Source organism: Symphalangus syndactylus, chromosome 16 (genome assembly GCF_028878055.3).
Source record: "Symphalangus syndactylus isolate Jambi chromosome 16, NHGRI_mSymSyn1-v2.1_pri, whole genome shotgun sequence".
NCBI classification, from domain to species: domain Eukaryota; kingdom Metazoa; phylum Chordata; class Mammalia; order Primates; family Hylobatidae; genus Symphalangus; species Symphalangus syndactylus.
The window spans coordinates 38,854,067-38,926,155 of record NC_072438.2 but is presented as its reverse complement, the minus strand read 5'-3'; the positions used below and the strand labels follow the sequence as shown (position 1 = coordinate 38,926,155).

Here is a 72,089-nt window from a genome sequence, read left to right as displayed (position 1 = left end):
AAGATACAAAGACAATATACAAACTCAATTGCTTTCCTATATACTAACAATGAAAAATTGGAATGTGAAATTATAAAAAAGATACCATTTATAATAGTACCAAAAAAGAAATACATAAGTATAAATTTAGCAAAATACATACACAGCTTATACACAGAAAACTACAGAACTCTGATGAAAATGTTACAGAAAAGAAAAATAAATAAATGTTACGTTTATGAATTGGAGAATTCAATATTGTGAAGCTGCCAATTCAAAATCACAGAAAGCTGTTTTAGATATTACCCACCTGATTCTAAACTTTATAGCGATAAGCAAGACTTAAAATTACCAACAAAATAGTACAGAAGAAAAAATTTAAGAACATACAGTAGCAATATCAAGATCTATTTTAATAGAGCTAATGAAGACCTTGTAGTATTGCCAAAAGAAAAGATACATAGATTAACAGAATAGAATAGAGTTCAGAAATAGACCCATACAAATATAGCCAACTGATCACTGACAAAGAACGAATTAATTCAATGTAGAAGAAATACTTTTTAACTAATAATACTGCAAAGATTAGAAATTCCTATGCACAGAAATGAACCTACAAGCAGGCACTAATTCTTTCATAAAAACTCAAAATGTATCATAGATCTTAAATATAGAAGCAAAATTATAAAATGTCTAGAAGAAAAACTAGGAGATCTTCAGTTTGGAAATTTTTAAAATAAAACAATAAACTCATGATCTATGAAGGAAAAGCTGATAAGCTGAACTTGGTTAAAATTAAAAATTTCTATTCTGCAAAAGATACTATTAAGAAAATGAAAATACAGACCACCAACTGTTAGAAAATAATTGGAAAACACCTATAATAAATAACTTGTGTTCAAATATACAAAGAACACTCAAAACTCAACAATACAAAAAAAATCATTTTAAAAAGAAAAATCTGAACAAATACCTTGGATGTAAAGATAGCAAATAAACATGTGAGAAGATGGTCATTTGTCATTAGAGAATTGCAAATTCAAATAGTATAACAGCACATTAGAATGGCAGAAAAAAAGAAAAGAAAAGAAAACACACACCAAAAAAACCGACAATACCAAACAGGATGAAAAGCAACAGGAAATCTCATTCACTGCTGGTGAGAATGCAAAATGGTACAGCCCCTTCAATAACAGTTTAGCAGATCTTATAATGCTAACTAACAGTCTAGCAATTGGATTTCTAGATATGTAACTAAGTGATATGAATACTTTTATCTTCATAAAAACTTGCACATGTATGTTTATAGTAGCTTTATACATAATCACACAAAACTAAAAGCAAACAAAATGTCCTTCAATAGGTGAATGAATAAACCTGTGGTATATCAATACAGTTTAATATTATTTTGTGATTAAAATAAATTTGGTAGGAACTTATGAAAAACTAGATGAGTCTGAAGTATAAAAAAAGTATAGTTTGTGCTTTTTTTCCTTCCAAGATTGTTGAATAGAGGCTTTGCCAGCATAACTTAACCACTTGGAAATGGCAAAATAGTGTGTAGAGATGAATGTTGCGAATTTTCACTCAAGAAAGAATGTGGGAGTTCAACAGAAAAGCAAAGGAAAACTTCAGATATTGAGAAAACGAAGGCAGACAGCAAACCACATTTATTTTGTCCAGCTGAAAATTAGTGAATCTCAAGTGTGTGTTTTTTTGGGGTGAGGGTAGTGTCTGTGATACACATTCCCATTGGGGAATCATGCAAGCCAGACCACAGGGGAGCCTCTTGACCATCCCAAGCCTTGGATCTAACATAGGAAGGAGCCAGGAGACTGTGAGAAAGAATGATACTGGGAAGTGTTCCATTAGTGTTTTCATTCCTGGAGACAAATAGAAAGAAGCCATTTCTGATGCTAGCTCATAGCAGGCTGTCTGGAAACCTGCCAGCCAGTGGAGGTAACAGCCAGTGGAGGTAACAGCCACTGGTTTAGAAAGTGTCAGACCAGGAATTGTCATTCCGGTCTCAGGAAAAGGAGGGAACCTATGGCCAGAACTGAGAGTTGAGTACGGTTTTGTCTCCAGCCATGAGTGTTATAGTTTAGCAACTCCCATTCATAGGACCAGATCATGAGGGGATTTGTCTTAGAGGCATGGTTTTGATCCAGCTGGCAAGTTCTGCAGCCTGAGGAAGTTTAACAGATCGAAGGCACTCTGCATGTGACTTGTCTAACAGTCCCAAAAAGCTGCCCAGAGTTGTCCCATGAGGGACTCCTGCAAGGTTTGAGCATAAGAACAGAGCAGGTCTCGCTCCTGCTTACTCCTGCCTCTCCTGGCTGTGGAGCTAGGACTGCCCCTCTTTCCTAGTACTGTGACTTAAGCACAGATGCAGTTACTTCACTCATTGCAGGGGCATTTCTCCCAAGGACTGAGGACTGCTCCCTGACTCCAGTCAGGGCCAGCCTTTGTGCCCATCATCGTGGGGTCCAAGTGCAGGATTGCCTGGTCCAACCCTGCCTGGGTCATTTCTGCCCCCTCCTCAGAGGCAGAGCACAGAAGCAGGACCACTGAGCATTCCATTGTCCAACCCATCACCTGGGACACCCAAGTAACTCCCTAGTTAACCCCTAGTGAACAAAGGCTAAGAATAAACCCTACTGCCACCACTGCAGCTGGCTCTCACGTGTGCCACCTACTATTCTGGAGGTTGATTTGCATGGCTCATTACAATGACTGCTGACACAAATGCACAACATTTGAAGAGAAGCTTCTCACAATCTCTGCTACCACCATCACCCACGCCACCTCAGTTTCTCAAGAGGTCATGAGCCTGCTTACTGACCCAGCATGCCACTATAACTGGCATTTGAGAAAGCCACCACACTAAGGCTATTTATGATCAATGGAATCATACAGTCTTTGCCACTGAATGCACCCAGAAGCAAAGCCAAATGGTCCTACTCAATATACATCACAATCACATTCTAAAGCAAAAAAACTCCTGCCCCAAGGAAAGTAAATTCTAAAGTAAAAAACATTAAGTTTCTTCAGATGGGAATAAATCAGTGTAAAAATACTGGAAGTGTGAAAAAGCAAGGTGTTATGACATCCTCCTCCCCAAAACAAAGCAATTCTCTAGCAATGAATCCTTACCAAAAAATAAACCAAAAAAAAAGTTTCCAATATTTCACAGAAAGTATTTGAAATATTGATTTTAAAGAAGCTTGATGAGATGCAAGATTAATCTAAAACCTATACAAATAAATCAGAAAATGATTGAAGATATGAATAAGAAATTCACCAGGAAGATAAATATATTTAAAAACAAAAACAAAACAGAACTTCTGGAAATAAATGCATGGAGAGAGTTACAACAAACATTTGTAAGCTTCAAAAATAGACTATACCACACAAAAGAATGAATCTCAGAACCTGAAGATGGGTCTTTTGATTTAATCAATCATATAAAAATAAAGAAAACAATAATAATAAAGAATGAACAAATCTTTAAGAAGTAAAGTATCAAATAAATTGAACACACAAATCATCAGTTTTTTTAAGGAAAGAGAAAAAGTAAATTCTAGAAAATCTATTTAAGAAAACAACAGAAAAATTTCCTAGTCTCACAAAACCTTTAGACATCCAGTCAATACATTGCAGGACAGACTACACCACGGCATGTAGTCATAAGACTGTCTGAAGTCAATATGAAGGAAAAAAAAATCCAAAATCGGCAAAAGTGTCAAGTCACCTATTGAAGAAACCTCATCAGACCAACAGTATACTTCTTAGCAGAAATCTTACAAGCCAGAGGCAATTGGGATCCTATTAAAAAAAAAAACTGCCAACCATAAATTTTATATCCTGTCTAAATAAGCTTCATAATAAAGAAGAAATAAAATTTTTCCCAGGCAAGCAATTTTTTCTCACTTTCAAATAAGTGAGTAAATTCATCACTACTAGAATGGTCCTATAAGAAATGCTCAATGGCCAGGTGTGGTGGCTCATGCCTGTAATCCCAGCTGTTTGGGAGGCTAAGGCAGGTGGATCACGAGGTCAGGAAATCAAGACCATCCTGGCTAACAAGGTGAAACCCCATCTGTACTAAAAATACAAAAAATTAGCCAGGCATAGTGGCATATGCCTGTAGTCCCAGCTACTCCTGAGGCTGAGGCAGGTTAATTGCTTGAACTTGGGAGGAGGAGGTTGCAGTGAGCCGAGATCGCAACATTGCAAAAAAAAAAAAGGCTCAAAAAAGCTCAAAAGAATTCTAAACATGAAAATGAAAATTGGTATTCACTATCATAATACATGAAAGTAAGAAACACACAGATCTCATGAAACAATTATACAAAGGAGGAAGAGAAAAAATTCAATGGCAATATGACAGAATTTCACCAAACAACAAAGATAAACAGAGGAAAAAAGATAAAAAAAATTCACAAAACTAGACAAAAATCAACATTATAACAGAAATAAAACCTCATATGTTAATATTAACCTTGGATATAAATGTACTAAATGGTTCACATAAAAGATACAATTTGGTGGAATGAATTTTTAAAACATGAAGTCATTATATTCTGCTTACAAGAAACTCATTTATCTGGTAAAAATGCTTATTGAATGCATTTTTACCTGCAATGCTCATTGCAGGTAAAGGGGTGAGAAAAGATATTTCACACAAATGAAAAACAGAAGCAAGCTGGAGTATGTACTTACATCGGATAAAGATATCAAATCAATGACAGTAAAAAATGACAAAGAAGATCATTTTGTAATGATAAATGGATCAATACAAGAGAATATAACAATTATAAATATTCTAATATATGCACCCAACATCAGAGCACCCAGATTCATAAAGCAAATATTACTAGAGCTAAAGGAAAATATGAATAGCCATACAATAATAATGGGGGCTTTGATTCCTATCTCACAGCACTAGACAGAACATTGAGACAGAAAATAAACAAAGAAAAACTGGAATTAAACCAGACTTTAGAATAAATGGACCTAACAGACATTAACAGAACATTCTATCCAACAACCACAGAATATACATTCTTCTCATCAGGACATGGAACCTTCTCCAAGATACAGCTTATGTTAGGCCACAAAACAAGTCTCAATAAATTTTTTTAAAATAAAATTATATCAAGTATCTTCTCAGACCACAGAATAAAACTAGATATTAACACCAAAAGGAACTATTGAAGCTGTTCAAAAACTTGAAAATTAAACAACATGATGTGGAACAATCTTTAAAGCAACAAAAATAAGATGAAAAATTTAAATTTTGAAATGAATGAAGATCATAATGCAACATACAAAGACCTTTTTTTTTGATACAGCAAAAACAATGCTGGGGGGAAGTTCACATTGTTAAATGCCCACATAAAAAAGAAATATTACAAATTAAGAACTTCACATCACAATTCAAAGAACAAGGAAAAAGTAAACCCAAAGTTGGCTAAAGAAAAGATATAACAAAGATTAGGGAAGAACTAAATGAAATTGAGAAACACACACACACAAACACACACACACACACACACTACAACGGATAGAGAAAATAATAAGATAGCTTTTAGAAAGAGAAAGAAAATTGATTAATTGCCAGTTGGACTAATGAAGAAGTAAGAAGATCCAAATAAACATAATCAGAAATGAAAAAGAAGACAGTACAACTGATACCAAAGAAATACAAAAGATTATCAGGCTACTGTGAAATGCTGTGAACTGTATGCTCACAAACTACAAAATCAAGAGGAAATGAGTTAATTCCTGGAAAACAACCTCTCAAAATTGAACCAGGAAGAAAGAGAAATTCTGAGTAGAGCATTAATAAATAGTGAGAGTAAATCAATACTACAAAATTTTCTAAAAAAAGAAAAGACCAGGACCACAGAGATTCAAAGCCAAATTCTATCAAATGTATAAAAAGGAATGGGTAGCAATCCTCCTGAAATTTTGCAAAAAGTTGAGGAGGAAGTATACCTCCATAGTTCATTCTATGAAGACCTCATAGAATGAATTGTCTGGATAACAAAGTTAGGCAAGGAAGTAACAAAGAAAGGAAACTATAGAACAATATCCCTATTGAAAATAAATGCAAAATTTGTCTACAAGTACTAACAAACCAAATCCAACAGCATAATAAAAAGATAATACACCATGATCAAGTAGGAATTTTTTTCCCAGGAATGCAAAGATGATTTTACATATACGAATTAAAAATATGATTTATCACATTACCAGAATTAAGGTTAAAAACCATATGATTATTTCAATAGATACAGAAATAGCATTTGATAAAACTGAGCATTCTTTCATAATGAAAACCCCCAAAAACTAGGTATAAAAAGAATATACCTCAAAATAATGAAGGCTATATACAACAAACCCACAGCTGACATCATACTGGAAGGGGAAAAATTAAAGCATTCCTTATAAGAATTGGTAGAAGACAAGGATGTCCACTTTCACCATTCCTATTCAATAGTAATGGAAGTCCTAGCCAGAGTAATCAGTCAAGAAAAGGCAATAAAAGGCATCCATATTGGAAAAGAGGAAGTCAAATTATGTTTGCTAATAAAATAATCTTATACTTAGAAAACCCTAAAGACTTCTCCAGAAAATTCTTAAATTTGCGAAATGCATTCAATTCCAGGATACAAAAAACAATGTACACAAATCAGTAGCATTTCCATACATTAATAATGATCAAGTTGAGAATTAAATCAAGAAATCAATTCCATTTACAATAGCTACAAAAAAAAATCCTAACAAGGAAGTGAAAGATCCGTATAAGAAAAAACTGTAGAATATGGACGAAATAAATTTTAGTTAAACAAATGGAAAAACATCCCATGCTCATGGATCAGAAGACTTAATATAGTTAAATGACCAGACAGCTCAATGTATACCAGGTTTTCAGTTGGAAGAAAAGATAAGCAGTTGAAACAAATGAAAATGTCGGGGGTTGTGAATTATCTGTGATACTGAAAGTGTGGATACAGGACACAATGCATTTATTAAAATTCATAGAATTGGAGCATAAAGAGTGAAACTCTGGTTTGAATTTCAATATATAAAATATTTTTAAAAAGGAAAAACATTTGCAATAAGAGGATCCAGGATAAAATGAAGAATGTGAAAACAATATCTAATTGTATTAAAATTTCATGAAATAACCTTAATGAAGTGGTGTGGGGCAGGGTGTTGGCCTGAGTAACTTGGGAAATGAGCGAAGACTACAACATTTAGAAAAAAAAATTAGACATGACCTCTGTATTCTAGTTGATATTTTTTTCTATGGCAGTGTGCATGAATAGTCATAACACTACAATATATACTGAACAAATCAGTAAATGGATGGTAAATGGAGAGAGCCAGATTTTTCTCTTTTGGAGTTGAAGATTGCAAATAAACAAGAGGAGAAAGATAGAATGTTACTTGTGGTAATAGATTAGAATTTAGGTCATCAATATGAACTTATGTGTAGCTTAATATAAATACAGATACATGTAAAAATATGTATAGTTTTTTGTATATACCAAGTTTAGTATTCCTTTCTCTGTCACACATAATATTCCTTTCTCTGTCAGCTGACAATGCTTAGAAGCAAGGATATACCAGTAGCTGTAAGCACAGATGGCAGTCAGATCTTGTCTCTTAATATCATTGTATAATACAAGGAACTGTGGCTTTCTATATAAATGATTGATTCTAAGACTGGGTCAAGAAATATACAAGAGAGCCTGGCACATCCTGTAGTGCCGGAAAGTAATGATTTGCTACACACACACACACACACACACATGCACACGCACACACTGATAGTGCTTTGTCAAAGGGACACTGAGGCTAATTGCAAAAATTTCCATTGAACAAAGCTAGAAAACAGAACAAAAAAATTAAATATTAGATTATAACCAAAAATATAGAACATATTCATTATTTCATACTGATATAAAAGAACAAATAAACAGATGTAGGTTTGTAAAGTGATGTCAACAAAATGGTGGAAAAGAAGATCTCTAAGCATCACTCCCCCATAAAAAAATATAACGGAAACTATACAAAGACAAGAATACCACCTAGAATTCACTAGAGTTCAAGGGAGAAGCAAAGAAACCCCTGTGCTCAGAGGATTAAAACAAGCCATGACTAGTCACACGAATGTTCATTTGAAACTGTGCCACCCTTTCCCCAGGCCAGCCTAATGCCACTTACACATAATTTAACTAGACCCATGTTTTTGAGACGGCAGGAGGGAATTAGAAGTGGATGTTTAATCTTCCCATTGATCTTAGAATTTTTGTGGGAAGCCCACTCTGGTCCTATTCTATGGGAATCACTGAGAGTGTCAGGAGGACTGAACCAACTGGAGTGAATGCAAGACAAAGAGCAGGTACTAATCACAGCAATAGGCATGTGAATCTCGGCAGCTACTCTGCACTCTGATCAGTGGGGATATCACATTGAAGAGATTGGCCAGTTCTGTAGTGTGTCCGGAAGCACAATCCATGGCAAGACCCAAATCCCTGGCCAGATTTTCCACAAAGACCAGATGTTTGTGGGAAGCCTTCTACTGACCAAGAATAAGCTGAAAGGTCAGTATTAAAATACAGTGCCTGCTTAAATCACCCTGAATCAGAAAACAATGGCAGGGCAGTAAGTTCCAGTGCAGCATTTTAGTTCCACTGTTCACAGTAAGTCTTCCCAGAATTAAAAGAAACAACAAGTCAGCATTTAAATCTCAATATTAACTATTAAAGGTCTAACATCCCAAAAGAACACCTAAAAAATCTGGAAGAGATGTCTGTCTCCTCAAGTGCACAAGAATCAATGCAAAAATGCAAACACTGAAAAAATCCAGGGCCATAGGACACCACCAAAATAAACCAATGAAGCTCCAGCAATGGACCCAGAAGAAATGAAAATCTGTAAAATGTCAGAGAGATAACTCAGAATAATCCCCTTAATGAATTTTAGTGAATTGCAAAAAAAATGAACAGAAAACAAAAGAAAATTTGAAACACAATTCAAGAACAAAATAATACATTTGACAAATAGAAACAACTTTTAAAAAGTTAAGAAATAATACGATAGTTAAATTGGAAAAACTCATTAGAAAATTTCAATAGCAGAATTAATCAGAGAGAGGAAAAAAATGAGCTTGAAGACAGAATATGAACAATTACAATGGCAGATATGATAAGATCTGCTGTCACTGGGGAGTGAATGTCCTGGGTCCAAAATCTGTGGCTCACATTGCCAAGCTGGAAGAGGTAAAGGATAAATAACTTGCCATTAAACTGGGTTAAATGTACACGGTTGAGTTTTCTGTATATAAAAATCACATAAAAAATAAACCTGTACAGACCAACAACAAGTAATGAGACCGAAGCAGCAACAAAATATATGCTAGCAACGAAAAGCCCAGAACATGATTGGCTTACTACTGAACTCTATGAAACATTAAAAGAAGAACTAATACTAGATTCTACTCAAACTGTTTCAAAATATTGAAAAGGAAGGGTTACTTCCAAACTCATTTTATGAAGCCAGAATTACCATTATAACAAAATCAGGCAAGCACACAAAAAAAGGAGAAAACATCAGGCCAATATCCCTTAAAAACATAGAGGAAAAATCCTCAACAAAATACTAGCCAACTGAATTCAACATTACATTAAAAAGTTTATCAATCACGATCAAGTAGGATGTATCTCAAGGATACAAAGAAAGGTGGTTCAACATACACAAATAAACATATCATATTAAAAAAATCAGGAAAATAAGTCTTATGCTTATTTAAATATATTTTTAAGAAAGCATTTAATAAAATTTAGCATCCATCATGATAAAAATTCTCAAAACTCTGGGTATAGAAGGCATATAGTTCAAAGCAATATAGGCCGTATATGACAAACTCACAACTAATATCATACTGAATGAGGAAAAATAGAAGACCTTTCCTCTAATATCTGGAACAGCTATTAGACAACAGAAAGTAGACAAGGATGCTTACTTTACCTCTGTTATTTAACATAGTACTGGAAGTCCTAACCAGAGCAATTTGAAAAGATAAAGGAATAAATGTTATCCAATCTGGAAAGAGAAAGGTAAATTATTATTGTTGCAGATGACATGATTCTATATTTAGAAAAACCTAAAGACTCAACTAAAAAAACTGTAAGAACTTATAAATTCAGTAACATTATGGGATACAAAATCAATATACAAAAGTCAATATCTTTTCTATACACCAACAGCCAGCTATCGAAAAAAAAAATCAAGAAGCTATCCAACTTACAATAACTACAAAATAAATACCTAGGAATAAACTTGACTGAATAAGTAAAACATCTCTACAATGTAAACTATAAAATGTGGATGAAATAAATTAAAGAAGACACAAAAATGGGAAGATATCCCATGCCCATGGATTGAAATTATTAATATTGTTAAAATATCCAGACACTCCCACCAGATGGATGACTAGAAGCAGCTAGTTTGCACTGTTTTCATGGAGAGGGAGATAGAGTATTGAATAAACACTAGCTCTTCAAATGAATTGTTGAGGGGGGCATGATGGGATTCAGCAAGCAAGCAATGACAACCCACAGAGAGCAGAGAGGAGCAAGGCAGGACAGCCACCCACTTGGACTGGCACAGCGTCAAGGGAGGCTCCCCACTGCTGGGAAAGTTTGAGTAAGTGAGAGCTCCCAAGGACCCAAACTTCTGCCATGGATCTTTGCAGCCCTGGCCACAGAAGATCTCCACTAACCACCCCTTCACTGGAGCCTCCACATTGACAGGGAGAGTTGCATGGAGTACGGGCAGAGCCACCACTCAGGGCCACATAGAGCCCCAGAGGCCTTGGATTCCTGAGCACCTCAGCACCAGCTGTCACAGCTCTGCCAAAAGGAAGGACAGGCTATGTTGTGTGCCCCCAGAATAGGGGCCTCATCCACAGTGCTGAAGAGTGGATGGACTACAGTCCTTGCGTCCATTGCACCTTGCCAGAAAAAAAACACTGGTCTGGGACTCCAGCACAGTTTCCCCACCCCCTTTTAGCACTCAAGCTGGTCACAGTTCTGCATTTCTCTAGGATGAAGCTCCCAGAGGTAACTGACATGCCCACAGCTTCTGCTGCTGCCATAACTCCTGCCCCTACTGCCCTCAGGCTAGGGAGGAAGCAAAGAGCTCAAGGACTGTTGCAGACCTCCAGCATTCCACAGCTGCCTTATAGAAAAGCAGCCAGACAATTTCCCATGTGAATCCCTGCCCCTGCTACTTCTCACTGGGCAGGGCCTCCTGACCTGGGCCCCTGGTACAGCCACCCTACCGACGCCTGAACACTTTGGTTGATGGTGGCTCTGCATTACTCTGGGGTGGAATTCCCAGAGACAGTCAACAGACCCTCTGTCATTTCTGCTCCAGCAGTACTGTCCTTGTTACTCTTGGCCTGGGGAAAGAACAAAGACCCTGCTCATTTTATTTGCACCTCCAGCACATCACAGCTGCCATACAAAGAGAAGCCCAGTCTCTCCTCCCTTTGATCCCCCACCCGCCTGCTCTTGACCAGGGAGGGCCTCCACTTTGGGCCCACAGCAAAGTCATCCCAAACCCAGCTGAACATTCCCATTGGCGGCAGCTCTGTGTCACTCCAAGCTGGAATTGCCAGAGGCAACTGAGAGCTCCTCTATCACTGCCACTGCAATGGTGCCTGCTCTTTTTGCCACCAGGCTGGAGAAGGAATGAAGACCCTGAGTGCTTTACTTGTACCTCCAGCATGCCACAGCTGCCCTACGGAGAAGAGGCCTCACTGTCTTCCCTGCAAGCCCCTCTCCCCACTATTCACCAGGCAGTGCCCCCTGGCTTGGGCCCTTATGGCAGCTACCCCACCCCAAACTGACCATTCTGATTGGCAGTGGCTCTGCATTACTATGGGATGGAGCTCCCAGAGATAAGTGACAAGCCCTCAGCCATTGTTACTGTCAGGGTCCCCACCCCTGCTACCCCCAAGCTGAGGAGGGAACAAAATGCCTGTGCTTATGCTAGGGCTGTGGTGCACAGGCTGGAGTGACAAGCTGAGATCTTTGGCTAGCATTTGATTAAAAGAGGAGCTGACATTCTCAGAGCACTGAGACAGCACAGCTGCAAACAGGAAGAAATACAAAGAAGCCATGCAGCTGAGTAAGAGCCTACTTACTGGCCATTATGCTTAAGCACCATCTACTAGATTGCAAGCCCAAACTACAACACCAAAAATACCTTGCTAATTTACTCCTACATGAAAACAAGGGCAATAATTCAGCTACAAATAAAGTATCTGCACAAAGTCTCAGCCCTCTGAAAACATCCAGAAATGAAGCCAACTGAGTATACCCAAATTACACCACACTTAAAGGAACATCAGCCCACACAGATGAGAAAGAACCAGTGCAAGAACCCTAACAACCCTAAAAGGCAGAGGGTCTTCTTACCTCCAAATGATTGCACTAGCTACCCAGAAGTGGCTCTTAACCAGAGTGAAATGGCTGAAATAAGAGAGATAGAATTCAGATTCTAGATGTCAATACACATTATCAAGTTTCAATAAAAAGTTGAATCCCAACACAAGGAATTTAAGGGATACAGTAAAGTGATTTCATTTTACTAATTCATTATCAGCAAAATAAAATATCCATTTTAAGAAAGAGCCAAATTGATCTTATAGAAGTAAAAAACTCACTACAAGATTTCATAACACAATCGGAAGTATTACTAGAAACATAGACCAAGCTGAGGAAAGACGCTCAGAGTTGAAAGATTCGTTGTTCAAATTAACTCAGTCAGAGAAAAGTAAAAACAAATTTTTAAAAATGAATAAAGCCTCTGAGAAATGTGAGATTATTTAGAGACCAAACCTATGACTTATTAGTGTCCCTGAAAGAGGGAGAAAGAGCTAGAAACATACAAAACATATTTGAGTATATTATCCCTGAAAATTTTCCCAACCTTATTGGAGAGGGCAACATTCAAATCCCAGGAAATTCAGAAAACCCCTGTGAGGTACTATACAAGACAACCACCGCCAAGACATATATTCATTAAATTGACTAAGGTCAATATGAAAGAAGAAATATTATAGGCAGCTAGAGAGAAGTGGCAGGTCACTGACAAAGGAAACTCCATCAGGCTAATATCAGACCCTTTAGCAGAAATCCTATAAGCCAGATATGATTGGGGGCCTATATTCAGCAATTCGTAAAAAGAAGAAATTCTACATAAGAATTTCATATCCAGCCATACCAAGCTTCATAAGTGAAGGCTAAATAAAATCCTTTTCAGGTAAGAAAATGCTAAGGAAATTTTCACTACCAGACTTGTCTTATAAAAGGTCTTTGAGGGGGTATAAACATGGAAATAAGACTTTTACTGGCCACCACATAAACACACTTAAGTACATGGACAATTAAAGCAAGTACGCAATGACATCTGCATAATAGCCACCTAAAAACATGATGACAGGATAAAATCTGCACATATTAATATTAACCTTGAATGTAAATGGGGTAAATGCCCCAATTAAGAGGCACAGAGTAGCAACATGGATTAAGAAGTAAGACCCAACTGTATGGTGTCTTCGGGAGACCCATCAACATGCAATGACACCCATAGGCTCAAAGTAAAGGGATAAAGAAAGATCTACCAAGAAAATGGAAAACAAAAAAGAACAGGGGTGCTATTCTTACTTTAGACAAAGCAAACTTTAAACCAATAATGATCAAAAAAGTAAAAGAAGGGCATTACATAATGATAAAGGGTTCGGTTTAACAAGATGACTTAACTATCCTAAATATATATGCGCCCAACACTGGAGAACCCAGATTTATAAAATAAATTCTTAGAGACCTATAAAGAGACTTAGATAAACACACAAAAATAGCAGAAGTCTTCAACACCTCACTAACAATATTGGACAGATTATTCAGGCAGAAAACTAATAAAAATATTCATGACCTAAACTTAATACTTGACCAAAGGGAGCTAACGGACATCTACACAACTGTTCACCAACCACAATGGAATATACACTCTTCTTAATTGCACATGGCATATGCTCTAAAATCAGTCACACACTGGACCATAAAATAATTCTCAACAAATTAAAAAAAAAAAAACATAATCATACCAACCACATTTTTGGACCATAGTGTCAATAAAAATACAAACAAGAAGATATCTCAAAATTATATAATTATATGGAAATTTAACAATCTGCTCTTGAATGACTTTTGGGTAAACAATGAAATTAAGGCAGAAATCAAGAAATTCTTTGAAATAAATGAAAACAGAGATAATACATACCAGAATCTCTAGGATACAGCTAAAGCAATGTTACAAGGAATGTTTACAGCATTAAACGCACACACCAAAAAGTTATATCTCAAATTAACAACCTAAAATCACAGCTAGGGGAATTAGAAAAACAAGAGCAAATAAATCCCAAAGCTACCAAAATAAATGAAATAACCAAAACCAGAGTTGAACTGAACAAAATGGAGATGAGAAAAAAAATCATGCAAAAAATCAAATAAACCAGAAGTTGGTTCTCTGATAGAACGTATAAGATTGATATACCACTAGCTAGAATAATAAAGGGAAAAAAGAGAGAAGATCCAAATATACACGATGCTAAGGGGGACATTACCACCAACTCCACAGAAATAAAAAAAAAACCCTCAAAGACTATTATAACAACCTATTTGCACACAAACCCTAAAACCTAGAAGAAACTGATACATTCCTGGAAACATATATCCTCCTAAGATTGAATTAAGAAATTGAAATGCTGAACAGGCCAGTAATGTCTTCCAAAAAGAATAGGTAATTTTTAAAAACCTATTAAGAAGAAAAAGCCATGGACCCAGATGGATTCAGAGATAAATTTCAATAGACATATAAAGAAGAGCTGTTATGAGTCCTACTGTAACTATTCACAAAAATCAAGGAGGAACTCCTCTAACTCATTCTATGAGGCCAGCATCATTGGGATACATAAAACCTGGCAAAGACACAATAAAAAAAATAGAATTTCAGGCCAATATCCCTGATGAACATAGATGAAAAAAATTATTAGCAAAATAATAGCCAAGAGAATCCAACAGTACATCAAATAACTAATCCACCATGATCACATAGGCCTTATTCCTGGGATACAAGGCTGTTTCAACATACACAAATCAATAAATGAATCATCACATAAACAGAACTAACAACAAAACCACATGATCTTCTCAATAAACACAGAAAAGGCTTTCAGTAAAATTTAACATCACTTCATGACAAACTAGGCATCAAAGAAACACCTCAAAACAGTAAGAGCTATCTATGACATACTCACAGCCAACCCCATTCTGAACATGAAAATGTTGGAAGAATTCTCCTTGAGAACCAGAACAAGATGAGGATGTCCTTTCTCACCACTCCTATTCAACATACTACTGGATGTTCTACCCAGAGCAATCAGGCAAGAGAAAGAAATAAAAGGCATCCAAATAGAAAGAGAGGTAGTCAAACTATTTCTTTTCACAGATGATAACGATTCATACCTAGAAAAGCCAATAATCTCTGCGCAAAAACTCCTAGCTCTGATAAACAACTTCAGCAAAGTTTCATGATACAAAATCAATGTATTATACAAAAATCAGTAACATTTCTATACATTAATAATGTCAAAGCTGGCAGACAAATCAAGAATGTAATCCTATCCACAATAGTCACAAAAGGAATAAGATACCTAGGAATACAGCTAACCAGGGAAGTGAAAGATCCAGACAATTAGAATTACAAAGAACTGCTGAAATAAAACAGAGCTGTTGCAAACAAATTTTTAAAAAGACATTTTTTATGGAATTGGAAAAAAAATCTAAAATTTATACGGAACCTAAACAGAGCCCAAATAGCCAAAGCAATCCCAAACAAAAAGAACAAAGCTGTAGGCATCATACTACTTAAATTCAAACTATACTTACAAGGCTACAGTAACCAAATCAGCATGGTACTGGTATAAAAACAGATATATATACCAGTGGGACAGGTTAGAGAATCCAAAAATAAAACCACACACCCACCACCATCTTATTTCAACAGAGCTGACAATAACAAGCAACAAAGAAAGGATTCCCTAATCAATAAATGATGCTGGGATAATTGGCTATGCAGAAGATTGAAACTGGACCCCTTCCTTTCACTATATACAATAATCAACTCAAGATGGATTAAAGACTTAAATATAAAACCTACAACTATAAAATCCCTAGAAGATAACCTAGGAAGTACCATTCTGGATTTTGGCTCTGTTAAATATTTCATGAGAAAGTCTTCAAAAGCAATTGCAACAAAAAAATAAAATTGATAAGTGATACCTAATTAATCTAAACAGCCTCTGCATTACAAAAGAAACTATCAACAGTAAACAGACAATGTAAAGGATAAGAGAAAATATTTGCCAAACATACATCCAGCAAAGGTCTAATATCCTGTATCTATAAGGAATTTAAACAAATCAGCAAGTAAAAACCAAATATCACCATTTAAAAGTAGGTGAAGGACATGAGCAGACAATTCTCAAAAGAAGACATACAAGTAACCAAGAGACATGAAAAAATGGTCAACATCAATAATCATTAGATAAATGCAAATCAAAACCACAGTGAGATACCATCTCACACCAGTCAGAATGTTTATTATTAAAAAATCAAAAAAATAACAGATGTTGGCAAGGTTGCAAAGAAAAGGAAACACATATAGTGCCCATGGGAATGTAAATTATTTCAGCTACTGTGGAAAGCAGTTTAAGATTTTTTGAGGAATTTTAACAGTACTACCATTTGACTCAATGGTATGTGTCAAATTACTAGGTATGTACTCAATGGAATATAAATGGTTCTACTATAAAGACACATGCACATGCATTTTCATTACAGCACTATTCACAATAGCAAAGACATAGAATCAACCTAGATGCTCATCAGTGATGAACTGTATAAAGAAAACATGTTACATACACATTATGGAATGCTAAGCAGCCATTAAAAATAATGAAATTATGTCCTTTGCTGCAACATGAATGAAGTTATAGGTCATTTTCCTAAGCAAATTAATGAAGGAACAGAAAACCAAAAACTGCATGTTCTCACAAGTGGGAGCTAAACACTGCATACAAATAGACACAAAGAGGGAAACAACAAGCATCAGTGCCAAATTGAGGGTGGAGTGTGGGAGGAGGGTGAGTATCAAAAAACTACCTGTTGTGTACTATATTATTACCTCAGTGACAAAATAATTTGTACAACAAACCCCCTCAAAACGCAATTTACCAATGTAACAAACCTGCATATGTACCACCTCCTGAACTGAAAATAAAAGTTGAAAAGAAAAAAATTGAAAATAATGTCCATATTATATTAAACAATCTACATATTCAATGCAATTTTCATCCAAATATCAGTATCATTCTTCATAGAAAGAGAAAAATCATCCCTAAAATTCATGTGGAACCACAAGAGATTCTGAATAGCCAAAGCTACCTGGAGAAAAAAAAAAAAAGGAACAAAGCTGGAGGCATCACACTATCAGACTTCAAAACATACTACAAAGCTATAGTAAACAAAACAACATGGTACTGGCATAAAAAGAGACACGTAGACCAATGAAACAGAACAGGAAACCCAGAAGGATGTAAAGGCATTTAATTCAACTCCTCTTTTACAAAGGTGCCAAGAAAATACATTGGGGAAGAATAGTTTTTTCAATAAATAGTACTGGGAAAAGTGGATGTTGTTGTGCAGAATTAAACTAGACACATATCTCACCATATACAAAAAATCAAATCAAAATAGATTAAAGATGTAAATGATACTCATGAAACTATTAAACTTCTAGAAGAAAACATTGTTAAATCACTTCAGGACATTGGTCTAGGCAAAGTGTTTTTGGGTAAAACCTCAAAAGCAGAGGGGACAAAATCAAATACAGACTAATGGGGCTACATCAAGCTAAATAGCTTCTTCACAGCAAAGGAAACAATCAACCCAGTGAAAGGCACCTACAGAATGGGAAAAAATATATGCAAACTGTCAATTTGATGAGGGAATAATAACCATCATATGTAAGCAACTTTCAAATAACTCAATGGCAAAAAAACAAATAATTTAATTTTTTAAATGGGCCAATGATCTGAATAGACATTTCACAAAAAAAGATATACAAATGGCCAACAGGTATATGAAAAAAATGCCCAACATCACTAATTATTAGGAAAATGCAAATCAAAACCACAATGAGATATCATTTCACTCCAGTTAACATGACTATTATCAAAAAGCCCAAAAATTATCAAATGCTGGCAATAATGTGGAGAAACGATAACACTAGTACATTGATGGTAGGAAGCTAAATTAGTACAATCACTATAAAAAACAGTGTGAAGTTTCCTCAGAAAAATAAAAATAGATCTACCACATGATCTACCAATCCTATTGCTGGGTATATATCCAAATGAAATGAAATCAGTATATTGAAGAGATACCTGCACTCCCATGTTTATTGAAGCACTCATCATAGTAACCAACTATAGAGGCCACATAAATGGCCATAAGTGGATGAATGGATAAAGATATATGGCATATGTACACAGTGGAATATTATTCAGCCATAGAAAGGAATAAAATTCTGTCATTTGCAGCAACATGGATGGAACTGCAGGACATTTTGGTAAGTGAAATGCCAGGCATAGAAAGACAAATATTGGAGGCTCTCACTCATATACGGGAAGTAAAAAAGTTTATCTCAATGGCAGAGAGTAGAAGGATTATTACAAGAGCCTAAGAGAGGTAGTTCAGAGAGGGATGATAAAGAGAGGTTGGCTAACGGGTACAAAAATAGATAGAATAAACAAATTCTAGTGTTCAGTAGCAAAATAGAGTGACAAAAGCTAACAAAAATTTACTGGGTATTACAAAAGAGTTGGAAGAGAAGATGTGGAATGTTTCCAACACAAAGAAATGATAAATGCTTGAGGTGATGGGTATTCCAATGATCCTGATTGGTCATTACTCACTGTATGCATGTATCAAAATATCATATGTACTCCATAAATATGGACAATTATGTATCAATAAAAATATGAATGAATAAAAATAGATTAACAAATCTCTTGTACAACATTTCAAGTAATTTATGTAGATATTTCTCCCTTGGGAAGGCCAGGGGTAATTCCCACACTTTAAGTGTGGGTGGTGAACAGCGATATCCTTCCAAAATTTATAGGATGGGCAGGGCAGGAGGAAAGTAACTTTATAGTGAAGAAAACTGAAAAACACTATCTCCAGCCAGGTGCTCAAGGCCATAATCAATAGTGATAAGACATGTTGATAATATGTACTCTGTATGATGTGATGAAAATGGTACTTAACCTCCGTGGTGTTCCTCTTAAAAACCTATAAGCCGGCCGGGCGCGGTGACTCACTCCTGTAATTCCAGCACTTTGGGAGGCCAAGGCGGGCAGATCACGAGGTCAGGAGATTGAGACTATCCTGACTAACACGGTGAAACTCCGTCTCTACTAAAAATACAAAAAAAAAAATTAGCCAGGCGTGGTGGCGGGTGCCTGTAGTCCCAGCTACTCGCGAGGCTGAGGCAGGAGAATGGCGTGAACCCGGGAGGCAGAGCTGGCAGTGAGCCGAGATTGCGCCACTGCACTCCAGCCTGGGCAACACAGCGAGACTCCGTCTCGAAAAAAAAAAAAACCATAATCCAACCCTAATCATGAGAAAAACATCAGACAAATCCTAATTGAGGAACATACTATAAATTTTCTGACTCATACTCTTTAAAACTGTGCAAGTCATCAAAAACAAGAAAAATCTGAAACACTCTCATGGCCAAGAGGGGCCTAAGGAAACACTAAAGCTAAATGTAATGAGGTAATACAGATGGGAATTTGGAACACACAGACATTAGGTAAATACTAAGAAAATCTGAAAAATATATCAACTTTGCTTAATAATAATATATCAATATTGGTTTATAAGTTGTAATAAATATGCTATAATTTTGTAGGATGTTAATAATAGGGGAAGCTGGGTGTGGTATGTATGACAACTCTGTACTATCTTCAAATTTTCTGTAATCTTTAACTGTTCTAAAATAAAACTTACTAAATTTTAAAAAGTTATTCTAGTAATAATGCACTAAGTTGGTAATGATAATAACAGGCAACAGGACTTACCATGTGCCCAGCACATGTAAGTAATACCATAGTACGTATAATTACCACAACTAACTCATAAAGGAGATCTTAATAATTCCATTTTATGGATAAGAAAACTGGTGCTCAGATAAGTTAAATACCTTGACCAAGGTTACAACAATTAAATTGCAAAGCCAAAACTGAAGTCCAATTGGTCTGTCTCTAAGAGCTAGGCTCTTAATTACCTTATTATTCTATCTCTTGAGCATATTAATTTCATATTTCAATGTTTGGTTGAGTTTGAAAACATTGATGTGAAATGTATTAGGAAACCCAAGAAACTGGGTCCTCTGAGAGACATCTGATAGAACAGTCGGTGCCATTCCAGCAAACTCTGGGTTTTGTTCTGTTTTTTAAAAATGTGCTATACTCCTTTCTTCCAACTCTGCTTACTTTTTTTTTAACCACATTCCTCAATTTCTGATCCTTTCCTCCCTTTTTCATTTCTCTGCTTCACTTTTGTCTGCTTAAACTTCATATAACTGACATTTTCGTTATTTTAAATTTTTCTTACTTTTTAAATAAATACAGTATAAATATAGTTGATATATCTCAGTGGCATATTGTTAATCTCTTTGGTGCCCCCAAAGAGTCATCATAGAATTAAGCAAAGTAACTGTTGAATTTCTGCTTGATGAATTATACAATTCTGCATTCGCAAACTCCTTTTTGTTCATAGTTTCCACATCTTCTGCATATCTACATTGCCAGCAATTTTTATTTTTGTTGATACATAATGTTGGTACATATTTATAGGGTACATGTAATATTTTGTTACATGCATAGAATGTCTAATGATCAAGTCAGGACAGTTAGGATATACATCACTGTGAGCATTTATCATTTCTATGTGTTGAGAGCATTTCAAGTCCTCACTTCTAGCTATTTTGAAATGTATAGTACATTGTTAACAATAGTCGCTCTACTCTTGAACAAGCATACAGTCAGAGAGAAGAAATAAGTTATAATGTCCTATGGCAGTCTTTGTTGATTAAACCATTTAGGCATTTTATCCTATCAAAAATTAAAATAATCTCTTTCTATGCAAATGAGAATGTGGAGCGTGAAAAAATTCTAACTTATCCTAAGGCCACAAAAAGTGATGACAGAATATTCATTCAAATGATTTGGCCTATATTTTTAATGCTTTCATATTTATACAATTTAAGAAATAGACTTAGTTTCAAATAAAGTTAATAAGACAGACCATTAGAATTTATGGTCATATTTGCAAAGTAACCCCATAAAGTTCTTTAGGTCAATTTTAGTAGAAAAAAAAATTCTTCTACCTATTATATTACTAAATTGTCTCAGCACCATCCTGAGACAAATACGTAACAATATATAATATATAATCCACTTATATTTCCAATGCATATATATTTCCAATATAACCTCTGTGTCACTTATCATTGCTATATATTTCCTTTATAGGTTATATAATATAACCTTCGTGCTGTTGCACAATAATTTTCCAGAGTTATATGGTCACCAGATTGGCCATAGGATAGTGAACTTAGTATTTTAAACTCCATGTTTAGCCAATTTTTGTACAATAGTTTGGATGGGCTGTTGTCAAGGTCATGTAGCTCTTAAGGTAATCAAATAAGCTCTAACTTTAATTTTTTTCACATTAAAATATTATTATTTGTTATTATTTTTTTGAGATGGAGTCTCACTCTGTTTCCCAGGCTAGAGTGCAATGGCACCATCTCGGCTCACTGCAACCTCCACCTCCCGGATTCAAACAATTCTCCTGCCTCAGCCTCCTGAGTAGCTGGCATTACAGGTGCCCACCACCATGCCTGGCTAATTTTTTGTGTGTTTTTAGTAGAGACGGGGTTTCACCATGTTTGCAAGGCTGCTCTCGAACTCCTGACCTCAGGTCATCTGCCCACCTTGGCCTCCCAAAGCCTGGGATTACAGGCTATAATATTATTTTTAAAAGTAAATAATTACATGATATTTGAAACACATATTATATATTATATATACTCAACTTTGAAAAAGGCTACAGATCATCAATGAACTAAGCTGAAAGGAACTATCATCAGCCCTTTTCCTCTCTCTCTCTTTCTCTTTTCCTTTTCCTCCCTCTCTAACCTAGATTTGCAAATACCAGCAAATAGGACAGAGCTCGTTATGAAGGCCAGGCTGCCTATGTAATCAGTCCAATTAGATCTTTCCCACCAACAAATTCCTTCAAATAACAACATCCTGTATGAAAAATCAATGCAAGAATCAACAAATAATCATTGAATACCTAGTAGAAATGGCTATAAATACATGAGGTTATTTTCCTTCTGATGATCTGAAAGGAAAGAATAATTACTGAGAACTCAGGCCTGTTTATGAGCTGTAACTTCAGCAGAGACGCAAACCGACAGCTTCTCAGCAGGGAATTTCATGAGCTGTGCTCATGTTTCAGAGATGAGTGCATATCTTTATCACTGTTTAATAGAGTTTAATAGTGTTTAAACCTGTTACGGCATGTAGTCTGGTGAAATGAAGCAGTTAAAAGTATATTGAATAGAAAAATAGTTCCCCTGGATATGCCTGTCCCAGATATATTGTCTATGGAATTCATCTCGTCATACCTTTAGTTAGAATTGTACATATCAAAATGGACAATCCAAAGAAGGCCTGTGCAATTCTCCAGGTGGACTGCTTTCCATAAAGATTTTCAGGGCTCATCTACTATGACTCACACTACTTTACTCTAGTAATCATTGCAACCATTTTCTTTTTCTTTCATCTTTGAGGTTGCTGCACACTTGCACATATATTCTTTTTCTCAGTCACTTTCTCCTGTCTTTTAATTTGGAAAAAAAAATCATTCTTTTGTTTACTTCTCCTTTTGTGTGCACTGTATTCTGTTGGAACCTACACCATAACACCTTTAATTGTTCATCTACAGAAGCAGACATTTCTGTTGCCATCCTCAGCATTCTTACTTCTTTCTTGAGCATTAGCCACATTTTCATTTGGTTATTCATTTCTATAGAGCTCTGTTCAGGTGGGCCAAAAGAAAAGGTTTCACCTCCCACTATTCAGTTCCATGCATTGAGCATTATTTGACTGATAGCAAATCATAGTCCTCTAAACCCAACTGGTGGTTGAAGGTTGGGCATATCATGCAGGCCTATCAAATTGGAATTACTCTCAGAAATTTTACAGAAATTATTAAAAGACTGAACCCATCTTTGCAATAGTTTTCTTTTGTTTTTTTTTGTTTGTTTTGTTTTGTTTTTGTTTTTGTTTTTTGAGATGCAGTCCTGCTCTGTTGCCCAGGTTGGAGTGCAGTGGCTCGATCTCGGCTCGTTGCAACCTCTGCCTCCTGGGTTCAAGCAATTATCTGCCTCAGCATCCCGAATAGCTGGGATTACAGGCACCCACCACCACACCTGGCTAATTTTTCTATTTTTAGTAGAGATGGGGTTTCATCATCTTGGCCAGGCTGGTCTTGAACTCCTGACCTCATGATCCACCAGCGTCAGCTTCTGAAAGTGCTGGGATTACCGGCGTGAGCCACTGTGCCCAGCTTATGATAGTTTTATGGCAGCTATCTTCCTCCTACTACAGGATATGTGTTTCTTACTAATTGGTGATACTACATCATGCCTAGGAATGAAGAAAAATGTGAGAAGTAATAATATTTCAGAGAAATGAAGCCCCCTAATTAGCCCCCAATTCAGTCATGCCTATACTGCCCTTAATCTCAGACTCTGTTACTATTTAAGACAGCAAAATCACTTTTAACTCTAAGCCATTTTAGGATGTGACTTGTTTCTCTTAAAAATTAAAGATTAAAAATTAAAGATAGCTGACCATTTAAATTTTTAGATTTTTAACATCTTTAACTTTAAATGAAATAATAAGCCCTGTCCTATTTACTGTGTAAAGATGTGAGATAATGTCTGTACATTTGTTTTGTAAACAATGAAATACTATAGAAAAGTTAAGCATTATTATTACACTGTGAAATAAATATATTTACTATTAGCATTATTTGTTTGCCCTCAACACTAGATTTTTAGATACTAAGAATAACTTCCTCTGTATTCCAACATTTATAAATGTCTCAGCATTAACAATGCTTGTAAATTATACTAGCATTTTATTCTCTTCATTGCAAATATATGAAAACCTAAGACTCAGAAAGACTATGTTGCTTTCCCAAACTCACACTATTATGAGGTAGAATTTTGTGTAAAATACCAGTCTTCCATACTTTGAATTTAATCATCTTAACTGGGCTGACTCTTCTTGGGATATTTTTTCACCTTATCATGACAACTGTTGGTGACTAGCTACCTAATGTAGAATCTATCATGGTATACACTAGCCTCAGTTATCAGCTTGGACTTTCCACCAGAAGCCAAAACTGGCAATACACTCTGCCTTTTAGAACCATACTACAGTCTGAGCTTATTGATCTATGGTCTGGGCTTTTGAGAATTGCCCCAACTGATATCAGAAACCCTAACCAGCAAGCCTTGCTCATATTCCTAGAAATATTTCAAAGAATGTTCTTCCACATGTAGGTTATTTCAAATACATTACTGGATATCTTGTGAAACTAATCCATTTTTACTGACATGATTGGGAAATGCAACCATAAAAAGTCTATGCAAAAGATCATATAGATGTAGTTTTAAAAAGAGAAGGATAAGAAAAATGGCAGCAAGAGCTTCCTAAAACGTTTTGTCTTTATAAATTTAAAATATTGGTCTAAAATCAAAATCTATAATTTAATCATTCTAAACAGAAATAAAGTCTTAGTAAATTAAAGATACATACTGGCACAATCCTCACACCCAGTGGAGTACCAGCAGTTAGCAACAAGCATGGTAGTTAGGGGTGGGTATTAATAAGCCAGGCATACACAATGAGAGCATCCTAAGAACTCACAAGACCAAGCATGTAAAGACATTCTTGACTACAACAGTCTTTAGGTCAGAGAACTTGTTCATCTTATGCCATAAGGAAAGTATTATTTTTCCACCTCGGACAAATTTCAGTGATAAAGGTTGCAAAGGCAAGCTATATACTAGAGAATGAAATGGGAGAAATTGAGGACATCTTTGTAAGCCAATTCCTTAGACAAAATGAAGACTCTTACAAAAATGGAAGGAAGATCCCAGAGAGAAAGAGAGAAGACGAAACAAAACAAAACAAAATAGGCAGAAAAAGAAATAGAAACCACTGTTGAATTGTTAATGAGTGGAAAAAATTAATACAAGAAAAACTAAACAATAGTTATAGAACCTCTTTACAAAGCCAGTTCACGGGCCTATCTTATTTTTCTTATCCTGCCATTTTTCTTATCCTACTCCTTTAAAAACTATGTCTACATGATCTTTGCATAGACATTTAATGACTGAATTTCCCAGTCACGTCAGTGAAAATGGATTAGTTTTATAAGCTATCCAATAATGTATTGGAAATGATCTAAGTGTGGAAGAACAGTCTTTGGAACATTTCTAGGCATATGACCAAGCCTTACTGGTTAGGGTTTCTGACATCAGTTGGGGCAACTTTGAAAAGCCCAGACCATAGATTAATAAGCTCAGACTCTAGGATAGGGTTTCTTCTCATTGGTAGTTAATCTGGCCATTCTTGGTCATAGAGCTGACAGTTAGCCTGTTTAATGATAAATCATAGGGTTTCTATCCTTCAGGAATTCACAGACAGGTGGAAACAAATCTAAACAAGGAAGTTATACTAAAATGAGATTAAAGTATGCGTTGTATTCACAGGGACCACTTGAAAAAATCTTCAAGGACGTATTTCTCCAAATGGCCTGCATAGCACATTTTCTTATGTCTTTATACATTTTCACGTGCCTGAACCATGCTACCAATGCTTGCTGAATACAAATTTATGACCACAGTTTTCTACATTTTAATGCATAGCCAAGCCAATTAGAAATGCAAAGGAGGCTTGAAATGGTAACAATCTGCATCTTGCAGCTATCAGAGAGAATTAATGTGATATGATTTCCTAGAACTTAACAATTGGCATGTATACTTTTTCAAAGATAAAACATAAAATATAGTAAGAGGTCAAGTTCCCTCATGGTATTATATCCATGTAGAATTCTAAAATGTTATATATTATTAATAGCCTTTTAACATAAAATATTTTTATGATATTATGATTATTGGTTTTACGATATTATTTTTTTCTTCTCTGATAGAGTGCAAGAAGGAAGCCATCTTTTCCTGTGTTGCTTACTTATGTCTGTCAAATACCAGAACAACACCTGGAACATGGCAGGCACTCAATAAATATTTATTGTTAAATAAAATAATACCTTAATTTGAGGGTAGAATCATGAAACTAAAGAAGGAGAAAGCAAGGTGTGTTGATATACATACACGCACACACACTCCTCATTAAGGGGAGGATATGGTCGAATTTAATTTTTTCAAATATAAATTATAAAAGTAAAATTTGGTTGATGGTGTTTGGAGGCTAGAAAGAACAGTTTAGCCTTTTTCTTATTTTATATTTCTTGAACACAAATGTAAAAAACATTTATATTATTTGGAATTCCTATTTAATTTTACTATGATTACTTTTCCTAGTTCTACTTTTGCCTACTGCAATTCCCAACTCCTTGTCATTTTTATCATTATGTACATTAGAGTCATACTGCTACAAATTAGCAACCAAGAGAGCACATTCCATTTTATTCAGCTGCTGATGGATTACATATCATTCTACATCATAAATGTATCTTGCACATGGTAGTCTCTGTCTCTTTATCTCACACCATACCCCTTTGCAGGTATATTTTTTTCCATTACAGTTGACTAAGGAATTGTTCTAATTACCTATTTTTACTGATGCTCACTTAACATTGAATGTTGTGCAATACAAACTCCCTGCTCTTAAATAGTGACTTTGTTTTTGTCTTTTTTTTTTTTTTGGCTTAGTATAGAAAACAAATAATATTTTCTCCTTATGCTATCAGCCTTTAAGTGAGCCCTAATGTGATGCTAGGCAATTCATCAGAGCCATTGAGCTTTTCTGGATGCAGTTTAAGAGGTGACAAAGTTAACAAATATGTGCAACCAACAGAATTTGAAGCAAATATATTGCAATTCATAGTAGATGCTCACCAGAACGAGACTGGACATGATCGTGATGATGATAATGACAATAATTATTATTTACTGAGTACTTATATGCCCAGTACCATTTTTTTAAATAATAGGCTCATATAATACTTGCACTATCATTCTGAGGTAGGTGTTATTTTATTTTCATCTCCATTTTTGAATGAGGGACCTAAATTTAAGAAGATTAAATAATAAAGGTAAACATTTGCTGTGTATGTATTGTGTGACAGATACTATGCTAAGTACTTTACGTTTATACATATCTCAGGTTTTAGTACTTTACATGTATACATATCTCATGTAAACCTAATAACAGCTCCATAAAGTAAATTCCACTTTAATCCCCATTTATCAATGAAGAAATATACACATGCAAAGGGAACTTGCCCAAGATCACACACCTAGTATTAGAGTAAGACTCAAATCCATTTGTGTCTTACTGTTGAAACTTAGCTATTAATGACTTCATAATGCCTTTCTTGATTTGTTTTTTATATGCCAAATTGACTTTGATGTCAACTACAACTGGTTTTGAATCTTGGTTCTTAAATCAAGCAGCTGTCATTTTAATGTCCCTGAGACCCATTTTCTTCTATAAAATTAAATAGCAATAATAGCTACCTTATAGGATTGTTTAAGGTTAAATGTAACACTGATATGCATAACATTTAGCTCAGGGCTTGGTACATACTAAATACTCCATAAAGAATAGTTACTATTATTATTTTTAAGATTTAGAACAAAAATATTTACCTTAATAAATTACTTAAGGTAAATATTAAAGCATGCTCAATACTAGTGCAGAAAATGACAATAATCATATCATAAAAGGAAATACAATTTTAGGAATATAGTAAATTGTCTTACATCTGTATAGTGCTATGGAGTATGTACATTAGTGTTGTACAACTTTTTTCCACTTAATCCTAATTATTTTCCTTGGATTGAGTAAGGCAGTCTGCTCTTCCTCTACCACATGGGTAAAATAGAGGTTCTGATTGATTATCCAAAGCAAAAAAATGACTAGCGGTTGAGCTGGGACTCTTCCAATCAACTCTCTCAATAAAAATCCATAATTCCACCTATATTATGTACAGTGTACAAGAATACACACCACCCTACTAGTTTTATGTACAGTTGAATTTCTAAGTACAAAATCATTTTACATACTTATGTATTAGTTTCACAATATAAAAACTTAATGTGTATACAAATACCAGTTCCCATCAAGAAACAGACTGTGTAGCACTAATACAATTTTACAAACACTCATTCTAAAAGTTATACTCACTGCTACTTAAGAGAATAAATCTGACACTATCATACAGGAAGAAGAAAAATATACATATTTAAAATAGGAGAGGTCTTTGAAAAGAACTATGGTTAGAGGAAGTTGATTTTCTTCCATTCATCTAAGTCAAAGCAATTGAAAATAACTTGCATCTAAAGAGAAAAAAAGATGTATATTAAAAAGCATAAGTGTATTCACTTTTAGGAAATAAGAGCTATCTTCCTTGAACAGACATCTTTATGTGGAATAATAAATCAAAATCAATTAGGTAGATATTTATATTTTAAAACATGATGCTTAGTTTTAGTTTCTGTATGTGCAAATGTTAAGTATTATTCCAGGACACTATTTTAAAAGTTTCAGATGTTTTAAAAATCAAAAATTAAAAAGAGACATGCCGAACTGTGTAAGTTACTTGTTGATTCTGGATATCAGATCTTTGACGCATAGTTTGTGAGGTTGTCACAACTCTGAAAGTTGCCAGTGTACTCCATTGATAGTTTCTTTTGCTGCGCAAAATCTCTTTAGTTTAATTAGGTCACACTTGTCAATTTTTGTTTTTGTTGCAATTGCTGCTGAGGATTTAGTCATAAATCCTTTGCCAAGGCTGATGTCCAGAATGGTATTTTCTAGGTTTTCTTCTAGAACTTTTACAGTTTGAGGTCTTACATATAAATATTTAATCCACCTTGAGTTAATTTTTGTATATGGTGAAAAGTAAAAATCCAATTTCATTCTTCTGCGTGTGGCTAGCCAGTAATCCCAGTACCACTTATTGAATACGGAGTCCTTTCCCATTGCTTTTTACAATTCAAGAAACAAAAACAAATGACCACCTTAAAAAGTGAACCAAAGACATGAGCAGACATGTCTCAAAAGAAGACACATAAGCAGCCAACAAACAGGAAAAAATGCTCAACATCACTAATCATTAGAGAAGTGCAAATCGAAACCACAATCAGACACCATCTCACGCCAGTCAGAATAGCTGTTATTAAAAAGTCAAAAAATAACAGATGCTGGAGAGGTTGCATAGAAAAGGGAATGCTTATACATTGTTGGTGAGAATCTAAATTAGTTCAACCATGGTGAAAAGCAGTTTGGAGATTTCTCAAGGGTCTTAGAACTACCATGTGACACAGGAATCCCATTACTGGGTATATACCTAAAGGAAAATTAACAGTTCTACCAAAAAGATACATGAACTTGCATATTCATTGCAGCACTATCCACAATAGCAAAGACATGCAATCAACATACATGAATTGGATAAAGAAAATGTGGTATATATACACTGTAGAATACTGTACAGCTATCAAAAAGAATAAAATCGTGTCCTTTGCAACTACAAGAATGCAGATGGAGGGCATTATTCTAAGAAAATTAGGAGCAAGAACAAATTACCACATGTTCTCACTTATAAGTGGGAGTCAAACAATGGGGAGTCAAACATGGACATAAAGAAAGGAGTATACACTGGGGACTACTAAAGGGGGTACCAAAAAAGTGAGGGAAGGATGAGAAACTGCCTCTTGGCTACTATGCTCCCTACCCAGGTAATGAGATCATTTGTACGTCAGCATCACGCAATATTACCCATGTAACAAACCTGCACATGTATTCCCTGAATCTAAAATAATAGTTGACCTTATATTTTAAAAAGATATGCTCTTAATCAAACAAAAACAAATGAACAAACATCCTCTCCCACCAGGCTCTGTTAACTAGGAAATATTAACACTTGGCAACTTCTGAATCCCAACACTGACGAAAGGTAGAAAATGGCCATAACACACAAAAACCCAAGTACATTGGTAGTAACTAAAAAGATAAAAAAGAAGTAACGCAAAAATACCTACTAAGTGTGTCATATTCTGCTTTTACTTTTTATTAAGTCAGGCTCATAGAAGATATTCAAAAATCCCACATGACGTTTTCTTTTCATTGCCACCTAATCTTTTCCAAACACATGCCTTTCTGGTACTCACTCTGAGATTAATCAGCCCCTCACTCAGTACCAAAAATGGAGGTCTTTAATAAGAAATTCCTCTACTCTCTCTACTATGTTTCTCTCTCCACTCAAACCTTTTTCCTTCCCTTTTTTTTCAGAATAATTTTATTGATCCCATTCACTCAAACCTCCTCTGGGCTTTTAAAAAACTTTTCTTAGTGTTTTTACATATAATTTTTTATTTTTTCTTGAGTTTCGTGCATCCTAATGTTATGCTCAAATTTCCTTCATGAAAAAAACACGTTTTTACTCCTTCTTAATGCCTTTTCAAGGAACCCTGGGAGCTTGGACACTGTAGCATGATGAAATGATCAAAAGATAATTCTCTAGATATTCTGGACTATGTAATAGTTACTGGTCACTTGATATGTGTTGGGCATTGGGCTACATACTTTCAAGTACTTATTAAATTATCAGAAAACATTATGTATTTCTAATATTTAAGTCTTAGATTGGATTTCTAAATTGAATACATTTTTAATTTGCATTTTTTACGAATGTATACTTGGAAATATTATATATGCTAGTCTAAATACAAGGCTAAATAGGATTAGTATGTCAAAATTTTATTCTGTATCATTTTGATTTTTTCTACCTTAATTGGGCTTAGATAAAAAGTTTGAAATGTCCTTGCAGATAAATGTATAAAATAACTATAAAAACAACGATTACAACAACAAAAATAGTATCCCTGGAGTCCTGAATAAGAAAGAAAGGAAATCTAGAATAAAGCTAATGGATTAATAGAAGACAGATTGATCCAGAAACAAAAAGCCTCCATGAGGTTTAAAATGTATCTGTATTTAAAGAGAAAAACTGAGAGCTAGAAAAATGTCTGATCAGGTAACAGAATGTTGTAGTATAAGACTTTATTCATTGTTCATTTTTGGATTATGACAAAGTTCTAGGTGTGGCCTGGAAGTATATGAAGACACATGTGGCATGAAACTAAAGCTGTTGGAGTTGAAGAGGAGAAACAATTATAAAACATGGGGATTCAGGACGGGTGCAGTGGCTCACGCCTGTAATCCCAGCGCTTTGGGAGGCTGGGGTGGGTGGATCGCCTGAGGTCCGGAGTTCGAGACCAGACTGGCTAATATGGTGAAACCCCATTTCTACTAAAAATACAAAAAATTATCTGGGCGTGGTAGCATTTGCCTGTATTCCCAGCTACTCGGGAGGCTGACGCAGAAGAATTGCTTGAACCCGGGAGGCCGAGGTTGCAGTGAGCTGAGATCATGCCGTTGCACTCCAGCCTGGGCGACAAGAGCGATACTCCATCTCAAAACAAAACAAAACAAAGCATGTGGATTCAATTATTATGAATTCCCAAAGACACTATTATAGCCTAGGATAATGATGGCTCCAAGGACAGCCATGAAGTCAGTGACAAAATCTTTTGGTGAATAACTGAGAGTGATTATAACAATTCAGATTATCTGAATTCAACAGTGTTTTTATCTAAGAATAAAGGATTAATAATTTGGAATGGTAATTATAACAAGGAAAAATATCCTTATTCCTGTTCTTGAAGGTTTCATTCTTACCATCAATGTGTGGTGGCTAGAAAATCAGCATAATTTTTCAGGGACCACAGGGGAGGCCATGTATTCTGTGGAGACTAGGATTTATTTAAGAAAAGAAAATAATGGGCAGAAAGAGTATTCATTGTAGTTAATTGCAGTGGAGATAATTAATAGATTAAAGAGTCCAGACTTGGCAGAGAGGGCAGAAATAGAAGTGTGAGTTAAAGGCATACTGGATACCATTTCAAAGAGAATATATTATTAGACTAGCTTAGCATCTCAAGGTAGTGAGTTGACAGAAACAAGGTGTGTTGACATTGTCTGCTATCAAGATACTTACAGGGACTTTCGGCAAAGGTCCATTCAAACTAGTAATAACACAGCCAGAAGTTTTGCTGCTGTTTGATGGTAAACAATGTTTTTTGCTTGTTGGCCAGTCACACTTATCATTTTGCTTATATTTTCTTTTTTTTTTTTTTTTTTTTTTTTTTGAGACGGAGTCTCGCTCTGTCGCCCAGGCTGGAGTGCAGTGGCGCATCTCGGCTCACTGCAAGCTCCGCCTCCCGGGTTCACGCCATTCTCCTGCCTCAGCCTCTCCGAATAGCTGGGACTACAGGCGCCCGCCACCATGCCCGGCTAATTTTTTTGTATTTTTTAGTAGAGACGGGGTTTCACCGTGGTCTCGATCTCCTGACCTCGTGATCCGCCCGCCTCGACCTCCCAAAGTGCTGGGATTACAAGCGTGAGCCACCGCGCCCGGCCGGCTTATATTTTCACATACAAGTTTTGCTGGAAAGATTGTGAGTTTCCTATTTACTTGTCTTCCAAGGAGAAAGACATTTATTCCAAAAACGAAAAGGGAGCAGAGAACAATGATTAAGTCCCTTAAATAATTTTTTTATCTATACGATATTCTCTATAAAGCAACTCTAAATTATTTTTCAAGTGGAAGTGTATTTTCTTTATTATTTTGATACTTCCATATCTATTTTCCCATATTATTTTCTACTATTTCTGTAAATTACCCAGAAACAGCTTATATTTGTTACTCTAAGCCACATATGATTCTTATTATTGAATATTATCCTTGATCTTTTTCTGATAAAGCTAAATTGAACTGATATGACAAAAAAACGCACCTCTTACTGGAAATATTAATTATTCACAGACAGCATTCCAGTATCATGCACCAAATAAAGAAAAAATATCCCTAATTCTGCACAAGGCAATTTTGGGGAAAACAACATTCACAGTATTAGTCATGTTAATAGTCAGAACTCTGAGCAGTTTTAAAGGACAGACGTTATTCTTCTTTCTCCAATGCTGTTTAATGATTTCTCATAGGCATCCTTATAAGGCCATAGAGGTTAGAGTGGGGCAGACATGGGCTCTTCAGTCAAGCAGTCTTGAGTCAGCTTAACTCACTGATTGGCATTTATTGGTGGTATTCGACTGTTTAATTTCAGAGCCTCCACTGTTAATACTACACTATATTGCCTCTCATAGGATCAACTCACTTGGCGGTGATGAGAAATAAATGAAATATTTATCTTTTCTATGCTTTTCATTTATTTTATAGTATAGGACAATGAAGCAATTTTTTCAGTGTCCTGAAGCTATCAGGTGGTAGAACTGAGATTAAAAACAAATAAGCAAAAACAAAAACAAAGAAAAAACACTGTCTTAACTTCATATCGAGTGCAATGTCTAACATTTTTTCTCATCCTTGAGAACATGTTTTAAAGTATAATTGCTTTACTTAAGAAAAAAAATCAATGAGGTCTATAATCATTCTGTTTTGAGTCCTGGAATTTTTTTTTTCATAGTCGAAGAAACTAGTGATCTTAAGAATGGTATTGTGCTTATACTGCAATCTGATAGTAATTATATGTACATTGCAAATTCATATAATTTTTCTCTATTTTTTGTTTCACATAATTTTAAGTAATATACAGAAATCACAGAGGTACATTATTGCTAAGATATAAAGATCATCTGTTGAAATGATTATTAACGTATTCACATGCTAGCTGATTAAAAATATTTAGTGTAAGTGTATGTATTAGTCAGGGTTCTCTAGAGGGACAGAACTAATGGAATATATATATATATATGAATTTGTTAAGTATTAACTCACACAATCACAAGGTCCCACAATAGCCCATGTGCAGGCCAAGGAGCAAGGAGAGACAGTCCGAGTTCCAAAACTAAAGAATCTGGAGTCCAGTGTTTGAGAGCAGGAAGCATCCAGCACAGGAGAAAGATGTAGGCTGGGAGGTTAGGCCAGTCTCTCTTTTCACATTTTTCTGCGGGCTTATATTCTAGTTGCGTTGGCAGCTGATTAGACTGTGCCCACCCAGATTAAGGGTGGGTCTGCCTTTCCCAGCCCACTGACTCAAATGTTAATCTCCTTTTGCAACACCTTTACAGACTCACCAAAGATTCAGTACTTTGTATCCTTCAATCCATCAAGTTAACACTCAGTATTAACCATCACAAGTCCACCCCTTGTCATCTTGAACCCACACACATCTCCTGATATCAGACATAATCTTCAAATGAAGACAATTAATAAGGTTGTAATTATGCCTACAGTAATACAACTATCCTTCATACAACCAGAAACGCACCAATCCCCAACCCAAATACTATTACATAAAGTTAACAACACATAAATGCTAATATGAAGTCAATAAATCTTATGTCGCATGATAAAGGAGAAAGGAAATAAAAATATTTTTTAGTAAAAGTGTATACTTGCACAGACATGTTTTTAACAAAATGAGGAAATACTCATGACAATTACAGTCCTCATTGCTGCGGCTGGTCATGTGGTCATAGCTGGTATTGATGACTACCTTCTTCTACTACCCATTCTGTATTCCCTTTGCCTTCAACAAGAACCTCAGCAGGTCGTGTTTTTTTTTTTCCTGGTGGAGTGACCCAAACCTTCATTCCTGAAAGGTCTGAGTCATTTGTGGTCCTGCCTGGATTGGACTATTGTAGTTTCCCATTGACCTTAATCACAGGGTGTGGTAATACTAACAGACGCCCTAATGGATCTCCTGTATTCCATGCATACTCTTCCTTACCGCTGTTGTGCAGTAGTAGACTGATTTCATCTTGATAATCTGGTTCAATCACCCCAGCCAAGTAACTCTCTTATTAGCCTGTTGACTTAAAAGTAGGAGAAGCCCAAAGTTTCCAAGTGGCAATCTTAACTTCCAGTTGAATGAAATCGTTGTTGTGTCTCCTGGTGGCAGTGTTTCTCCCTCTGGAACTAAGATCTCTAGGCCAGCAAAATATAATGTCATGGGAACAGGAAGCAAAAATTTTGCCAGTGGATCTCTAGGGGTGTTGGTGAGTGGTGCCACTTCCATTTCCACCCCTTGATTCCTGGACTCGTGAATCTTGGCTATGGGAGAAACAGTACCGTATATCGGCCACTGATTCAGAGCATACACAGCCTTCTGGAGCACTTTGCCCCAGCCCTGCAAAGTATTGTCACCTAGCTACCATTGTGATTGTGACTTCAAAAGGGCATTCCAGCGTTCTGTCAATCCAGCTGCTTCAGGGTGATAGGGAACATGATAAGACCAGTAAATTCCATGAACATGAGCCCACTGCTGCACTTCTTTACCCATAAGTGAGTGCCTTGGTCAAAGGCAATGCTGTGTGAAATACTATGACAGTGGATAAGGCATTCTGTGAGTCCATGGATGGTAGTCCTGGCAGAAGAATTGCGTGCAGGATAGGCAAACCCATATCCAGAGTAAGTGTCTATTCCAGTGAGGACAAACCTCTGCCCTTTCCATGATGGAAAATGTCCAATATAATTAACCTGCCACTAAGTAGCTTACTGATCACCTCAAGGAATAGTGCCATATTGAGGGCTCAGTGTTGGTCTCTCCTGCTGGGAAATTGGGTACTCAGCATTGGTCACAGCCAGATCAGCCTTGGTGAGTCCATGTTGCTGAGCCCATGCATAACCTCCATCCCTGCCACCATGGCCACTTTGTTCATAGGCCCACTGGGCTATGACAGGGTGGCTGGAGAAAGAGGCTGAGTGGTGTCCACAAAACTGATCATCCTTTTCACTTGATTATTAAAATCCTCCTCTGCTGAGGTGACCCCTTGGTGACCACTCACATGGGATACAAATAACTTCACAATTGTTGACCACTCAGAGAGGTCCATTCACATACCTCTTCCCCAAATTTCTTTATCACCAATTCTCCAATCATGCTTCCTCCAAGTTCCTGACCATCCAGCCAAACCATTGGCTGAAGCCTATGAACCAGTATATAATCGCATATCTGGCCATTTCTCCTTCCTTGCACAGTGCAAAACCTGGCGCACTGCTCGAAGTTCTGCCCACTGGGAAGATTTCCCTTCATAGCTGTCCTTCAGGGATGTCCTAGAAAAAGACTGTAGTGCTGCAGCTGTCCACTTTCGGGTGATGCCTTTAGATTGTGAAGAACCTGTGAACCAGGCCCTAGTCTTCTCTTCCTCTGTCAACTGATCACATGGAACACCCCATGTAGCTACCGCTGCAGGCTAGGGAAGAAAAGGCAGAGTGGCAGGAGTGGAGACCTTGGGCATTTCAGCCACTTCCTCTTGTAACTTACTTGTGCCTTCAGGACCTGCTCAAGCCTGATCACGCATATACCGCTTTCATTTGATGATGGAATGCTGATGTGCACAACCAACTTTATGGCTAGATGGGCCAGAAAGCACCCAGTTCATGATAGGCAGTTCAGGTTGCATGGTGACTTGATGACCCATAGTCAAATGTTCAGTTTCCACCAAAGCCCAGTAATGGGCTAAGAGTTGTCTCTTAAAAGGAGAGTAGTTATCTGCAGAAGATGGCAGGGCCTTGCTCCAAAATCCTACAGGCCTCCACCGTGATTCACCTATGAGGGCCTGTCAAAGGCTCCAAACAACATCCCTACCTGCAACTGACACCTCAAACACCATTGGATCTTCTGGGTCATATGGCCCAAGTGGCAGAGCAGCTTGCACAGCAGCCTGAACCTGTTGCACAGCCTTCTCCTGTTCTGGACCCTATTCAAAACTGGCCACCTTTTGGGTCACTTGATAAATGGGCCAGAGTAACACACCCAAATGAGCAATGTGTTGCCTCCAAAATTCAAATAGACCCACTAGGCATTGTGCCTCTTTCTCGATTGTAGGAGGGGCCAAATACAGCAACTTATCATTCACCGTAGAAGGAATACCTTGGCAGGCTCCACACCACTGGACCCCTAGAAATTTCCCTGAGGTAGAAGGTCTCTGAATTTATTTGGATTTATTTCCCATCCTCTGGTATGCAAATGTCTCACCAATAAGTTTAGCATGTTTGCTACTTCTTGCTCACTTTATCCAATCAACATAATGTCATTAATATAATGGACCAGTGTGATATCTTGTGAAAGTGAAAAACTATCAAGGTCTCTCCAAATAAGATTATGACACAAAGCCAGAGAGTTGATACACTCCTGAGGTAGGACAGTAAAGGTATATTGCTGGCCTTGCCAGCTGAAGGCAAATTGCTTCTGCTGAGCCTCATGGACAGGAATGGAGAAAAAGCATTTGCCAAGTTCTTACTCCTTATAACAGTAGGAAATTGAAGCATTGCCAAGGTCATCTCCTGGCCGACTGCCTCTTTTCTATAGTCCCATAAGCGGGGTTCATTGACCTGTCTCCTAGATACAGTTTCCCCAGATTCCAGCTTTTCTTGTTTTCTCTACTTAACAATAACCTAAATTTACACTTTGATAAATATCCTTCAGAAATTGGATTAGGACAGGAATAGGAATTCTGGTACCAGAATACAATTAGCTACTGTATATCTTGAATTCCAAAGAGATATTTACTAAATACAATCAGATAAATATGAGACTCTATTATCATACAGTGGAAATCTCTTGAGTGCCTACTAGGTTACAGGCATATGTTCCTAAAGATGATCTATTCATATTTTAAAGCGTTAATCATCTAAATGTTTCTGCATTGGCTCATCTTCAATTAAATGCATCCTTTACTCTCCATCGAGAGGATACAAATTCTACTCAGTTCTATTTACTTTAGAGATATATTAAAAAGATATGAGGAGGGGGGAAGGATCTCTTTTGAAATTTTGAACTCATGGGCTCACTTCCAACCATATTATTGTCACTTTGTGTCTGCTGAAGAAATTAATACCGTAAAGTTACAGGACTTTTTAAAATGTAATTAATCTGTGAAATGTTCCTGTATAAAAATACATTAACTAATTTCATAAAGTCTATCTGAAAGCTTCATTTTCTGACACCATTCCAAGACTCATTAATAGTGTGCTCTCTTTAGTATATGAAAATGGTACATTGGTGCCTGTAATGCTCAGCATTGTTTGTAGAATATTTTATCCCACATGACCTTATTGGCAGTGAACATCTACTAAATTATTCTTCTCTCTAACTTGACATCTTTTATTTTTAGCATTAACTATTTAACATGCAGTTCAATTGATGTATTTTCAATTTTTGGAAGCATATATGTATATATATATATACAATTACATATAACAATGATATTTATCAAATATCAGTAACACATTTTCATTAGAAAATCATTATGTTCTTTTTTATTTTTGTATTTTATAGTTTTTACAAAACTGAAAGATTTACTAGTATACTAAGATTGTTATAAATGGACAAAGATTCATAAATATTAAAACAACATTACCACTCTGGTTTGCAAGGTAAGGGAAATGTCCTCAAAACAACAATAATAGTAGTAATATTAATAATACAATTTATGTTTTTATTGGTACTTTTCAATTGACAGGTATTTATAAAGACATTTGGAGAGGTATTATCAACATTTTATAGAAAAGGACCCTCATCCTGACTATGCTATGTGAGTACATAAAAAAATTGAATCCAGACATTCCAACTCTGTCGAGTGCATTTTCCACTGTAATGAAAAGACAACAGATGCTGGAGAGGATGTGGAGAAATAGAAACACTTTTACACTGTTGGTGGGAGTGTAAATTAGTTCAACCATTGTGGAAATCAGTGTGGCAATTCCTCAAGGATATAGAACTAGAAATACCATTTAACCCAGTGATCCCATTTCTGGGTATATATACCCAAAGGATTATAAATCATTCTACTATAAAGATCCATGCACACGTATGCTTATTGTGGCACTGTTCACAATAGCAAAGACTTGGAATCAACCCAAATGCCCATCAATGATAGACCGGATAAAGAAAATGTGGCATATATACACCATGGGATACTATGCAGCCATAAAAAAGGATGAGTTATTGTCCTTTGTAGGGACATGGATGAAGCTGGAAACTATCATTCTCAGAAAATTAACACAGAAAAGCAAACACCGCATGTTCTCATTCGTAAGTGGGAGTTGAACAATGAGAACACATGGACACAGGGAGGGGAGCATCACACTCCAGGGCCTGTCAGTGGATGGGGGGCTAGGAGAGGGATAGCATTAGGAGAAATCCAATGTAGATGACGAGTTGATGGGTGCAGTAAACCACCATAGCACTTGTATACCCATGTAAAAAACCTGCATGTTCTGCACATGTACCCCAGAACTTAAAGTATAATAAAAAATTTAAAAAAAAAAAAGAGAGACTCAACCTCTGTCTTGCAACACAGCTAGGATCTGGGTAAACTGGAATTGGAAAGGGTGGACAGGTGGGTGGGTTTCTGGGCAAAAGAGTTGGAACCAGGAAAGAGAAAGCTATGGGAAAAATAATAATAATATTCAAAGTACAAATGATTTTCATTTATTTTAGTAATTTTTACCATAAAGACTCTTACACTGAGGAAATTTGTACTTCAATGACTTCATAGTTAAAAAGTATTATAACTTAGTTCTAAATGTTCGTTAGAAGTACTTTTTACTATCACTATATAATCTTTGTAAATGTCATTTGTGTATAATCTAATAAAGCAGGTTATGTAAAACCAGAGTATTACTTTGCAATGTAATCCATATAAAAACCTTAATTAGAAAGTCATGTAAATTTCCCTGTTACTAATTATCAAAAATTTGCTTCTTTAAAACTCTCAGCTATTCATACTTGCTCTTCCAAAAAAGTCAGATATCTTGGTTTGGGAAAGTTCAGTTACTACTATGGTAACCCAGGACCAGGAAATTTTGTGATTTTTCTTTTTAAACACACCATACATATTATTTATTCACAGCTGCAACTGTAAATATCTAATACCTTCAGCTATTATCAAAAGGGTTTGCAAGGGGAATACTGGAAAAAGTATTTGTGTTTTCTGTTCCTTATTCAACATATATAGCCACCTGATGTCAAGTGACTGAAAATAAATCTGCATAGTATGTTCAATATGAAATTAAGACATGAGTTTGAAATTAAAACACACATGAACATTGTAATTTTAAATTTTGCATTTCAAGTTTGAATGTTAAATTGCTACAACTATAAGTGACTAATCTTTTCATTTGAGAATGGTGCCTAATAACATTTAAAAAACAATACGTAGCTCAATAATATATAACTTATTTGACCAGAAATTACTAGAGAAAAAAAGAATGTATTTTAGTGCATTAAAAAATAGAACATTTTAATCATTTATTTCAATATTTTTACTCATATTTAACAAATATTTTATTGAATAACTTTTATTGAATACAATGCACTAGGGATACAACAAGCAACACAGAAAAATCTACTCTGATAAAGCTTACGTTTCTGAAATAGACACAAGGGAAAAAAAGTCAAATATATGGGAAAATCAAGTAAAAATAAGCATTATGAAGAAAAATAAAGAATGAAAGAAAGAGAGAGCGAGAGATGCATATTGTGTGGCTAGTTAAATATAGTGGTCAGGGAAGACACTATTTATAAAGTGACATTTGAGCACATACCTGAAGAAGGGAGAGAACTAGACAAGGAGCTCTCTGGGGAAAGATTTCAGACAATAAAAGCCAAGGTACAGGGGTGACTGACAAGGAGAGAGTAAGTAAAGGATTTGCGGGAGACAAATTATTGGCTATGATTTTAGTTTGAAATTAACCTGATCTGTGTAATTTTCAGATACAGGTAGTGCACTCCTAATCCAAAAATTCAAAATCTGAAATGCTCCAAAATCTGAAACTTTATGAATATCAACATGGTGCCACAGTGGAAAATGACACACCTTACCAATGTAATAGAACAGTCATAACTGTGTCACATGCACAGAATTATTAAAAATATTATATAAAATTATCTTAAGTCTATGTGTATAAGGTGTATATGAAACAAATGAATATTTGAACTTGGGTCTCATATCTAAGATATCTCATTACATACATGCAAATGCTCAAAATTTTGAAAAATATTTAAGTCTGAAACAATTATTGTCCTAAACATTTTAAATGAGGGATACTCAAACTTTATTTCTGAAAGTCAAAATAAATAATTTGAACAGAAAAGAATCATGGCCTGGTATTAAAACAGTTAGGTGTTAGCCAAAAATAGCAGACTCACCAGAAAATTCTCAAAGCCAAGTTTCACACTGACTGTAGAGATCTCAAGACAATCATGATTTCGGATTTTTACATGTAAGATATGAGTGCTTATGTAACAAACTCCAGTTTGAAATTACTTTCTGGGTTCTAGATAATGTGATCCAAACATTTTTAATACCATGATTCTGTAATATTGAGTAGAGCTTTAATAGATATATATCAATTTATCATGTGTGATCTATATGTTATATACATTTTTATACATGTATTAAGACAATTGGGATAATCAATTATATACAATACATAAAACAAAAATAAAAATAAATATATAAAATACATGATATATTGTATTATATATGTATATATCTATATATATGCAGTATATAGCAAAACAAAAATAGAAATAGCTATTTTAAGTATTCTACATTTCATATATAACTTTTTCACTAAAATATAGCATTAATCACATATTAAAGAGGAAATTCTGTCTGTGCTTCATTTTAAAAAAAAAATTTCAATAAACATGCAATCATAAAGCAATTTAGAAGCCTGACTCTAAATTGTCTCTTTCCATATTTGATTATACTGACTCTCAGAGCTGAAAAGAAAACCACTTCAGAAAATTATAGTTTTGATGAAAGAATTATAAACTAATTCTTTTTAAATTATGGTAAAATAGACATAACAAAATTTACCATCTTAATTATTTTTGAGTGTACATTTCAGTAGCACTGAGTACATTCACATTATTGTGCAACCATTCTCCAGAAGTTTTTTCATCCTGCAAAAACTGAAAGTCTGTACTTATTAAACAACTCCTTTTTTTTCCTAACCAGCCCCTGGCAATTATCATTCTACTCTGTACTTAGAAATTTGACTATTATACATACCTCACATAAATAGAATTATTCAAAATTTGTCTTTTTGTGACTGGCTAATTTGATTTAAGGTAATATTCTCAGGCATCATTCTTTTCATTGCTTTTGCCATCATTGTCTTTCTGTTTAAAGGCTGAATAATATTCCTTCATATACATAGACCACACTGTGTCCACTCACACATGAATGGACATTTGGGTTGTGTCTACCTTTTTGCTATTATGAATTATGCTACTGTAAACATGGGTGTACAAATATCTTCTCAAGAACCTGCTTTCAATTTGGGGAGTATACACCCAGAATAAAAATCTGTAAATTCTATTTTGAATTTTATTTTATTCTATTTTTAATTTTTGAGGAACTACCATATTGTTTTACACTGAAGCTGTAGCATTTTACATTCCTACCAACAGAACACAAGGGCTCCAATTTTTCCACATTCTCACCAACATTTGTTATTTGTATTTATTATTTTTGATAGTAGCCATACTAATGGTGTGAATTGCAATCTCATTACAGTTTTGCTTCGTATCTCCCTAGTATGTGGTGATGTTGAGCATTTTCTCATGTGCTAATTGGTCATTTTGTATATCCTCTTTGAAGAAATGTCTATTCAACTCTTTCACTCATTTAACAAAATATTTTTATTTTTTTAAGAGATGGGGTCTCATTCTATCACCCAGTCTGGAGTGCAGTGGCATGATTACAGCTCACTGCAACCTTGAACCTCTGGGTTCAAGTGACCCTCCCATCTCAGCCTCCGAGGTAGCTAAAACTACTGTGTCACCACATTTGACTATTTACAGAAATTTTTTGTAGATCTTATGTTGCCCAGGCTGGTCTCAAACTCCTGGCCTCAAGTGATCCACACACCTTGGACTCCCAAAGTTTTGGGATTACAGGTATGAGCCATCATGCCTGGCCATACACCCATTTTTCAATCATGTTGTTTGTTTTATGGTTTTTGAACTGTATGAGTTCTTTATATATTCTGGATATTATCCTCTTATCAGATATGTCATTTACAAATATTATCTCTTATTCCAAAGATTGCCTTTTCATTCTTTTGATTTATAAAATTATACTTCAATTATTTAAAGATTTTATTCAAAATTCAGGTTCTTACTTATTCAATTTCCCTGATATCCATCCATTATTTCTTCTCACTAATTGAATTTTGTTGCATTGTAATATTTTTACCAAATGCATTCAAAATCTAATGACACTCTTATTTTGAAAGATTTTTAAACAGGTTGAAAACCTTTTAAGAGTTGTATGTGGACAAAGAACTTCACAAGTGACAGCATTTCTGGAAGAAAATTAAATAATGATAGAAATATTTCCAAATATTTATTTCAAAAATATTCTCTCCATGACATTTGTTTTATCAAAAAATAAAATACCTTATTTTAAAACTTTATCTTAACTTCAAAGGAATTTATTTTATATTTTTTATAGCTGTCTGCTTAATGGTGCCTAGTAATGGCCACTTGAAGGTCTGCAAATTTCTGACACATATTTTGGAAAACAAAATCTCAACTTTATATTTGACAACTCTTAAGAACATTACCAAGAACTATGCAGTGAAGTCCTATGTGCTACAAATACTGCTCAATATAAAAGTATCTCATGAATTTTAAGATCTATATTATTTATGATTATTTGTCTTAAATAAAATGGATTTGATGAAATAAACTTTTAATGCTTTCTGTGGCAAATGATGATGCAGTGCATGCATTTTATATGTTGTATTATATCTATAAGCTTACCACTGTGATATGGTTTGGCTGTGTCCCCATCCAAACCTCATCTTGAATCATAACTCCCACAATTCCCACGTGTTGTAGTAGGAACCCAGTGGGAGGTGACTGAATTATGGGGGAAGGTCTTTCTTCCCCTGTTCTCGTGATAGTGAATGAGTCTTACAAGAGCTGATGGTTTTAAAAATGGGACTTTCCCTACACAAACTCTCTCTTTGCCTGCTGCTATCCATGTAAGACTTGACTTGCTCTTCCTTACCTTCCACCATGATTGTGAGGCCTCTCCAGCCATGTGGAACTGTAAGTGCATTAAATCTCTCTTTCTTTTGTAAATTGCCCAGTCTCGGGTGTGTCAGCAGTGTGAAAACAGACTAATATACACTGTTTTTCTTCTTTGGTTCCCAAGTACAATACCTCATCAATGACAAAAATGGTTAAACTAATATGGCTTTTATTAAAGAAAAAATGTTATTGAGAATATAATTTATGGTACATAGTTTCTTTGCTATTTCAAAAAAAAAGTGACCTTTTTGTATTTCCTCACAGAAGTAGAATCTAGCAAATACTGTATGGTGAGGCATATTAAACACCTGTACTTCCATCCAGTTGTATATATTTGCCATCACAAAAAAGAAATTGATTTCTCAATGATATTTGGATTATATTTCTTACACCATTAAGTAAGAAATTGAAACTATTATTTGGTAGCATATCTAACAACTGAAATAGTTCAGTTACCACACTGGTTAGTGCTTTTCTACCAGAATAAAACACTATCAATAAGTTTAATTACCACCAAATTTTTGGTAATTATAATTAAAACATCTTTTTAAAATAAACTGATAATTATAGAATTCTATATTATTAAAATGTTAATACCATTAATTCAACTTGATAGATTTGTCAACTTATATGGATTATTTTTTTAAAGTACAATTCAGTTAGCTTAGTTAATTTTGACAGTTTTGTCCACTTCTTTGATTCAATTTTGACAAGTTTGTCCATCACAAATTTGCAAAATCTAATGAAAAATTGTGACAATATGATTTCACAAATGAAATTTATTTAAATATTAATGTAAATTTTTTAAGTAAATACAAAGCTATTCTATTAGAATATACGTTTGTTTTTTAAGACTTAGAAGTACTATTTTGGTCTACAGCAACTGTTGAATATCTTTAAAATAGAAAGTGCTAGGGTTTTTTAAAACTCTTTTTCTTATTCAGATTAGGAAAAAGTGATTTATGTAGGATGAACCTAATATATTGAAACATCTATTTTTTAACTACAATATTGTACAATATTTTATAATATTAGATTTGACTGACTATTTAAACCTAACTGAATCCAGTCACTATAAAATCTTTAAACTCTGGTAAAATATTCAACATACCACAGAAAATCAATTCTAATCATGACAATATTTAAGTAGACTTCCATTTTAGAATATTTTTAAATTTACAAAAATGTTGCAGATAGTACACATAGTTCCCACATGCCCTACATGCCCAATTTTCTCAAAGGTTGTTACCTTATATAACCATAGTAAAATTGTCATAACTAAACAACTAATATTGGTATATTACCATCACCTGCATTCCAGAATTCATTCAGATTTCACTGGTTCTTCAACTGATATCTTTTTTCAATTCCAGGATTTAATTTAAGGTACCACATTGAATATTCATTATGCCTTCATAATCTCCTGTGTTCTATGACAGTTCCTCAATCTTTTCTTGTAAAACATGTTTGAAAGCAAACGATCTAGAATTCCCCAATTTGCAGATATATGTTAGTAGTTAGTTAATATCTTTATTTACCAAAGCATTTGAGTCTTGTCAAATCAGCTTATTTCTTCAAACAATGTAGAATTTCCTGCATTGTCTATAGCAAGAAGTAAAACAATTAAAATTTATGCACAAATGTATAAACTTCTAACCTGATATGAGAACAGACATAATTTTCAGATTCAAAAATACGCAAAAAATAGAGTTTGAATCAGGCATGTAAACGAAAAAATCCATTTTTCTGGTGAAAAAATGATGAAAGGGGAAGAAGTAGTCCTAAGGGAGATTATAATTTTAAGATAGGTTTTAGTAAATTCTATGCTTTCCCCCCTCAAGAAATGAATCTAAGAAAGTCAAAGTAAGTTTGCTTTAGAATGGACAAGACTTTTATAAATTTTTATTAGAAATCATTGTTTTTTAAAATAGATCTCTTTCCTGTGTCTTTCTTGATTTGAAAGGAGCAAGCAATCAAAGACAATAATTATAATTTATAAAATTTATCTTGAAGTAATATTTTAAATGGAATTATAGAAATGAGCAGGAAATAATTTTAATTATCACTAAATCTATTTTTTTATTTTATAGATGAATAAATCGAGATCCCAGAAGTCTTAGTGACTTTAAAACTAGGAACACCAAAAAAACTTAGTAAAGGCTTCAGAAAATACTCAGTTTTTTGTTGTTTGTTTGTTTTGTTTTTTATTGACAAGGAAAGACATGGTGCTCTTTATCCTTCTACCAAATGAGTAGCCTTGCAGGTTTTGAAAACACAGAGCTAGAGTAATATAAATTGCCCAAGTTGTTAGGAATAATACTGAAATATGTGTGGGGGCAGAGAACTAGCTGAATATACAAGGAAAGAATACAGATCCACAGAGAACAGGTAGCAATTTATGACAGTTGAGCAATAGACACAGAAATGAGACTTAGCTTAAGTGAACCAAACCACAAGATACGTGTACTCAGCATACCTTCTTTTCTTCAGAATTGGCTTGTTGCAAAATGCGACTCTTGCAGTGATAAAAACGATTTTTGTTTGAACTGTTTGAGAGAAATGATTTACAGATTCACATATTAGAAGTTTGTTACTGTGGAGCTTATATTCTTGCTATTTAATTCAATTTTGGTTGGGTTAATAGGTTGCTGATCATTAAATCCCTTGAGAAAGTCAAAGATGAAAAGATAGAAGAAACATTTCCCAAAGAACACTGTGGAGTCATGCACACTCTTAAAATCAGAACCAGAAGATCTTTCTGAGGCCAGCTCTACCGCTCTTCCAACCAAATGCCTGGATTGGCAAGATGGAAATAAAACAACAGGCTGAGGCAGGAGAATGGCGTGAACCCAGGAGGCGGAGCTTGCAAGTGAGCCGAGATCGCGCCACTGCACTCCAGCCTGGGCGACAGAGCAAGACTCCGTCTCAAAAAAAAAAAAAAAAAAAAAAACAGGCTTGTAATTATTCTGAGATCTTGTTTAACAAAGAGTAAAGCTGGGAAAGAAAAGATGGGGAGAAAAAAGAGAAAGACAGCCAAATACTCCAATTAACCCAAGAGCAAGGGAAGGAAGAGAAAATGAAGAAATTCTAATTTTGGTCTATCCATAAATAGGTGGCATCTCAATTCATTTCAGAAGGGACATTAAACTCTGTACATTCTCTATCCAATTATAAGGACATTTCAGACCAAGGACAAACCTCCCAGGAGGATACCAAAAAATACTTGCTCATGAAAATCAGCAGTTGTTAGTGGGGTGGTGGGGGTGGCAGTGGGTGGAAGAAAAACATGGTGTGTTGCAGAAATAACTCAACACTATTCCTTATCCTGAAGACAAATTAATATTTGGTTTTTGCAAGAATAACTCTATGAAATTGGAACATCTTTGCCGTGTTTGCTTCACAATTTCTCCTTAAGTGTGAGGAATCTACATAAATTATTTAGAATTTTTCTGTACCAGAGATTTGTCTATTCTCACATATTATTTATGTAATAATTTATTTATGTTAGCATAATTGTTTTTATTTAGTTGGATTATAATTCAATACTATTTTATTTATTTTCTTTCACAAATTATTCCAACTTAACCATGGAGAACACTTTCATTTGGCTCCTGGATCTCTTTGACATGCTGGATCATTGTGGAAGTAGAGCACTTGTGTGTGGACATCTTCATTTTCTGTCACTAGAAGATGTCCAGGCCTCTGGTAATTTTGTTGGAGAATGGTATTAGAACCCAAGATCCTGGGGACGATGTATGCCAATTGCTAGTGAAGTCTCATTGTCTCTAGGTGCTTGCAACTGACATATACATATCCATAAATAATTCCATATGAAAATTATATCTAGATTAAGCTAAACATGAGTTCATACTGATTACACCTCTAATCTATTACTACAGGTATAATTCTAGCCTCTTCCTCCTGCTTATCCGTAACCTCCCATTAAACCAGTGAAAAACCTGGCTCCGACTAGCCACTTCATTTACTTAATTGTTTAATTGCAATATGCATATACATTGGTAACAGAAATGTCAACCTGAATCCACATGGAGAACAAATTTTTCAACTAAACTATGCTGATTTTGTAACACTCCATTTATCTCTAAAGTTACTTAGATTAGCACGTTTTCCCCCAACCCTTCAGTGAGCTGTTTCATTCATTTAATACAGTGAGATTATGTCAAATCTTTCATTCCCAACTGGAATCTCTGAATTCCTAAATATACTTTTAAATTTACATACACTAAGGTTTACTTTAGCGCTGTAACGATCTATGGGTTGTGAAAAAAATTACTATTGTTTATACACCGTTATGTATCATGCATAACAGTTTCAACATCGTAATAACAATCCTGTGCTCCCTATATTCAATCTATTCTGCCTTCTGCCTTAAACACCCATCACCTCCGACAGGAGGTACCTCCTGTGTACCATCTATATAGTTTGTCCTTTTCAGAAGGTCATGTATTTGGAGTTATAAAGTATAGCTTTTTCAGACTGGCTTCTTTCACTTAGATATATACATTTGAGATTCATTTCTTTTTGCATCTGGATTCGGCACGTACACTCTTTATATGCCATTAAATATATCCTGATTACTATAGCATTGTATGGATGTACCACAGTTTGTTTATTCACTCACCTACTGAAGTACATCTTGGTTGCTTCAGCTTTAGGAAATTGTAAATAACACTGTTATAAAATGCATGTGTAGGTTTTTGCATGGAAATAAGTTTTCAAATCATATGCATAAATGCATTATGCAATTGTTAAATGTCTTACAAAGTGCCCGTACCATTTTGTGTTTTTACCAGCAATGAATAAAAGTTACTGTTATTTCTCATACTCACCAGTAGTAGATATTCAGTTTTAAGATTTTTGCCATTTTATAGGTATATAGTAATATCTCATTTTCATTTTAATTTACAATTTCCTAATGACAAAACACATTGTGTATTTTTTGTATGCTTATATGACACCTGTATATCTTTTTTGGTGAGATGCCTGATCAGATTTTTTGCTCATTTCTTAATTGGCTCTTCTGATTTTGTATTGTTGATTTTTAAAAGTTATTTGCGTCTTTTGGATACATAGTTTTACATATTTGTGTTTTTCCAAATAATTTCTGATCCAAGTTTTTCACAGAGTAGAAAATTTTAATTTTAATATAATCCAACTTACCAATTATAGAACATCTCAGCCCTGACTCTTTGGATTCATCTATCTTTCCAGATGGAGGGTGCTAGCTCTCCCTACTACAAAGTCATGTATTTAATGGATCCAAGAAAAGTTGTTAATTTTCATTTCATTTACACTATTATTTTCACAAGGACAGGATTGACGGCTTCTAAGCCTCCACATGTTGGAGGTGAAATTGGAAATAAATTTTATGGATTTGTATTTAAAATTGAAAACATTAAAATAAATCTTTTCTGCTATAAGGTGTGGACAAATGAACTGTAGTGAAATATTTTGGACTATAAGATTCTAATAATAATATTGGAAAAAAATTATTTGATATGGCCTGAGTTTTAAAAATGATGGTATAAAACTAGCTTGGTGAGAGCTCCATGGAAAGTATCTTCATAGCCATTCTGGTCTGCTTTCCATGTGGCACTTAATTACCTGCTTTTTTTCATAATGAAATTTTATAATGGATTGTTTGCTGAACATAGCATATATCTGCCCATGGAATTATACCAACAGTGCTGGTACACTCCTTATCCACAATGTTGTTTACATATGTTGATATAAAAAAAGATTAGTATTTGTGCTCATAGCTTTTAAGTCTTCACAAAAAGACAATACTGAAGTGGCACTATAAAATTACATTTTTCCCAGTCTCTAAGAAATTTTATAACTGAATTGTGCCTGAAAAATAAAAAGTTTATGTGTTTATTTACTCAGTATTTATTGAGTAACTTCTGTATGTCAAGACTAGTAAAAATATAAACAGAGGATTTATAAAATTTAATATTAGAGAGAATATATCTATGTCACCAAATTCTTCTAAACAACTATACCTCTAGTTGTCGACAGTGGAGTGAAATAACTAATTACCATCAAGGGGATGTTATGAGTAATGCTTAATAGAAAAATTATTCTGAAAATAATTTAATATTATTATATATGTAGAGAGAGAGACAGAGTTCAGATAATCATCTAATATTTGGACAAACTGGGACACTTTGGATGGTGAAAAGGTTCGTCTTTTAATAATTATTGTGATACAACAGGCGTAACCAGAGAATATCCTAGTAAATTGGGATGTTTTGTCATTCTACATATAGGAAACACCATATTTCCTTTCTTAATCTTAATCTTTAAGGGGGGAAAGCATAGAATTTACTAAAACTTAATCTTAATCTTTCTTAATCTTAATCTTTAAGACTGTGCATGACTCTACAGTGTCCTTTGGTCATTGTATTAGAATAATGAGAGAAATAGCAGCAATAGGAGATATATTCTCATTTAAACAGTTTTTGGTACATATTAAAAACTGAGTAGATGCTTATTCAATAAATAAATAGAGAATAATTACTCCTGTAATCCCAGCACTTTGGGAGGCCGAAGCAGGTGGATCACCTGAGCTCAGGAGTTCAAGACCATCCTGGGCAACTTGGTGAAACCCCGTCTCTACTAAAATACAAAAAATTAGCTGGGTGTGGTGGTGTGGCCCTGTAGTCCCAGCTACTTGGGAGGCTGAGGCACAAGAATCACTTGAGCCTGGGAGACAGAGGTGGCAATGAGCTGGGATCATACCACTGCACTCCAGCTTGGGCTCCAGAGTGAGATTCTGTCCCCCCCAAAAAAAAAAATCAGTTAAAAAAGGTGTTATTTGTGAATAGGTATTAGATATTAATGAATAAAATGTATTGCTACTCTAAATATTTCAGCTAGGTAAATAATTTTAACCACCTCACTAAGGAATCAGGCTGAGTTTCACAACATTTCTTTCTTAAATTCTTTTTTACCCTTAGTAAACAAGCTAATGTGGAGAAAAAATGATGTAAAGTAGGAAATTACGTGGAAAATGGTCTGAATAGTTAACAACTAGAATAACACTCCCAGTAGAGATGTCAATATCACTTGCCTTTCACGTTAAAATTTAGATAAACCATAGTCAAGAAGCTAGCATATTGCATGGAATACAAGTGTCATCAACTATAAGCTTCAACCTACTTCATGCAAGAGTAGGAAGGAAGAAATACTGACTAGTATACAATGATGTTTTCATGTGTTTTTTACATTTTATTTTATCGAAAGAGTTTTTAGTTGTTAAAACTACTGTGATAGTTTCTAAGATTGTGTATCATTTTTATGTATGCACAAAGAAGAAAATAAGAGCAAAATAAATTTGTTAATTTATTCCTAGGTTGTCTTTGTATCCAACAGTAATTTTTATGAATCTATTTTTTTGTTTGCTTTTTTCTTTTTCCTTTTTTATTTTCTTGCCTCAGCCTCCTGAGTGCCGGGATTACAAGTGCATGCCATCACGCCCAGCTAATTTTTGTATTTTTAGTAGAGATGGGGTTTCACCATGTTGGTCAGGCTGGTCTCGAACGCCTGACTTTGTGACCTGCCTGCCTTGGCCTCCCAAAGTGCTGGGATTATAGGCATAAGCCACCATGCACGGCCTCTGAATCTATTTTTGGTGGAAAATTATCACTAAATTACAACACATAACATTGGTTACTGTGCCATCAAGAGCGTTAGTGATACAGTATTTCTTAAGGGTGCTCTTCTCTTGTCTCCAATATTTTCTTCCAAGCCACCAATAGCTATTCTGTACTTTTTTTTCTTTTTCTTTTTTTTTTTTTTGAGATGGAGTCTTGCTCTGTTGTCCAGGCTGAAGTACAATGGCGTGAGCTCGACTCACTGCAACCTCTGCCTCCCACATTCCAGCAATTCTTCTGCCTCAGCCTCCTGAGTAGCTGGCATGAGTCACCACGCTCAGTTAATTTTTGTATTTTTTAGTAGAGATAGGGTTTCACCATGTTGGCCAGGCTGGTCTTGAATCTTGTGATTCACCTGCCTCAGCCTCCCAAAGTGCTGGGATTACAGGCGTGAGCCACCACGCCTGGACTTCTATACATTTTTAATGCTAGTATATTTATGATCTATTGAAGATCTCAATTGAAGCTTCTCATACCAGGGTTCTCATTCCTTTCTCAAATAGACTTAAATAGTTTGTTGACTGACATAATGAGGCTCCAATTTTCCAATTATGTCACCAAGTACAACAAACAAGTTATTACACATGTAGGAAATGGCAAAAAAAATTCCAAGACAACTACAGCAGTGATTTTTCATCTATTTTAAAACATGTCTCAATTTCAGAGATATTTAAATATTAAATGTTTATGTTGGTGAATGTGTCTACATACATTAATATGTGAGTTATATATGTATATATACATATACACCTGCATACTTTTTGTATTTTCCTTTAATGCAATGATATATACAGTAAATGAAGTAAAACACTATAAATCTCTGCAATTATGTTCGTCTTCAATACCAGAAAAGCTCTAATTCACTGTATAGGTATGAATGATTGGTTTCAAAAGTAGGATATCTATTGATTAATTTCAAATTCATGTGTTTATCTAAAAAGCAATATTTAGAGGGGAAAAGCACCCTTAAAATATTCCTAAAATATATTTAAAAGCATGTTGCATTTTAGATTATCCAGAGGAAAGCTCAGGTATTGTGTTACTTGTTTAGTTATGTACCATAATAAAACTGATTTTAATACAATCTTATTACAAAGAGAAAAAATATCCCATTTTGCAGCATTGGCTTTCTATTTCCTATCTACTGGGCCACATGAAACTTGGGTGCCTGTAAAGGCAGGATAATAACTAATCCTCTCTGGTGTTTAGCTTCACTTAATCCTTTCTGGTACTTATCCTATTAACATTTTTTTTTCCTCTTGTATTTAAATGCCAGTGCAGAGTACTCAAATTACTAGCATTTATTTCTGTGCTTCTGAATTTCCCAGTTAGAGAAAGTACCTTCAGAAATGTTAGACTAAATATATGCATTTATCTGAGTCTATATTCATTTTCAAGTGCTTATTCTAGTTTAATGACTTTTAGCTTGGATATTTTTAAGCTACTAGTTTATGTTTACCATTATTTTCTAACTAAAATTCATCTGCAAGGTAATGTAAGCTCTTTAACTGGAGTTTCAAAATTTTTTTATAAAACTTTTGCATACTTTTCAATTTTAGTTAAAATCCCATTTGAGGTACATGAATACTTACAACATATTACTGGGCATTTATAATATCAAAGGATGCAAAACAATAAATCTTATCTTTTGAAGAACTGTAGTAGTCAGACAAGGCTAAATATGCTGCACTAACTAGCAAGAACAAAATCACATTGGTTTGGAAAAATATAAGCTTATTTCTCACTCAATACTCATCTCCGTTACAGGTTGCCAGAAGAGTCTGTTTCAGATGGAATTGTACATCCAGATTACCAAGGCAAAAGAAATAGAATGCGGCAAATCATGCCTAGTTTTTTGAACTTTGGTCTTTAAGTATCACATTTTACTCCCTTCTCCTCTCCTCTGGCAAAGCACGTCATGCCACAGTAAATAATTGCAACATGGTTGAGGAAGTAGAGTTATATTATGTGCCAGAAAGGGAAAAGGGAATATTTGTAATTAGCCAAAATGACTACTACATTCACATTAATGAAGCTTCCTTTAAAGGAACAGAGTAACAATAATATAAAATCAAAATGTTAAGGTACCAATATGTTTATCTTTCTTTGGCAAAAAAAGGAAATATAATGTATATACAATGTTGTTAGTTTATATACAGTGAGGAAATGATTACATAAGTGTATGTGTTTTGATTGTGACTGTGCATTTTTATGTCATTTAATTTGGTACTTCAACAAACATGTATAAATATCTTTGTTCTCTTTCAGTGTTGTGATTCAGGAAGCTCAGATCAGAAAATTTAAGTAAAGTTTTGTAAGTTACACAACTACTAAGTCAACATGTTAAAAACTAGTCCTACTGATTTGTGCTTTTCCCACTACAAAATGCTACCTCTTCCAAAAGTACCATTTAATTAGTAAGGAGACATTTGTTTTTGTAGGTATAGACTTTAAAATTATGCTCGGTTTTCTCCTACTTACCTGCCTTCAAGTGAGATTCAAATATAAAGTATCAAAAATTGGGCACTTTCAGTATGAAGTAAAAAGTTTGGCAAATCCTTTTCCTGTAGCACAACTATAAAACAGTATAATTATCAACAACAATTTAAGGGCTCTGGCAATGTGCAAAAAGTATATAACTTATGTCATGTACATACATACATTTATGCATTGCATAATAGGGTTATACTGTGGAAATGCATCATTAGGTGATTTTATCATTGTACAAACATCATAGTGTACCTACATGAACCTAGATAGTACAACCTAGTACACAGCTAGGCTATATGGTCCAGCCTATTGTTCCTAGGCTACAAACTTGTACAGCATGTGACAGTACTGAATACAGTAGGAAACTATAACACAGTGGTAAGTTTTGTGTATTTAAACATATGTAAACATAGGAAAGCTACGGTAAGAATATGGTAGTATAATCTCAGGAAACCACCATCATAAATGTGGTTCATTGTTGACAGAAATATCATTATGCAGCACATGACTGTATCTTTCTATATACATTTGCAATCAATGAAGGAATTTATATTTTCTTTTCCTGCTGCTCTGGTCTAACTGTTCCCTCCAAATGTATATGTTAATATTCTAACCCCAAGGTGATGGCATTAGGAGACAGGGTTTTGGGGAGGTGATGAGAACATGAGGATATAGTCCTCATGAAGTATATTACTGCCCTTATAACAAAAGGCCTTGCGGAAGGCCCCTGGCATCTTCCACCATGTGAAGACACAGCAAGAAAACACTGTCTATGAGGAAGATGGCCCTCACCAGGCACTGAATCTACCATCATCTTGATCTTGGACTTTCCAGCTTCCAGAAATGTAAGAAGTAAGTTTATGTTATTTGTAAGCTACTCAGTTTATGGTATTTTGCTATAGCAGCCTAAATGAACTAAGATACTAGCATTGAGAATTTACTGACATTCTATTTGTTGATTTAAGGTGTGCAACTGTTGTTATCTATAAATTATTTTAAACATGCATGAATTTTGCTTTGCTCTGTGGCTTTATTTTCCAAGCCCATACCAACAGTGAATAATAGGACTTTTTCTGAAGAGTTTAGGGTAACCCAAAAGCTTTTGGTGCTAAATTCACTGGATAATCTTTCATAGCAGTCTTTCATTTTATTTTCCTACAGGGTTAAAAATTGGTGTCTTCATTATTTTCCCCAACATAACAGCTGTATTACTCAAGCTTTTTTCCAAGATGTTTAATATCATAAATTCCAAAACAAGAGATAATCTTAAACTACTGTTCTTATTCTCATTTAGTCTCATATTAAAAATCAAGTTCCCAACCAGGTTTTGACCCAGATTGGTTGTCTAGACCTTATTCTAGCTCTGTCCTTAACATCCACTTATTTGTTTTCCAACAGCATTCAAAGAGATTTTCATATAAGGCCACTTCTAGGTACCAAATGGCACAGTTTCTTTGCAATCTGACACTTGTGTAGTTTATATTTTTCATTTTGTTAAGTCTTAATCAAAAGAAGTTTGCACATATATATTGTGATAAGGATTTAATTCAAGAAAAAGAGATATTTTTTTAAAAGGCCAAACTCCCCTTTCAGGCCAAAGAGTTACTTGATTTTATCACATATCAATAACATGATAGAATTGAATGCATATGCATTTGCTTCTTGTACTCATAAAAAAGTCTATCACTCATAAGTAATGTCACAGATATTTTATACTCGAGTACCTCTTAAATTCATAGGTCTATGAACAAATTATATTGGTAGAATATAAAGTATGAAGGACATTTTGGCATAACCTTATGCTTTGAGTAAAAACGTTCTAACTAGTATTCAAGGTTTTAAGGCAATGTGTAATTAAAATCTTAAGTATAACCATGTGCTTTATCCTAAGTGAAAACATTAATATTGGATATTTAGCAGATGAAAAATCTGGCTGAATGTTAAGTTTATATTAGTCTGAAGAGAAAAATAAAGTGAGGGAAAAAAGTGTATGTAGTTTTGATAATGTAGTCTACTTCTGTAAAACGATAAGTGGACCAAATAATTTTGAAGGATACCTACATCAAAAAAAAAAAAAATGCTCACCTTTTCGGTAGCATTTTCCAGATTTAATTCCTACAAACACAATTTACTCTAATATTTCAATGATCTACAATCTCTCCATAAAGCCCAACTGTTCTATCCAATTAAGAATTATACCTATAGAGAAGCCATAATTATGTGTGAAACTGTATTTTAAAATATTTTCTGTAGAAGGCTTACAATATTACAAATATTTATTATAAATAATGGCTATCAGAAGGTGAAAGCTTTTAAAACCACACTTTTCTAATTATTTTCCTGCCATGGTTTATGAATTTTGTGAAAGTAGAAAATGTGATACCACTTCTGGACCTGTGGTATGTAGGGGGGTTCCCCAAGACAAAGTAGGATCAAGAGTGCAGAAAGTGAATTTGGGTTTATCCAAATAGACAAAAGAGAAATCAGACTATCTCTTTTTGCTGATGATATGATTCTATACTTAGAAAATCCTAAATACTCTGCCAAAAGATAACTAGAACTAATACAAAATTTTATCAAGGGTTAAGGATACAAAATCAATGTGTGAACATCAGTGGGATGTCTATATACCAACAATGTCAAAGTAAGAACAGAATTCCATTTACAATAGCCACAAAGAAAGAGTCAAAGTAAGAACATGCTGAGAGTCAAAGTAAGAACAGAATTCCATTTACAATAGCCACAAAGAAAATAAAATATCTTGAAATACAGATAATTAAGGAGGTGAAAGGTCTCCCTAAGGAGAACTAGAACACACACTGAAAGATATCAGAAATGACACAGCTAAATGAAAAGACATCCCATGCTCATGGATTGAAAGAATCAATGTGATTTAAATGGCCATAATGCCCAAAGTGATTTACAGACTCAGTGATATTCCTGTTAAATCACCAATGTCATTCTTCACAGAATTAGAAAAAAAAAACTATTCTAATATTCATATTGAAACAAAATATCCAGAATAAACAAAACAATCCTTAGAAAAAAGAACAAAGCCTGAGGCATCACACTACCCAACTTCAAACTATACTCTAAGGCTATTGTAACCAAAACAGCACAGTAATCGTACAAAAACAGTTACATTGATCAATGGTACAAAATAGAAAACTCAGAAATAAAGCCTCACACTTAAAACTGTCTAATCTTTGATAAGGCTGGCAAAAAAAGCAATGGGGAAATGATTCCCTATTCAGTACATGGTGCTGAGAAAACTGCTTGCCAAATGTAGAAGAAAGAAACTTGACTCTTACCTTTCACCATATGCAAAAACTAATTCCAGATAGATTTATAGATATAAATAAAGATTAAACCTCAAACTATAAAAATCATAGAAGAAAACCTAGGAAATAGCCCTCTTGACATCAGCCATGGCAAATAATTTTTGACTATACCCCCAAAAACAATTGCAATAAAAACAAAAAAATCAACAAGTGGGACATAATTAAACAAAAGAGCACTGTATAACAAAAGAAACTGTCAATAGAGTAAACAATCTACAGAATGGAAAAAAAATATTCACAAGCTATGCATCTGACAAAGGTCTAATATCCAGAATCCATAAGACACTTAATAAGCAAAAAACAAATAATTCCATTAAAACTAAGCAAAAGACATGTATTAGTCCATTTTCACACTGCTGATAAAGATATACCCGAGACTGGGCAATTTACAAAAGAAAGAGGTTTAATGTACCTACAGCTCCATATGCCTGGGAGGCCTCACAATCATGGCAGAAGGCAAGGAGGAGCAAGTCAAATCTTACTTAGATGGTGGCAGGCAAACAGAGAGCTTGTGCAGAGAAACTCCCATTTTTAAAACCATCAGAGCTTGTGAGACTTATTCACTATCACAAGAACAGCGCAGGAAAGACTAGTTACCTCCCACAACATGTGAGATTTACAGGAGCTACAAGATGAGATTTGTGTGGCGACACAGAGCCAAACCATATCATTTATCATTCCTCTCCTGGCCTCCTCTAAATCTCATATCTTCACATTTCAAAACCAATCATGCCTTCCCAACAGTCCCCCAAAGTCTAAATTCATTTCAGCATTAACTCAAATGTCCACAGGCCAAAGTCTCATGCAAGACAAGGCAAGTTCCTTCCACCTATGAGCCTGCAACATCAAAAGCAAGTTAGTTACTTCCTAGATAAAATGGGGGTACAGGCATTGGATAAATACAGCCATTCAAAATGGGAGAAATTGGGCACAACAAAGGGGCTAGTGGCCCCATATAAGTTCTAAATCTAGAGGAGAAGTCCAATCTTAGAGCTCCAAAATGATCTCCTTTGACTCCATGTCTCACATGCAGGTCATGCTGATACAAGAGGTGGGTTCCCATGGTCTTGGGCAGCTCTGCCCCTGTGGGTTTGCAGGGTACAGCCTCCCTCCTGGCTGCCTTCACAGGCTGGCGTTGAGTGTCTGCAGCCTCTCTAGGTGCACAATGCAAGCTATCAGTGGATCTACCATTCTGGGGTCTGAAGAATGGTGGCCCTCTTCTCACAGATCCACTAGGCAATGCCCAAGTCGGGGGCTCCAACGCCACATTTCCATTCTTCACTGCTCTAGCAGAGGTTCTGCATGAGGACCTTACCCCTACAGCAAACTTCTGAGTAGGCATCCAGGCATTTCCATACATGTATGTTCCGCACATCTGAAATCTAGGCAGAGGTTACCCCAGTTCTTGACTTCTGTGCACTCACAGGCTTAACACCACATGGATGCTGCCAAGGCTTGTGGCTTGCACCCTCTGAAGCCATGGCCTGACCTCTATGTTGGCACCTATCAGCCATGGTTGGAATGGCTGGGAGACAGAACATAAAAGTTTGAAACATTTGCAGCCTGACAATGCAATAGAAAATAAAATTCCATTTTCTGAGGAGAAATTCAAGCCAGCTAAAGAAATTTGCATAAGTAACGAGGAGCCAAATGCTAATCCACAAGATAATGGGGGAAATGTCTCCAGGGCATATCAGAGACCTTTGCAGTATCCCCTCCCATGACAGGCCTGTAGATCTAGGAGGGAAAAGTGGTTTCATGGGCCAGGCCCAGGATCCCCATGCTGTGTGCAGCCAAGGGACTTGGTGCCCCATGTCCCAACCACTCCAACCATGACTTTTTAATGATAGTCATTCTAACTAGTATTTCATTATGGTTTTGATTTGCATTTCTTTGATGATTAGTGATGCTGAGTAGTTTTTAATACATTTGTTGTCCACTTGAATATCTTATTTTAAGAAGTATCTGTCTATGTCCTGATATGGTTTGGCTCTGTGTCTTCACCCAAATCTCAACTTGTAGCTCCCATAATTCCCACGTGTTATAGGACAGACCCCATGGGAGATGAATGAATCACAGAGGCAGGTCTTTCCCGTACTGTTCTCATGATAGTGAATAAGTCTCACGAGATCTGATGATATTAAAAATGGGAGTTTCCCTGCACAAGCTCTCCTTTCTGCCTGCTGCCATCCCTGTAAGATGTGACTTGCTCCTTCATGTCTTCTGCCATGATTGTGAGGCCTCCTCAGCCATGTGGAACTGGAACTCCAATAAATCCCTTTTTCCTGGGTAAATTACCCAGTCCCAGGTATGTCTTTATCAGCAGTGTGAAAATGAACTAATACAGTAAATTGGTACCAGCAGAGTGGGGTGCTGCTGAAAAGATACTTGAAAATGTGGAAGTGACTTTGTAACTTGGTAACAGACAGAGGATGGAACAGTTTGGAGGGCTCAGAAGACGACAGGAAAATATGGGAAAGTTTGGAACGTCCTTAGAGAATTGTTGAATGGCTTTGACAAAAACACTGATAGTGATATGAACAATAAGCCCCAGGTTGAAGTAGTCTCAGATGGAGATGAGAAACTTGCTGGAAACTGGAACAAAGATGATTCTTGTTATGTTTTAACAAAGAGACTGGTGTCATTTTGCCCCTACCCTAGAGATTTATGGAACTTTGAACTTGATAGAGATGATTTAGGGTAACTGGTGAAGAAATTTAAAAGCAGCAAAGCATTCAAGAGGTGACTTGGGTGCTGCTAAAGTGTTCAGTTTCAAAAGGGTGACACAGCATAAAAGTTTGAAACATTTGCAGCCTGACAATGCAATAGAAAATAAAATTCCACTTTCTGAGGAGAAATTCAAGCCAGCTGAAGAAATTTGCATAATGCTAATCCCCAAATGCTAATCCCCAAGACAATGGGGAAAATGTCTCCAGGGCATATCAGAGACCTTGGAACACTACACAGCCTTAAAAAAAAAAAATGAAGTCATGTCCTTTGCAGCAACATGGATGGAACTGCAGGTCATAATCCTGAGTGAATTAATGCAGGAACAGAAAAATAAATATCACATATTCTCATTTATAAGTGAGAGCTCAACATTGAGCATGCACAGACATAAACATGGGAACAATAGACACTGAGGACTCCAAAAGAGGGAACTAGGAAATGGGAATGGGTCAAAAACTACCCATTGGGTATTATGCTCACTACCTGAGTGCAATATACCCATGTAGCAAACCTGTACAAATGCCCCCTATCTAAAATAAAAGTTTGAAAAAGAAAAAAAGGAAAAAGAGAGAACAAAGAAGATGTTGGTTTTAAAGAGGGCTACCACGTGGTCAATAAATGTTAAGAACTTAGCCATAAGCTAGGAGAAAGTAAAGCCAAAGAAATCTAATTAAAAATAAAAAGTATAGTTTTGCATGTTGGCTTGGCAATTTGATAGTTACCTCCTTCAAATTTTGTGATTTTAGGACACTCTTAAGTAATGGAACTAATGGCCTCACATATTTGTTCAGATTAATTATGCCAAATAATATGCCCTAGAGCTCAGCACTAGCACAAAATATGTACTGGCTAGAACATGTGATTGTTTTGTTAATGGGTTGATCTTTTCTACGGTAATAGCCACTCCCCTACTAAATGTACATGATTAACATGGGAGCTTTCATTTAACACATTATCTCACCCAATGCCTACAGTTGATTTGTTCTGGTACAAACACCTGGGTAAACCTAGACAATGAAAAATTTTTCTATGGATTTTTAGACTCCAAAAAGAGCCACAGCATTCTCTTTATTAACATTTAAATTGTAAGATGTAATATTCTGCAGCTGATAGCAACTATATTTTATGATATGTGAAAAAGCATAAACCAACCTCCACAGAGAATGAAAATAAGAAACAGGGAAAGATTTGCATTCTATGCTCCACCCCTGACTTCTTGAAGTTTGTAAAACTCTTCCTTGCATTTCCAGAGATGCCCTAGTTTCATTCACATAAAGCTCAAGCTCCTTTTTCCTTGGGTTGTTACCCTTTGAACTTTTGTAAAGTTCAACCCAAATTTTCTCAGCTCATGGATGAGTTATTTATGGGTAAAGAGTACATACAACTATGGGTTTGCAATTTTTTTGTCTTAACTCATATTTTTTTTCCTAACTCATAAATAAAAGAACTAAAATTATCTTCTTAATATGTCTTTCCATAGGGAAATCAGGGCAACAAATTGTGAGACACAAGAAGAGGCTTCTTATTATGCTAAAACAAAACAATAGTTATAGAAATACTTAAAATTATCCTTGTATCATTACCATTACTGATGAACATCTTTAGTAGTTCTCATCTCATCTCTACATGAACTTGCCTACCTTTAATCTGAGAGAATGAAGGAGAGAAAATGGGCAATGAAAAAGAAATTCAAGTCATAATTAATATAATGGGATGAATAGGATATAAGGAAGTGCATTTCTGCCTGGTAGCTACATATAACCTAAGGAGGACATCAGTGAGTACTCTAAAATCAATAGTCATTACTTCTGGGATCCAAAACGTTATATAACTAGGAACTGTAGTAATGCAACCTGGTTATAGACATTATATGTTCAAAACGTGCTTCATATTTAAAGTGAAGACTCTAATAATGTATTTCTATTAAGCTGTTGACAACATTATAGAATATAATATTCGCAAGACAAATAATATTTGGGCCAAATAATACATGATTTGGAAATAAAGGTTTTCCTTTTCTGCAGAATCAAAACTGTTGTGGAATGACACTAATTCTTGGATCATTCAAATTTTATTTTTTCTAGGCTTCCTTAGAGGTAGCTTGCATGTGATCTTGAATACATAGGCTTAGTCTACACCAACTGCAAATCCTTTCACTGCCCATAAAGATACAAAGATGTCTCAACACTGTCATTAAAACCAGATATTAAGAAACATACTGCTGATGTTTGAGACAAGAAATGTATCCTCTCAAAACATGTTGATGCTATTACAAGTGCCTCCCTCTAATCTTAAAACAGTTGTTACCTAATCTATATTCCTGCCACATCTGATTGTAACTAGACATGTAGATCTTATACACGATGAAGTTGCACCCACTATATTGAGTGGTTATATTTCCCAAATTTGAAGTCTCACTCAATGTGAGGTTGAAACTCAGCTCTCTCTAGCTGCTTGACTTTGAGCAAGTCATATACCCTGTGTGTTCCATAGGTATTTCATATTTAAATTAAAGACTTTAATAATGTGTTTCTATTGAGCTGTTGATGACATTAGAGCATGCAATGTAATGTAGCATACAGTGGACTAAGCCATACTGTGTTCCAAACAGAAGTGAGAATAGTATATTATATTTTCTACAGTTTCACAGTTACTAGTTTGTGAAACTATTTGTCCATTTTAACATGCCTTCCTTTGCTTATATACTTATATGTTTATTGAAACAGGTATCCATGGATGTAGAACACTGTTGAGTAAGTGACAGACACTATGTTTTGTTTTATTAAGAACTGATTTTGCACTCATATTATGAGCCATTATATTTTGACTATGTCTCTGTCCCATTAGGGGATTGCATTCTTTGTTCTTCTGGTAAAAAGCCTCATGGATACTGTTTCACCTTACAAAACACTCATTATCACCACAACTACTATCAGACCGACATTCCCCTTCACACACACACACATCTGACATCTCTATCACAATCAAACAACCATTTACCAGGTGTACCCCTAAGACATCTAAATCTATATGAAAGCATCATTTTAGTTCAAGCTGGGACACGTATATATAAGCACACATGCAATTATATGCATACAAATTACGTGCTAAAATCCTGAATGGCCTCATCTCCTACCACAAACAAACAAAAATATTCTCTATGACAAAGAAAGGCAGTATCTCATCATCTCACATTTGGGAAAGATCTGTCAGGATCAGGAAATGCAATTCAGTAATTTCATAAGTGCTGATAGCATTGCACTCAATATCCCATTAGAACATCTTAACAATTAAATTAACACTCTTAAAATCCCTAAATTATTTTTTGTCCTAAACGGCTTCTTATCTTGGAACATTTCTTTATTGGGCTGCAGATTACAAATGGGATGCATCTAAAAATTCCACAGACAAGTAAATCGAAACCTCTTGTTTGAAACAGTAACTACTGCCTTTGCCTAGCAATGATGATTTGGTATTCTACACTTCGAAAAAAGTTTTATGTAATACGAGTATATATATACTTTAGCAGGAAGCTGGAATTGATAGGAAATTTCTGTGATCTGGCTGCTTGGCATGGCTAAAGGTGAGTAATAAAAAATTTTAAAGGATTTTTTTTTTAAAGAGTGCTATGGTTAAAAGTCAGTTTAATTAAAAGTGGATAAACAAGTTTTAAGTATATTTAAAAGGCCTATATCGTTTTCTCTTCTTAGATCGTGTTTTTTTATTTTTATTTTTTTTTCTGGAAAGAGGTTTTTTCTTCTCAGTCAACTGAATTATTTTTTTCCATTTTTTTGTTTGTCTTGCCAATCTTAATGCAAACATGAAAGGCCCTGAGATAACTTCTGGTAGCCTGGGACTCCTTGGAAAAAAAACAGGAGGCACCACAGACCCCATTTTGGAAAAAAGCTCTGTTTTCCTCATGGAACCCCAGGAATTAAAAGCGAATAGATCCCTCTCAAAATCAAAAGCTGTTTTCTGTTTTGCATTGGGTTATCTGATGGTTTTGAGTTTGGGGGGTATCAGAAATTACTTCTCGTTATGAGAGAGCTTAGGTGTGTAATAACTATGTAGGAAATATAATTTAGTGGATGGCAAATAGTAGTTACGGAGGAATACTTGACTGTGCACACTTGAATCAGAGAACCATGCTCTTGGCCACCTGGAAGATGAGGAAACATCTCCACTCCCCACTGGGAGATGAGACTCCCATGGGGGATGGGCTGATTACAAATGGGCTGATTGGCTTTGAGTGGCCTTGGAATGAAAATCAGGGTAGAAGCACTGCACTGTCTTTTCCCATAGTATTTCTTTGGGCTATATTTGGGTCAGTGTATTATTGGCATATATTCCAAAATTATGTAAAACTCCTATAATTCTAATATGACTTAGTATATCTTATCAGTAACAATTATAATTATGTTAAATGCCTGTGTGCCATAGAGTTAACAAATTTTCTGGTAAATTGTGTCTTTAACTGTAGCTACCCTAAAATGTTTTTGTCATCCACAGACAATTGTTGTCTCATTTTGATCCTCCTAAAAGATGGTTTTATAATCAGCTATAAAACTTAACAAGTGCTCTTAAATGCAGGTTTCTGATTAATAACTCTGGAGATTGTAACATTAGAATAGAATGAAAACTTTCAAATACAAGAGTGAATGATGTTTGATTTTCTTTGGGCTGTATTTGTATAAATATGTTATTAGTATGTGTTCCAAAATGTGTGGGAAACTTCTATAATTCTGATATGATTTAGTATACATCGTTAATTATAATAGTTACATAAAATTGTTATATGCCACACAAGCAACCAAAATTCCTAGTCAATTGTAGCATTAATAGTGGCTATTAACTTTCGTCATCCACAGACATTTTGTCTTGCTTTGGTCCTTTTCAAAAGGCAGTTTATAATTGGATATAAGACTCTGAATGTAGGTCTCACTCAGATAACTTTAAAAATTGTGCTATTGGAACAGAGGAAAAAAGGAAATTTCTAGGACTCTCATGGAAAGCTGATGTGTTAAACATTGCTAATCCTTTTATTTTCAGAGTCAAGATAAGTTATTTCTTTTAAACATTGCTAATCTTTTTGTTTTCAGAGTCAAGATAACTTATTTCTTTAGCGCTATTTGCAACTTTTAACAAGTGAGTAAAATACACTCCTGTGAAAAATTTTGGAGCATATTTGTTTCTCTCTACTTGATTTCTCTAGAATTTGAGAACCATTTGTGAGTATTCTCAATTTATGGCAGTATAATTAATTACATAAGTGCAGTTAGAATCTGTTTTCTTTTGTTAACAGCACACCATTGGAGAAATTGATCATTTTACCAAGGCTTTGATTGGAATGGCATGCTTCCTTTAAAGAATCAAAGTTGACTTATAGAGCCAATTAAAGCCTGTTGGGGAGTCTGGCCTCATACCTTGTCCACATAGAGTCCCTGAACAAGGTCCCTGAACTGTGGTAAGTAAAGAATGTCACCTTCTAACAGGCCCAGGAACCCCAAATTATCTTGGGACCTCAAGAGGAGAGGACTTTACTCAACTCATAGGTATTTGAGGGTGCCAAGACCAGCTCGGTCAGGGAGACCCTAACCCAGTGGCACTAGAGGAATTAAAGACACACACACACACACACACACACACAGAAATATAGAGGTGTGAAGTGGGAAATCAGGGGTCTCACAGCCTTCAGAGCTGAGAGCCCCAAGCAGAGATTTACTCACATTATTTATTAACAGCAAACCACTCATTAGCATTGTTTCTATAGATATTAAATTATCTAAAAGTATCCCTTATGGGAAACGAAGGGATGGGCCGAGTTAAAGGAATAGATTGGGCTAGTTAACTGCAGCAGGAGCATGTCCTTAAGGCACAGATCGCTCATGCTATTGTTTGTGGCTTAAGAATACCTTTAAGTGGTTTTCCTGCCCTGAGCGGGCCAGGTGTTCCTTGCCCTCATTCCGGTAATCCCACAACCTTCCAGTGCGGGCATTAGGGCCATTATGAACAAGTTACAGTGCTGCAGAGATCTTGTTTATGGCCAGTTTTGGGGCCAGTTTATGGCCAGATTTTGGGGGGCCTGCTTCTAACATAAGGGTACAAATCCATGGCTGGGCTCAGCTTTTAAAAAGTCTTATCTGAGATTCTTCATGGAACAGAGTTTCATCAAAGCCAATTTCAAAAGTCTAAGTGAAAAATAATTTTTCTTGCTGTACTTTATGCAAATAATCAGGCCACATACAGTAAAACTAAAATTTATTTTGTAAACTGTAAATAGTTCTATCATGATTTGTTTTTAATAAAAATGGGAACTGGAGAGATAAAAATAATGCTTCCAAAGAAAAACTATGGTACGCTGCTGTTAGCTGTTCTTGAGGTTTTTTTCTGCAGTTTACACTAAATTCTAAATTCTTTTTGGGTTAAAAGTCCCCAAACTATTGCTTTCAAATCTTTGCTTTTAAAATTGGAAATTGTACTCCTCATCTTAGGACTCGTTATTTACCTTATAGTGTACTGCTCACGTAAATACTGCATTAAAACTATAGCTGAGAGTACGAATGTTTTTGCCACGTGAGTCTTGGAAGCCCAGCCAGGCCTGCATGAGTACACTCAAAAGACAGTTGAAAAGCAGTTCCATTCTTCTCACTTTGGGGTTCACTCCCATTCCCACTACATCCCCTGTCAGCAGGAAGAAGCCAGAGTGATCAATGGCCTTTTCCCATCTTTATAGCCTACACCTTAAGATTAAGGTGTTATAAAACCGAAAAGGAGGGATTGAAATTGCCTTTGCAAAATTATGACTTAGACAGTGAAAGAGATCTAACTTAACTGACTCTGTCTTGCTTCTAACCTGGAAGCTGTGTCTGTTCATTCTTGGGCATAGGCTGAACTAACATTGGGGAAAAACTTAATTTGTAGTTTATAATTTAAACAAAGGCAGTAATAGCCCTTTCCAAAAGCAGACCTCCTTCTTGCCTGGGGACTAGATTTCCTTTGTAGGACTAACATTAGCCACAGGATTAGAAATTATGTTTTGGGATTCATGCAGCTGGAGGCTACAAGATTCTGACCTGTCCTAAGCTGCTCCTAAGATAAGTGCTTGACATATTATGCAGACCCTGCACTTGATGAGTCAGCTAGCCCCACCCATATATATAAACTGGCTCATCTGATCTTGTGGCCCCCACCCAGGAACTGACTCAGTGCAAGACATCTTCAACTCCCTAGGATTTCATCCCTGACCAATCAGCACTCCTGGTCACTGGCTCCCCACCTACCCACCAAGTTATCCTTAAACCTCTGTTCCCAGAATGCTCAGGGAGACTGATTTGAGTAATAAAACTCCAGTCTCCTGCAAAAAGAGAAAAAAAAAAAGAACATCGTATGTATCCTCCCATCTGATACTAGAATCCCCTCTTTACTTAGTAGGCCATCGAGAACAGTTTTCTATTGCTAGGGTAACAAATTACCACCAATTCAGTGACTTAACACCAATGTATTATCTTACAGTTCTAGGGATTAGAAATCCTAATATCAAGTTGGCTGGGTTCTGTTCTTTCTGGAGATCTAGGAAATAATCTGCTTCCTCATCTTTTTCAGCTTTTCAAGGGTCCTGAATTTGTTTTTTATTTATTTATTTGAAACGGAGTTTTGCTCTTATTGCCCAGGCTGGAGTGCAATGGCACGATCTTGGCTCACCGCAACCTCTGCCACCTGGGTTCAAGTTATTCTCCTGCCTCAGCCTCCCAACTAGCTGGGATTGCAGGCATGCACCACCATGCCGGGCTAATTTTGTATTTTTAGTAGAGATGTGGTTTCTCCATGTTGGTCAGGCTGGTCTTGAACTCCCAACCTCAGGTGATCCACCCACCTTGGCCTCCCAAAGTGCTAGGATTACAGGCATGAGCCACCGTGCCTGGCCGGGTCCTGAATTCTATGGCTTAGGGCCCTACAAACCTACGACCTCCGATTCTCGGTTACAGCTTCTTCTCTATTTCTTATATGGAGGCTTGTGATTGCATTGACCCACCTGTATAATCTAGGATAATCTTCCCATTTCAAGATCCTTTCTATCACATGTGCAAAGTCCCTTTGGCCCTGTAAGGTAACATATTCACAGGTTTGGGGGTTAGAATGTGGGCATATTTTAGGGCTATTATTCTGTCTATACATCATCTTACAGATGAATATTTGGAGTGATGATAGTACAGGTCTCAGCTTGTAAAAATTTTTCACACTAAACTATTTCAGGTCAAATTCCTTCAAGTCCATATAAAATCTAATAGTTCTTAAAATTTGAAGAATGCCAGTCTTCTATTTACTGGGATAAACTCCTTCAGAGAAATTACTTGCTTTACCACCAAAATAGTGTTTTAAAGTTGGCATCAGTTTTTATAGATATTTCTTTTAAGTATGAATCTCAGAACACAATATCTTCCAAGTATGAGCTTTCTTTCTAAAGAAATATCCCAAGTTTGAATTGTCTTTTTTTTCTAGCCAAATCATGATATTAGTTTATATTGAGTTTCCTGTTGACTATGGAATTCAAAGTTGTTTTATTAGATTCTCAACTAATCTTTCTTCAGCTTTGTTTTTGAATCCTGAGTCCTACATTTGCAGTTTTGTTCCTTCAGTTTTTAGATGGCCCTTAACAATACTAGTGTCATAGGACAATTATGAAAAGTAATAGTACTCTATGTACATTGCCTAGTATTGACAACATTAGCTCTTTCTTATCCCCCAGTCTGAACATTCATCAGTCATATATTTCTAATGTAGCTAAGTAAAAAGCCATACCAGAATGGAATAAATTGGTAGCTTGTGGGTTAAGGATTTAAATGTTTACAGGAGCCAGTTAAGGGCATTTATATATAAAACCCGGACTGGCTTTAAGGTGGCACAGAGAGGAAGGACTCTGGCAAACCATAAGCAACTATACTCAGATGCATGAGCTTCCCACAGCTCAAGCAGGCATCACAAAATCAGTCAGGCTACAACCACATTACTTATTGTTTTAGGTTGAGTTCCCCAGAGCAGAGCCTGAGACAACGATTCTTGTTAAATGGATACATTAGGGGTGTGCACTCAAGAAAATATAAGTGAAAGAAACAAGATAGTGGACTAGATCAAGAGTAAGCAAGAACTTGGTCTCAGTTGAAAACTCACTTCATTCCGATCCAGGCAAAGGGACTTTGCACCTGTGACTGATTCAGATGAGTCCAGGACTGGGCTCACCTCAGGATAAAGGGTTGACTTTTAGACCACATTATCTGTTAGTTACGGCTGAAGTCAGTGCCCTTCTGGGCAGAAGGGCACACGGGGAAGAAACGGTTCATAGCCTCCAGGATGAGGGAGCTCCACTTTGGCCAAGGACAATTCACCAAAAGGGTGTGGCTGTACCCTGTTAATTGCTAATTCTCCCAGGGCGTGGGGGTAGGCACATAAGCCAGACAGTGGATCTGGATGGAGCATCACGTATCCAGTATGCTTTTACTCTACCCTAAAAGGCTGGCAAGTCTGCCCCAGCAGCAAGAAATTGGGAGTATACTGCTGGAGGTGGTTGTTTAAAGCAGAGAATCAAAAAAAAAAAATCTAAGAAATTTGCCAGTGGGGAAACTCCTTAGAACCCTCTCAGGAATTCTCACATGTGCCCAGTGGGAGAATTAGAGCATGACTAGCCATTGTACAAAAAGCAAAGAAAACAATTCAGCGTTAGCCAAGAGAAGCAGAAACAATCAACAGAAAGGATTTCAACGGTAACTTATTAGCCTAGAGAGCTTTGTCATGTTCACACAACCAATTCCCTGTCCCATCACTGTTATGAAGCCAAGTCCGCAGTGAGAAAATCAAAGGGGGCAGACCAGCTTCAAAGTGAAGGATGAGGAAATCTTCAGTTTCTGAGCCTCAAGCCTGATGGAGGAAAAGAAAATTAAACCAGACACAATATGGACATTTTAACTGCATGAATGTTTAATAATTTTTTTTTAAAGAAACAGGAAGGTAAAAAACATCAGGAAATGGAGACCTGGAACATCAGAAAGTAGTGGAGAAGAATAAACTCTGAGTTCTGTATGCTTCATCCAGTTGATATTGCTTAGACAAATATGATGCCTCATTTCCATGGCTGGATTTAGAGCCAGCCATGCCATAATGCCTGTCCATACATTTTAGGGAAGCAAAATTTATCTATGCACCTATAATCCAATTAAGCCACAAGTAGGTTTAGAGGGAGAAAAATCCACCTCATGAAGGCCTGTAAATGTGGCCTAGGAAAACTAGTAAGCCATTCAAGATGCTGGTTTATTTTTTTTTTTCTGCATAACACTTTGAAGAAACATAGAAAAATCACAAATCATAAAAAGAAATAACAGTGTGCTGCCAAAAATTTCCCTCCAAACCTGTTCTTGACTTTGATGGAGGTATTGTGTTTTATGTCTGTACATCACTGTATTTCTAGTAATAAACACAGTACCTGAAATTCAATAGAATACATTTTCAGTAAATGAATAGGTTAATTTTTATTTTAAATCTTTTGCATAAGATAATTTCACTGTGTTGTAGCATTATTAAATGTAAACAGTGCTAATTTTAAGACAGCAAAAATTGGGCCATTCAAAGTGAACCAGTAAAGAAATGTGTATAGCTGCAATAATGCAGCTATTAGAAACCTGTATTTATTATTTATGTTCTTATGAAAAGTACTATTAATAGACTATTACTAATAGATAGTGAACTAGTCTATGACCAAAAAAAGAATATTTATATATTTACATTACTGAGTTGCATGCAACTTTTCAATGAAATTTAGAAAGCACTCTTTACATTATTCTATTAAATTCTTACAGGAATCTCGTGCAATTAATATTATTTACTCCATTTCGCAGTTGATAATACTAAGGCTCAGAGAAGTTACATATTATGTTTAATGTGACAGAACTTATAAATGATAGAAACACGATTCTAACGCAGGTCCATCTGTTGTCAAGCATAAGAAATCCTTAAAAGTCCCGTTTTTTGGATAAGCATGAAAATCACACACTCCCACACTTTAGCTTTCCCAAAGAAACTTCTTGGTTAGTGTAAATTCACAGACTTTCAATTAAACATTCGAAACACATTTTTTTGACATTTCTTTTCTGTATTTGGCATTACAAAAATAATCCGGGTTTAAAAAATTATTCAC

General features: G+C 35.4%; 1 long non-coding RNA gene across 1 annotated transcript; it reads left to right on the top strand.

The window, feature by feature from the left end:
• The first annotated feature begins 35,868 nt into the window (after positions 1-35,868).
• LOC129465022 (uncharacterized) lies at positions 35,869-54,430 on the top strand. Its single transcript, XR_008651829.1, has 3 exons — positions 35,869-36,020; positions 39,077-39,148; positions 54,111-54,430. It is a non-coding gene; the product is annotated as an uncharacterized lncRNA (long non-coding RNA).
• The last annotated feature ends 17,659 nt before the right edge of the window (positions 54,431-72,089 follow it).